Source organism: Rhipicephalus microplus, unplaced genomic scaffold (assembly GCF_043290135.1).
Source record: "Rhipicephalus microplus isolate Deutch F79 unplaced genomic scaffold, USDA_Rmic scaffold_370, whole genome shotgun sequence".
NCBI lineage: Eukaryota > Metazoa > Arthropoda > Arachnida > Ixodida > Ixodidae > Rhipicephalus > Rhipicephalus microplus.
The window spans coordinates 7,753-79,308 of record NW_027464935.1 but is presented as its reverse complement, the minus strand read 5'-3'; the positions used below and the strand labels follow the sequence as shown (position 1 = coordinate 79,308).

At 44.7% G+C, this 71,556-nt stretch overlaps 3 protein-coding genes across 10 annotated transcripts; 1 reads left to right on the top strand and 2 right to left on the bottom strand.

Annotated features, from left to right (window-relative positions):
- Positions 1–27,238: 27,238 nt before the first annotated feature.
- Positions 27,239–41,697, bottom strand: LOC142794066 (uncharacterized). Of its 6 annotated transcripts, none has more exons than XM_075885853.1 (4): positions 41,282–41,697; positions 36,252–36,314; positions 34,000–34,088; positions 27,239–27,587 (listed from the first exon to the last, which is right to left on the bottom strand). In XM_075885853.1, exons 1-4 carry the CDS (start codon positions 41,472–41,474, stop codon positions 27,309–27,311), a joined length of 624 nt encoding a protein of 207 aa, XP_075741968.1. In that variant the 5' UTR covers positions 41,475–41,697; the 3' UTR covers positions 27,239–27,308. The 6 variants fall into 6 exon arrangements, with proteins under 6 accessions (XP_075741968.1, XP_075741967.1, XP_075741966.1 ...); XM_075885852.1 differs by lacking the exon at positions 27,239–27,587 and adding an exon at positions 27,613–27,844 and having other exon boundaries at positions 33,862–34,088; positions 36,252–36,306; positions 41,292–41,697; XM_075885851.1 differs by lacking the exon at positions 27,239–27,587 and adding an exon at positions 27,614–27,844 and having other exon boundaries at positions 33,862–34,088.
- An 11,537-nt stretch (positions 41,698–53,234) lies between these two features.
- LOC119183442 (uncharacterized) lies at positions 53,235–59,528 on the bottom strand. The gene is made up of 8 exons (XM_075885850.1): positions 59,126–59,528; positions 57,487–57,599; positions 57,086–57,401; positions 55,965–56,101; positions 55,670–55,808; positions 55,073–55,147; positions 54,808–54,928; positions 53,235–53,392 (listed from the first exon to the last, which is right to left on the bottom strand). The coding sequence occupies exons 1-8, from the start codon at positions 59,526–59,528 to the stop codon at positions 53,353–53,355; spliced, it is 1,344 nt and encodes a 447-aa protein (XP_075741965.1). The 3' UTR covers positions 53,235–53,352.
- A 136-nt stretch (positions 59,529–59,664) lies between these two features.
- Positions 59,665–64,506, top strand: LOC119183414 (uncharacterized). Of its 3 annotated transcripts, none has more exons than XM_075885846.1 (5): positions 59,665–59,879; positions 60,694–60,807; positions 60,867–61,016; positions 61,281–61,349; positions 61,876–64,506. In XM_075885846.1, the coding sequence occupies exons 1-5, from the start codon at positions 59,667–59,669 to the stop codon at positions 64,054–64,056; spliced, it is 2,727 nt and encodes a 908-aa protein (XP_075741961.1). In that variant the 5' UTR covers positions 59,665–59,666; the 3' UTR covers positions 64,057–64,506. The 3 variants fall into 3 exon arrangements, with proteins under 3 accessions (XP_075741961.1, XP_075741960.1, XP_075741964.1); XM_075885845.1 differs by having other exon boundaries at positions 61,873–64,506; XM_075885849.1 differs by lacking the exon at positions 61,876–64,506 and having other exon boundaries at positions 61,281–61,593.
- Positions 64,507–71,556: the final 7,050 nt, after the last annotated feature.

Below are 71,556 nucleotides of genomic sequence, written 5' to 3'. Positions count from 1 at the left end.
CTTTGCAGGCCACACTAATGTCTGCCAGTACATTGATCAGGTCCTCTACAACATACGCGCGCGCGCGCGCACGCACGCACGCACGCACGCACACACACACACACACACACACACACACACACACACACACACACACACACACACACACACACACACACACACACACACACAACGCGGGCGTGCGACCAAACTACAATGGTAAAGAGTCGTGTCAGTATTCTTTTAAAAGGTATAGTGCGAAAATACTCGTAAATAAAGTGTTCCATGATGTTCTCGGAAGTGTATCATATGACCCATGGTGAATCCCATGCTTCTCGGCAAACTAAACTAAGCCAGAAGTTTGTCTTATTAAGGACAAATAGGGGCATCACCTTGATCATTGAAAGGTAAGCTGTTGGTTGAGGAAGTTTCAAATTGCTCAGTACCGGTTATTACGGCGCTTTAGGATAGTCATTGTGTAAGTAACCGAGAGCATCATATGGCCATTATACGCTACACATTCGAACTGTACTGTGAAAGTGGAGCTTCTCGCCGAGTTCAGATTTTGTTAAAAATGGCGGTAGGGAGGATGATCAGACATGATTGTTCATGTTGGCGGGGATGCGTGGTTCCAGATTTACCAAGTGGAAACATCGCAAGAATGGTACGAGAAGAAGTAACACATTACACGTGTGCTGTTTTAAAACTATAGGTAAAAAGTCATTCTTAAACATAATTTACTGCGCCCCAAGAGAATTGAAGTGGTGTTTCAGCAGTATATTTTGAGTAAGCTATAAAATAAATCATTTTCTGATGTCTTATTTGTGAAAAAAGTCTCTAATTATGTAAAGTTTAATATAGGAACTATACAACACAGTTGAGCCAGAATATCTTGTAGAACAACAATCATGCTAAATTTAATGTTTTGTGTGAACATATTACCTTCGCTCGTACAATAATAGCAACGGATAACTGTGAAATATGAGAAGAGCACTGTTTCATGGCATGGACGAGAAAGGTAGGTGAATGATGCGGTGACTGATAACAAGGTCACTGATAACGAGGAAAACGGTAGTTCGCACCAGACGCGAGCATGCGCATCGAAATGCGACTCCCACCACTGGGAAATAATTTGCTACCTTTAGTTCAGTAGCCGAAAGCCGTAACCGTCATACGAGAGCAACGCACAGTATTCATAAACAGAAAAAAAATGTTGCCCGAAATAGCACTTTACTTAGTAGCTGAATTAACACTTTAGCGTCGTGTAGAATTTCGCCTATGATGTTCTACCGCACTATTTAAGGAGCAAAGCTGATCAATTGCTTATTTTTTCTGTGATTTGTACAAGTGACATGGCTCTTACGGGGATTAGCTTGTTCACGGACATGATGGCAGAACATATTAAGCTACTGGCCAGGGAACCACATTGCGAAACAATGAGAGCGAGCGCAACTGTTTCCTGTGTTTTACGCTGTCCCGCAGTTTGCAATCTTGCGCTTCAGTGTGCAAGTAGGCTGTGAGGAGAACACTCAGTCCTATTCAGCCAGCATACTCAATTTGGCCCGAAATAGATAATTCCTCTGCAATTCATAGCAGCAACTTGACTATCAAACACATGCCTCGTGTGGGACACTCTGTGAAACGACATTTAGTAGGTGAACACCTTTACCTACCCGGACGCCACTATTGCAATTTCTTTTTTTTTTGTAGGACTATAGTGCTGTTGTGGAACGCTTTTAGCCATATATTGTATCTATTGAGGCATAGCTGAATTTTATGGCCTTTTGTGGGTTTTATTAAACTTCTGAAGCAGTTTATTTACACCATTCCGCCTCCAAGCCCGGTACTGTAATCCCGACAGAAATGGCACAGAAACGGTTCAGATACCAAATAAACAACAATAAAAATATACTAGTTTGTCGGATATCTTTAGTCCACCTTTTGTCTTCCCGATGACAAGAGTAACCAATACAGCTGCCTATCGGAGACGATCGAGTCTTGTCTTGAGGAAATCGAGCAGTCTTATTCCAATTTCAACGAGTTACTTACGTATGGAAGGTGCTTCCACAGCTTTCTTTCCGCTCACGTAAGTTACAAAATGAAGGCGAAAGAAGGAACAAAGGGAACATACCGGCCGCGTTCATCGCGGTTGTATCAGGGGTCATGAAAGGCGAGAATATTTCGAGACCATGGCTGAACCTTCATATCTACTCCTCGACGCCTGCCTTCCTTGAGCAGTGTCTAAAATTAATGCATGTAGTAAAGCACTGTGCAATATAAAAAAGAGGTATCGAAACGATAACGTAGTGTTCATTGCTCCTTTGGATAACCTCCAACCCTTTTCACGTAGAAAAATACAAAATCCAGGAATATGGCTGCCACGCGTCAGACATGAGTCAGGAGTCTGGTCATTGCCCTTTTATGGATCCGTCAGCAACGTGCCTTTTTTTTCATTTTCTTAATTCTTCCTCGTTGATTACGGGTTCTCATTTTCCGAAATGTCAAGCAGTGAAAACGGCTAAAAAATTTTGCTACGAAACAAAAAAAAAAGTACGAACTCAGCCAAACACGACGTACACCAAAAAAGCCCTGCATGCACTCTTTTAATCGAAACAGTGCAGATTAGGCAGGCCAAGGAGAGCCCCTTCGTTATGGATTACGTCATTCCCGGAATGACGTCATGCAGTCTGCGGAGGACGGGATGAAGATAGCTAAAAAAAAAAACGATGCAACGCAAAAGGAATAGGGTGTTGTAACCCTTTCTCGGGTGAAAGAAAACAGATATGAAACGTCACGCAGTTGCAGGGACAGGGCGTGTCCCAACATTAGGAATAATAGTGTCGTTCATTTTTGGCGGAATTTCGTTTGTCGCTTATATTTTGCTACCACCTTCCTTCATTTCCGCATCCTTGTCACAAATTCTGGCTGTCACAAGTCATCGAACCACGTCGGGATAGGTTGTTTTCCCGTCGGTTCACGTGTCTCTGTTCAATAACCGCCTTTCTCGAGTATTTGTGCCTAATTTTTATTTTAAATTATTTATTTAATTTTTTTTACCTCGAAATATGAACATTAGCGTGTCGTGGCACGGCGCCTTGGCAATCAACCCTCACGTCAGAATAAAAATGGCGATATAAAAAGTTCACGTACACCATTCGATGTTTTACTGCTTGTATCCGGGAGGTTACAAGTCCGAGGAAAACATCCATCACAGGACAAAAATTGGAAAAATTGGAGAGAGAGAAATAGAGAGAGAGAGAGCATCTGAAATGCGCAGTCTGCCGCGTCAAGCGTTGATTCGTCGCAAAAACGTTGCCGTGTACAGGGGAACAACCTCCGCTAAACGCTATACGCGGGCGGTACCTACCGGTGTCTTTCGACGTGTCTATACTTTTCGGGAAGTACTCCCTAGCCTTGTAAACCTTTTCTTCCCTAAAATCTTCCCTTTCCCAATTCAGGGACTCCATTGCAACATTTTCTTTCTCCCCTACCGATTCTCGCACCGAGTGGCGATTCGAAATTCGGGTTTTCAGATGCTAAATCTACGATTTTGTTCTTTTTGGATGTCGAATCTAAACACCCGCGCGATATTCGTTTTGTTCAGTTTCTGAGTTTTTTTTTTTTCACGCTGTTAAATTTCTCTTTCTCTCTCTCTCTCTTGGAACTCGTAGGGGAAAAGGAAAGAAGGTGAAACGAATGATTCTGCGTAGATGCGCGAGTTTGGAGGCACCACGTTTAGTTTTTTTAGGGGTGAGACTAGGGGGGGGAGGGGGTAGAAGCAGCAGGGTAAAAAGGGGTAGGTGGGGAAAAAGTGTTGGGAAAAGCAGGGGTGTGGCGCGCATGAGCGCACTCTCCTGCTGCTGCACTCAAAGAATCCTCGAAAACGAGAAATAAAGAAAGAAAGAAAGAAACGCTTCGAACCAATCGTAACGGGGCGGCGTTTTTCGCGTTTGCCGAATCGGTGATATCCCCGCGCCGGCGTCGGCCAACTGGCGCTCGCGATTTCAGAAACCCGGATGCCGAGCGTGACGATTTTTGCGTCTTTATTATAGATTCTTTCGAAGTATAGTTGCCTGTTCGCTCGCTCTCGAAGTGGGGATATTTCTGAATAAACAGCTGAACTTCACCGCCATACGTGGCGCGGTGCGAATCGTCATTCTGAATATGTTGAACGAGCTAATCGGAATCGGCAGCGTATGGAGATCCGCGTCAGTGGGTCGTTTATTCGAAAGAAAATAAAAAGTATATTTGAATGTGCTGATGTACTAGAGTTAAGGGTGATCGCATGCTGTGGCTGTCCTAATAAGAACGAGTGGTATGAAGCAAATAAAACTTAGTATTATTTCTGTGCTATACTATCTTTAACTCTATGAAGCCGATTGTTCTGCATCAGTTTTCTACACACCTTCACTTTGTGTAGCTAGACATGGAGTACACGTAGTAGTAAATAGAAAATTCGCTGTCTAGTCATGCTTGTGCTAACTGTGTTCACATCAGACATGAGTACGCGGAAGTCAAACAGTAAAATCGCGAAGTAATTTCAGTTTTCAAATGCACTTCCAAAAAGGTTCGTGCATTCACAGAAGTTTCGGAAGTTAATCACATCGGCTGCTCCAATTCCGTAACTTCTGCAGTGCAAGAAAAAAAAAAGAACGATTACTGAAGTACAAAAGCGACCCCGTAGAAAAAGAAACAGCAATCTGCAATCTGAAGCCTGTAAAGATAATAACGAAGATGTTGACACTTAGCATGCAGCAGTTTACTTTGAAATAGAACGTTGACACGTACGCTATTCTGTCTAGTCAAGATTGTATGAAATTGATGCACAAAGAACAAATGTCTCAATAGAGGCGTATCTCCTATGACACATTATTTATTTATTTATTTATTTATTCATTCATTCAAAATATCTTACAGACCCAACAGGGCATTGTGTAAGGGGAGCATAAAAGGGATACATACATGAATTGGTACAATTTCCATACAAACAATAACATGAACTAAATTGTCAATTATAATACAAGTCCTAACAGGAATTACTTCGCCGATGCTGCTCCACAGGGTTACATTGAAAGTTTCACATACAAACTGTTTCCTGCACAAGATATACAGTTGCAGCTCACCAGAATCGTGTTTTGTTCAGGAAGATCACGACATCATTGGCAATGCGTAAAATCCATGGCTATATTTTCTAGAAGTTTCACATGCATACCAAAAGTTTCAACATACTAATATTTCTTATGACTTTACTTTCTAGTGATTGAGTTGTAATCGCTTAATAACAAAACTCAAAACAGTTATTTACCATTTATGTAACATGTTCACATGAATCATATGGTATTTGAGTAATTATGATGTGTGGAAGATGCATAAAGCCTGGTCTAACACAACCGCTCTTGTGATTCAAAGGAAGTTTACGGTGCTCAATGTGAAGGCAATGTACTCCCCGCTACTGATAGATGACTCAGTTTGATAAGTAGAGTTTCAGAAAGTATCCCCGCATTCACAAGACTAAAAAAAGTTCTAATACAAAGTTCACAAGTGCCTGTAGCTTTGCACAAGGAAAGAGGTCAGTTTTCAAAAAGAGTTCTTCGAGGATATTTACTCCAATGCAGCAAAAATGTGTTTGGTATTCGCTTTACGCTGGAGACCTCATGAACGACTAGAGCTGGAAATAAGAGAGCTACTGCACTATCTCTTTGTTGAACGACGCGAAATCGCAACTTGGGTGGCTTCCGAGTCACTGCGGCATATTGGGCAACGAACATACCGATGTAGCTGCTCGGTCGGCACACGAAGACGGTGTATAAGAATCGATCCCATTCTCAAGCATTGCTGCTGCCATTGAAATACGACACATTGCTAACGAAGATGTAAGATCCCCGTGAAGCACAGCAAGTTTACGGCACATGCTCAACTATTCTCGTCGACTTCGGCCTCCATCTGGACACTCTGGACTTGAGACAACGGTGCTTTACAGACTGTGGCTTTGTGTCGCTGTCACAAATTTTAGTGTCTTCTGAATCGGCATGGAAGACTGTGCTCCTTGCGATCATTGCGGCCGTGATGAAAAGATAGAGCACGTTCTTTGTCACTGCCCTTGCTACAGTGCACGCAGGCTGCTGTTAGCCCGTCTTGACGACAGACCCTTGTCAGCGCAGTCAGTGCTCGAATGCTGACATGATCTGCGTGCGCACAGAAAATCAGTCAAGGCCTTGTTGAAGTTCTGGCGTGGTAGTGGGCTATTCAGTAGACTATAACGCCACTTTTTTTTTTGCGCGTCTACTTCTCAACTAGCTTTCCTTCTCTTATTTTTTCCTCTTTACTTCCCCCCCCCCTCCCTCAGTGCAGGGTAGGATTCCGGATGCTACAATTCTGGTTAACATTCCTGCGTTTCCCTCGTGTCATTCTGTCTACCTCAAGGATGTTTTCAGGTGCAAGCAATCCATCAATACTCCAATGATTGTTGTTTTTTTGCGTTCACAATATGTCGAGGGCAGCTGCATTTGACATGGTTCACTATCACCGAAGAATGTCCGTGCAGCGTAAGAGGATACGCGTAGGAAAGTCTCTTCTCATTTACAACTAGCAGTAACAGTCACGTACACACATTATAGTTAGAAGGCAAATAAAACCATTTACACAACGGACGTGTCAAATATGGCTCGTAAGTGTATCGTCTTTAACACCACGGTTACAGCTAAGCAGTTACCTAAGTTGAATCAGTGACCACCTAAAGTAACACCATTCCTTCATAATACCAGTGTTTCAAAACAGAGGACAAGAAAGTTTCGTTTTGAGGTGTTCGTTTGAGATGTATGGCTTAAAATAAACATCTTTTTTTTTTTGATGCATCTGTCCTTACGGGCTCTAATAAAAAATACCGAATATGTATTATGTACGTGCGCACGTGCACAACTAAATGCATACAAAATAGCCTGTTACGTTATCCAAGGTAGCTGAGAGGCTGACACACTTTCTGTCAGACTTAGACACATCACGACTAATTCGTTGTTCTGAAGCTTAGATTAATAAAAAAAGATCCCTATTTCAGACTCATAAGCATTAAGCAGTACGTTTGTTTTAGAAGCAGTAACTTTTTTATGAAATAGAATCCCTGCATATCCACGCAGTGAATGATAATGAGTATGGCGAAGCACTGGAGGGTTTTATTATTAAATTGTGAACCATACAAGAATACCGCCCACTGCATAATCAAAGACTTGACAAACACTGTATATATTTATCAAACAAGCATGACTGTAAGTGGTAGCTATACGTCGGTGAAGTGGTGGATCGGTAACTGGGCGTATATAGTGGGATGTTTGCAAAAACATAGTGGACAGTTGGCAAAGGTGAAACTATAGGCGGTCCCTTACCAACATACAAAGGATGGACAGACCCACGCCTTTAGGAGTTTTGCCCCTAAAAACTACTTTTACGGTAGAGTATTTTCAACCTATTGAGTGTTATTTTCAGGCTAGGAACCGAAGATGACATACCTGTGTTGTGGCAAGCTGTATCGCTCGTCCTGTTTCGTGCACGCCAGCTGGAAGAAATAATGACAGCTTAGTAAACAGCAACCCGCAATGGCATCCATATATGGCATAGTAAAGGATACTAGAAAATTATGCTTACAAATTTCAGCTTAGTGAAGATCTTCATCATAAGCACCCCGCTGACTAGAAGTCATCTACAAGAAATACATACCTTTGACGTTGGCGCAATGACGCACGGCTTTTATCAAATTTACGTATTATTTAGAGTTAATTAAAGTTACTATGTTATGTAGCCTCTGCCTACTTTATATTTTGACGATTTATTAAAAGTCACGATTGATTATTTGTGACCGATGCCTCGTAACACGTACACAAAACTGTGCCTAAGCGCTTGTGGAAGCCTAAGATGCACTTGCATAACACATTGGCACCATCTATATTAACTTTGTTTTACCCCATTTTGCACTAGAGAAACATCTGGATCTTGTTCTGACATATATATATAGGGGCGCCGGCGCCTCCCAATTTGCATACGCATTTACGGAGAAATTGACAATCCTATTATTAGAATAAGAATTGAGATAGATAGCTGTAATATAGTTTATACCTTTTCTTATGCGTGCGCCCAAAACTGACAGAACCCTATATGCATGCACGTAGCTTAGACGACTTGGAGGTAAAAGCCACCTCTTTCATCTCCCTGATTGAATTGTTCCTGCGCCGCCATCCTACGAAACCTTTCAGGAGCTAATGCGGTCTTGTATTACCTTCGAGATCGGAAGCATGTAGTTTTGCACTGCCCTAAACATGCGGCCACGTTTGACCGAGGGATGATGTGTGATGACGGTGTCATGCGGCGTTGGTTGCAATGACGTAATTGCGAGGTCATCACGGCCTCACATGAAAAAAAATCGTCATCGTGCGAGGACATCTCATTGTGACGTGATCAACGCGATGACAATATTTTGCATCATGACGGGGTCACGCCATGACAATTTTTTTCTATGACTCATTCTTACGCCGACGCGGAACGCCGACATGGTACGCTGGAAATTACTACGTTGGATGAGGCATCTAAGGCTATCGCCTTAAAAAAAATTGTCCCCAACTCCTCGAAGAGAATCGTGAAGAGATGTGAATGCATTTCTTGTGCCGAGAGTACATGGCGTAGTAATTTTAATGGCCTAAATCAATGAGACGATGGGGATTTGTATTATAACCATCTATTTACACATTCATTAGCCCCTGTGAGTTGCCATTGTATCTGACGGCCATAATCTGAGCCTTGTGGTCGCTAAAGTGTATACTCAAAGGCTCTTTGAGAAGAATGCGCACGCCACAGATTCGTGTAAAGGCGAGATCAATGCAACGTCCGTGAATGGTGGTCGGACACTTGTCGGACTCCGCGGAGGCGCACTGCATATAGAGTAATTTGTCCGCATGTACTCCACCAACCACACGCCATAATGTCGCCGTGTTATCAACACAAACGTCGCACAAACGCTGGCAGCACAAACGCTACAAACGCGTTTCAAGCGCACTGCGTTGAGGCGGTTGCAAGTCACGTTCAAGTCAAGGAGGTGGGTGACATGATGGGGGGGAGGGGGGCTCCGGTTGCTAGAGATGCGTGTGACCTAACTGTTGCGATGGGAGAGGGTGGTGGTCGGATTCCAACGGACGCCTGACATAACCCGACTAAGAAATACATTCGCATTTCGAAGAGCAAAGGATACCACTGTGGTTACAGTTGCTCGGCTGCTGACACGAATGTCCCGAGTTGAAACCTTGTCACCGTGGCCGCATTTCAATGCAGCGCTCAGATCACTTGAGAATTACTGCGGCAAGTATGCTTGATTGATTAGGCGCGGATGTAACGCCCTGTAAGGTTGCAATGAGTTGCTCTCATTCGAGACACTAAAGCAGAGTGACGGAAGATGTTGAAGTGTTTCGCTGCCCCAGAACTACAGTTAGCTGCGACCAAGTTCAACCTGTGTTTAGAACAAATGTTCGACGAGAGTACGGTGGGAGAGTATGTCTTGATAAAGTCGTTGACGATTCAGAATACTTGGTAGTGTACTATGGGCCAGCGCAAGCCGCGCGTGGGCATGAGGCCTGTGTACGTGTTTAGAAAAAGTGGTTAACAATTTAGAGTACTAGGTACTGTACTATGGGAGAGCAGTATGCCGTTCCTGCCACTCCTGCACGGATGTGTCGCTCATAAACTACAAGGCCTTATCAACTATGCCTTGTGACTAATGTTCTGTGTGATGAAGCGATAATTCATTGTCTTCCATATTTGACTCTACATACACTCCAAAAAGAATACAAGTACTGTTGTCAATTTCGTTCGCATATTGTGTATGATTATGGCAGTCATAGATTTCTATTGAGCTATTTAGAAATGATTTTAATAGACGCGCTCGGTTTTTATCTGAGGCTTTGGATATACAAGACAACTGTTCATGGTGTTTATTTGAAAAGCGCTAAAAATTGGCAGATCCTACATACAGTGGGAATCGATGATATGAGAAACACGAATGAGAAATGTTGATATGTCACTTTAAAATTGGCACAATGTTATGAATTGGAGGTAAATAATGCCGTACATAACTTCCGCGTGATGATTATCATGTTTGGATGTGTCTTTTACCTTCGTCATCTATTCACGTTACGTGATACCAAATTTAGTATGTGTGGAGCTAGCGAAACGACCGCGACCACGCTATGAGCGTGGTATGCTGTCATACTCTCACATGACACATGTGTCAGGATTATCATGCTGCACCAGACATATTGTTACGAGTAACTTATTTATTAAGTTATATACGATGGACCGTGCTTGGCGAACAAGATGGCGACAGCTTATTAACAACCAGTAACTGACGTCGTCTTTGTCTTTCATGCAGCAAGGCTGTGCCGGCTGTTGTGTATCATAACACCCCGGCGGTAGAAGCACCGTCTCGGTGCTTAAGCTACTTGGATGCGGTAGAAGGAGGGTGATAAGGCTTGAGTCGAGCTATGTGCACGATGTCGCTCAAAGCTGACGATCATGACGTTGAATCGGCTGGAACGATCTCGTATGTAACGTCAGTCACCTGGCGAACGACGCGGTATGGTTCAGTGTAGCGTGACAGCAGTTTTTCAGAAAGACCTACACGCTGAGAGGGGGACCATAGAAGGACAAGGGAACCCAGTTAAATGTGCACGTTTCGATGATGGGAATCGTAGAGCTCTCTTTGGTGCTCTTGTGAGGCCTGCAGACGGCTGCGGGCGAGTTGGCGTGAGTGGTATGCTCGCGCGATGGCTTCACCGGCATACTCAGTGCCCGAGGGCAGCAAGGTGTCAGAGTGTAGGGCGGGTTCTCGGCCGTATAGAAGATACAAAGGCGAATAGCCGACAGTGTCGTGACGTGACGAATTATATGCGAACGTCACAAATGGCAAATGAACGTCCCAGTCCTGGTGGTCGGCCGCTACGTATTTAGAAAGCATGTCGGTTATGGTGCGGTTGGGGCGCTCCGTAACACCGTTCGTTTGCGGACGGTACCAAGTGGCAAAGGTGTGCTTGGCAGAGCAAGAGCGCAGGATTTCATCAACGACAGCTGATAGGAATGTCCGGCCCCGGTCAGTGAGAAGTTGGCGTGGAGCTCCGTGTACTAAAATAATATCATATCCCTGAAAGCCCGCCACATTGGTTGCGAAACTCGTCAGAAGTGCTCGTGTGATAGCGTACCGTGTCGGATAGTCAGTGGCGACAGCAATCCAATTGTTGCCTGAGCTGGAGATCGGGAATAGGCCAAGCAGGTCCAGGCCAACCCCCCCCCCCCCCGAAAAAAAAGGTTCAGTGGGAATGTTGATCGGCTGAAGGAATCCAGCTAGTAGGGAGGATGGCTTTTTGCAGCACTGGCAGGGCACACAAGTGGCGACGTAGCGTTGAACAACACGGGCAAGACCAGGCCAAAAGAAACGACGTACATGGTCGTATGTGCGAGAGATGCCCAAGTGGCCCGCCAAAGGAGCGTAATGAAGCTGGTTGAGGACAGTCGAAGGAAGATGTGTTGGTATGACGGGGAGTAAGTCATGGCCGTATCAATCGAGGTTACGGCGATACAGGATCCCGTCTTTTACCAGGAACATTTGTAGAGATGCGTCGCGAGGCCATGACTCAAGCTTGTCAATGATGGTTCGCAGGGAAACATCCCGGCGTTGTTCGTGGCCAAGGTTGAGTAGCTGCGTCACAGACAGAAGGTCTGGAACGGTGTCAGTATAGACAGCTTCTTCCACACAGTAGCGTGATAAAAAATCCGCATCTAGATGCAACCACCCTGTTTTGTACGTTACGGCGAACGTGTATTCTTGTACACGTAGGGACCAACGAGCGAGGCGTCCTGTGGGATCCTTGAGTGAGGCCAGCCAGCAGAGCGCGTGGTGATCGGTGACTACTCGGAATGGACACCCGTATAAGTGTGGGCGAAACTTGGCGACTGCCCACACGAGAGCGAGACACTCACGCTCCATGATTGAATAGTTGCGCTCGGCTTGCATATGCTATAACACGGTCATGTCCGCGTTTGTGTTGCAATAGCATTGCTCCTATGCGTGCCCACTAGCGCCAGTGCGCACCTCAGTTGGAGCTCATAGATCGAAATGAGCTAAAATCGGTGGTGATGTAAGGAGGGTCGGGAGCTGGGAAAAAGATGAGGCTTGATCAGCACCCCAGAAAAATGGGGTGTCGTTCTTCAGGAGGTTTGTGAGTGGGCGTGCAATGATGGCGAAGTCCTTAACAAAGCGTCGAAAGTAGGAGCACAAGCCCACAAAACTACGAACGTCCTTTGTTGACTTCGGAATAGGAAAGTCCGTGACAGCGCGAATTTTCTCCGGATCCAGGCGGACTCCTGCGGCATCGACGAGGTGGCCAAGTATGGCTATTTGACGACGAGCAAATGACATTTCGAAGAGTTCAATTGAAGTCCGCCTCGACAAAAAACTCCAAGAATCGCCAAAAACCATCGAGATGGGAGTGGGATGTGGGCGAGAAAACAATAACGTCGTCTAAATAACATAAGCAGGTTGACCATTTAAACCCTCGGAGCAATGAGTCCATCATTCTTTCAAATGCGGCCGGCGAATTACAGAGATCGAAAGGCATAACTTTGAAATGATAAAGACCGTCAGGAGTGACGAATGCGGTCTTCTCGCGGTCCATCTCATCTACAGCAATCTGCCAATAGCCATATTGAAGGTCGACAGTGGAAAAATACGTAGCACCATAAAGGCAGTCTAAGGCATCGTCGATTCTAGGCAACGGGTAAAAATCTTCGTAATTTTGTTGAGATGCCGATAATGTACACAAAAGCGCCATGTTCCACCCTTCTTTCTGATCAGGACGACAAGAGAAGCCCAGGGGCTACACGAGGGTTCGATTATGTGTTTTGCAAGCATCTTTTCGACTTCATGTTGCATGAATGTTCTCTCGGACGCGGAAACAGGGTATGGACGTCGGTGAATGGGACTCGCGTCACCAGTATTGATGCGGTGAGCAAAAACACTCGTTCAGCTTAAGGCCGTGCTGGCGAAGCCGAAAATGTCACTATAGGACTCCAGGACGTGACGGAGGGTTTCCGCTTGATCAGGAGCGAGGTCTGATGATACCATGTGGTCAACATCGACGCCCGATGAAGGTGATAGAGTTGGGTCATGGTCTGAGGTGCAGCAATCACCCTCTTTGAAGGGCTCAACCGTATGGTCTTGTAGGGCAGTAATTTCGGCCCGGGAAATACCTTGGGAAAGAATTCGGGCAGTGAGGGCGAAATCGACAATAGGAAGGCATGTGCGGTTTTCAACAATCGTCAAAATGGTGTGCGGAAGAGCGACGTCATGCGTAAGCATGACGGCATGAATTGGTGCCACCATGTAATCGCCATCAGGTACAGGTGGCGTCATCTATTGCCGTCGCATTCATTTCGTCATCCATTGCCGTCGCGTAACACCAAGTATGGTATATGAGGAGCCAGTAAAATAGCTGCGAGCGCATCATGAAGCGTCCAATATACTCAAATGTAGCGTTGACGCGCGCACACTCTGGGCACAGCGATGCCACGTTAGCAAAACTCGAGCACTATATAGTCTTGACGCCAAGCGCGACCAGAGTTCGTCGGCGTGGCCCGACGGCAACCGACGCGAAATGCGACATTCTGCATTTCGCGCTGATGCGTTACCCAGACAACACTGCGTCGCCCTCTTTTCCTGCCGGAGGGACGCTGGACGCGCTGAAACGCGCATGCGTCAAATGAATTAACGCAGCTCACTGCTCGGCTGCGAGCACGGAGCAAGGAAAGATAGGAGAGGGCATGCCAAGCCGGCACGCTACGTAAAAATTTTGGAGGAAATAACATCATGGCGGCCATATTCACTGGGCACAATGGTGGTGTTTCTATGGTTACGTGTTACACAGTAGAGCTGGTGTAGCAGTGAGAGGCCGCGGCTTGCAGCGGCATGTGTGCCTCCCCAGGTCTCGTGCTCAGCCGTGGCGGACAATATCCGTGCTCCGCGCCGCATTATTGGTTACGCAGTGTTCTGGCAGTTAGTGTACTCTTAGCAACGTTTACAAATCCTTTTGTCCATCACGGGGTTTCAACAGTGCGTATAACGAGTGCATATCTATGTGTCGTGCAGCGGATGACGCGGATGAAGCAATTAGTGTACAGCGAAATTTCGTTGGGCACCATGACGAAGCGGAACGACGACGAACGTCTTGCAGGTCAGTGACGGTTGGGCAGCGCTCCTGCTTGTGGCAACGGTCTAAACTGTTGTGCCCAGCAAGATTCAATGTGGATCATGTGCCCATACGTAGTTTCGTGTTCGGTGTGTGTACAGCTACATCTTGCATGTGCATAATAAAATACATTTCATGTCCCGGTTGTTGTACTCGCTCTCAGCATTGTAATCTCAACGTTAGAGCAACCGCATTCAAGTGTCACTTGCACCGTGCTCGAAGTTACTACGGTCACAGAACGCTGACGCCGGTGAGTTTCACGCAGAACACGGACTCAGTGGCCGGATGCTGCGTCGGCCGAGTGGCGGAATGCAACCGTGGAAGGCGCATGACTGACCGTGTTGTCTGCACAGTGCCAGAATTAATGACGTGAAAACACTCGCCGTTGTCAGCACATCTAGCGCGCGTTCTCTTGTACGTGCTTCGTTGTCGGTGAGCTGCTACTCGCTGTTAATACTCGGACGAAATAATTTAGTCGAAGGTGTCACACTGGCCCAGAGTGTTGAGCCCTTGTTCCATTAATTTCGGATCCTCACGACACGCGCGCTGCGCAGCTCACGTGCTTTCCGAGCCGGAGAAAGAGTCGTGCCTTCTGCTTTACATTCGGATGTAAACAAGAGAGGAGAATTTGCCCAGTCAATATGGCTGAATTCCGACTTCATCGTGGCTTCACAACGAGTGACGTCAGGGTCTCTCCTACCTTTCCTTCCTCCGTGCCTGCGAGCGTATGGCATCACCGGCGCATGGCGTGTCAAGGCCGGCGTGACGCGACGAAATGAACGCCGGCGAGCACACGCACCGCGTCACGTAGAAATGTATTGGCGCCTTGACTGTGGCATGTAGTCATGCTCTCATATGACACGCATCTTATGACAATTATGTTTGCACCAGTCACATACCTTTGTCAACGATTGGCGTCACGTAATACCAAATTTGGCATATGTGCAGCTAGCAAAACGGCCGCGAGTGCATCATGAGTGTGTCATTTAGTCATGTAATTACATGACACGAATGTCGTGATTATCATGTTTGGATGTGTCATTTACCTGTCCTGTCTGTTCACGACACGTAATACCGATTTTGGTACTTGTGAAGCTAGCGAAACGGCCGCGAGCGCATCATGAGCGTAGCATGTAGTCATGTTGTTACATTACACGCATCACATGTTTATTATGTTTGAACCAGTGTCATACTTTCGTCATCCATTCATGTCCCGTAATACCAAATTTGGTATAAGTGTAGCTGGCGAAACGGCAGCCAGCGCATCATGAGCGGGGCATGTAGTGATGCTGTTACATGACACACATCTCATGATTATCATGTTTGCACCAGTCACATACCTTCGTCATCCATTCACGTACTGTAATACCAAATTTGGTATATGTGACGCTAGCGAAACGACCGCGAGCGCATCATGAGCATGACATGTAGTCATGTTGTTACAGGACACGCATGCCATGGTTTTCATGTTAGGGTCTGTCGCTTGCGTTCGCCATGCAATCATGCCATACCACACCAGTGTTTCAGCATGTCATGTGAACGAAACCACTGCAAGAGCTTCAGGACCATGAAATGTCAATCATGACTTTCATGACATACAGGTCATGATTTTCATGTTATGACTAGTCAAATATGTTTTTTACACAGTCATGTTATACCATACCAAGTTTGCTATCGATACCATTATCGAAACGGGCAGGAGGGCTAAAAGTCGTAGGCTGCTAGATAGATAGATAGATAGATAGATAGATAGATAGATAGATAGATAGATAGATAGATAGATAGATAGATAGATAGATAGATAGATAGATAGATAGATAGATAGATAGATAGATAGATAGATAGATAGATAGATAGATAGATAGATAGATAGATAGATAGATAGATAGATAGATAGATAGATAGATAGATAGATAGATAGATAGATAGATAGATAGATAGATAGATAGATAGATAGATAGATAGATAGATAGATAGATAGATATGCTCAAAGTCGCCGAAGTTCCCTAAGAAATGCTTCGGATTTAAGAACAGGAAACACATATTCAACCGCCCAAGAAGAATGGAAGGCTAAAGTCCTCTACGCAAAACTCTACGCTATATGTAGAGTAAGTTTTTCTATCAATACGCTGGAGGGAAACTCTGGCGCTAGTGTCCATGAGAGCTGTAACGCATTGCGCTTCAGCGAGTGCGGGAATGATGGGTACTACATAGATTTGTTAATCTTCGTACTTCCGGCTCTGTTTGGCTTCGCGTGACTTGGAGCTACTTTGTTACGAAACGATAATTAGGTAATGTTCTGCAGTTGCACTTCACCACTTTAACCTTTGAGCCTCACCTATCGAAATCGGTTCACAAAGTTCAAAACGATTTGTTCTTTTATTCGAAACAGAACCAAAACACTGCAATAAACAAAGCCGAAATTCGTGTTCAAAACCCGCAAGCACACAGAGTAGGAAAGTCCATGTACTATCGATTGTTGTCATGGTGGCAAGCGATCGCCGCGCCACGGTCCCCTGTAGTTAACTTTAGGATACTGTATACACTTAGCAGTGTATATTGCGCTAGGTGATCAGGAAAGTCGTCAAGGAAAACGTGTCACGCGATGGTACGATCAGCTGGTATAGTAGGAATGACCTGTTAATTTAACATTAACTCGAAGGCAAGGAAGAGTGCTCTCCTTTGCTGTTGCAATACGTTGCAAATTTAATTGGCTTGATGCAGGTTTTGCGAGTGTAATTCTGTGCTGGCGGATGCCCTATGAGACGTTCCACTGGTGTTGTTGGCATCGTAGGTGCAACAGCATTGGCACCGCATCAAAACGGCGAATACATTCACGTTTCCTCACAAGCGCAAGTTTCACGAGGCAAATTTTTTTTCGTTACGGACTGGCGTTGGCCAACAAACCTAGCGTTCAGGCATCGCTGTCGTGTCGATGTTGTTCTGTCACGATGCCGATGCCCCACACTCTGCGCTGTCGCACGTCACGACAATGTGACAGAAGTCAGTGTTCTTCAAGCAGTGAAATCGCGGAAGGTACTCAGCCATGGCGTGGCGAGTACAGTGCTCGGCTGCTGACCGGAATGTTGCGGGTTCGATCACGACAGCGACGGTCGCCGTTCGATGGCGCCATATGCTAGAGGCCCGCCTGCTGCGCGATGTATGCGAACGTGTAAGAACACCAAATGTTCAAATTTGCAGAGCCCACCACTACAGCGTATCTCATATTCTTATCACGATTTGGGGACGTTAAAGCAATGATATTATTATTATTATTATTATTATTATTATTATTATTATTATTATTATTATTATTATTATTATTATTATTATTATTATTATTATTATTATTATTATTATTATTATTATTATTATTCGATAGCGACTTCTCGTGGAATGATCATTTGGCTTACATTTGTGACAGACTACGAAATATCTCGTGGTTACTCTTCAATATTAGATCAATTGCACCCACCAATGTTAAAGTGACCATCATGCTTTCTCTTGCGTATAGTATCTTACGATATGGCATCACTTTATTTGCTTTCTGTTCTTCGCGATGGCAGCGTCGGCTTGACAATATTTTAAAAAGTATGTTGAAATCCATTGTGTACAATTGTTCCTCAACAGACAATGTAAATTTATTTTCTCCACTTCGACTGCCGTCTTTCAAAGTGTCCTTTAACCAAACTGTTGTATTACGGCATTTCTGCAACTCTCAGTTCAAAAACGAATGCATTGCCCCTCGTATATTTAGAAAATCTTCCCGCTTTTCTGTACCATTCGTCAAAGCACGATATGGCAAAGCTACCAGAAAGGTCTATGTCCCTACTGTTTTTAATGACATCCCCGACAGTGTTTTCTCGGCAACGTCTAAATGCAGTCTACGAAAGAGCCTAAGGTCTCTTTAATGCTGCATCAGTTATCGCGTTATGGGTGAAATCTGTTTAAACTTTTTCAATATTTACCCTCACATTTCTGCTGTTTATGTAGTATTGCTTCCGCTAATTTGATTCTTGATTGTTATTGTGTTTAAATGTAGCGTAAATAAGTTACATATATTCTTTCTTTGATTGTTTACATGAAAAGCTTTTCAATATGTATGTCATCTCTCGTTTGCCGATGTGCCGGGCCAAGTCCTCCAAGCCACCGTGTGGCTTTGACAGGCCTGTTATTTGTTTTGTAAAACTCAAGATGACAATAAAGATTATTATTATTATTATTATTATTATTATTATTATTATTATTATTATTATTATTATTATTATTATTATTATTATTATTATTATTATTATTATTATTATTATTATTATTATTATTATTATTATTATTATTATTATTATTATTATTATTATTATTAACAAAAATATGGTGGTATACAGATGCTACTTTGTTCTAATCTATATAAAATAAAAAAAACACGAAGTGGTCTAGCAGCATGAAAAGCTTTGCGGCATCCTAGAATTCGAAGGAGAACATTGATTTTTTTAAGACGCCATGTTATACGATCGAGATGGCAGCACACCTCATGAATTATATCAAGAGTTGCATAAGCTGATGCTTTAGTAAGCTGTCAAGTCCAACCCCTTTATGCTTCATGTTGATGCGTAGAGCAATTGCATCGCACATCGCTTTCGTGGTGGGTCACACTACAGAGACAGCGAGCAGCAAGATTACTGGATCAGACATTCACAAGCGTTTCGCGAAAATGAATGTTTTGAGATGTCAGTAAAAAAAAAAAAATGCGTGCTCATTGAAGTCACACTACAACATAAATGAACGAGATGCCTTGTTATGCAAATTTTCAGGTTTCTTAAGATGGTCTAGCATAATTGTATGGCTTCGCTTTTACGCCATCATGATTAGGAGGTATTCTACAGTAACTTTTTCAAGGCACATAAGGCGCCTGTTCCGATTTGGGCACTCGTGTCTTGATTTATACTCTAGTAGTTATCGTTAATTCAACAAGCCACTTTTTTCCCGTGCATGTCTGCTGAACTTGGAAGGCTGTCACAAATGTATAATGGTCACATTTTTGTCAGTTGTCACTAATTGAAGCTTGAAGATTTGTTTTTATGGCGCTTAGTTTACTGTAGCGATGATACATAGATAAACAGGTATGGTGCTGCATGGAGCCAATGTTCAAGCAAGCCATCGAAAGTGCCTCAATCGACACTGCCGGTTCAAGAATCTTTCATCCTTTCGATCCGCTAGCTAGCTCCGATTTTCAGCCTTGCTTAGTTTACAGCAGGCACTACTTGTCAAGATCCTTATTCTGAGCATAACGCATTTTTTTTGCATTGTGAGTGTCAAGCATTTTAATTAAAATAAGTGTGCAGCGTTCGTAACTTAACATGACGATCTTTCTAAATGCAGCTCCCTGTACACTTATCATTTAGCTGCTCTCGGCTTTGTAGATAAAATGAAAAGAATATCTTACATTAGAGCTAACAAAGTGGCCATTGCATGCAACAAACAAGACAACATGGCTAAATGGTATGAGCGTAACTGACTGGAAGCGCACCATGAATTGAAATTTCAAGCGTATACTTTTAAGCTGCCTCGAAAATAGAAAGGTTCCTTCGCTGGGTACAAGTAGTAAAGTCACTCTCCGATTAATATTTCGCAAAGCGGTAAGATGAACTAACTGCAAAAATAAAGTTTGATGTAAATCCAGTACTTAGAAAAAAAAAAGAAGAAAGTCACGCAAGCACGGAAAGACTGACCTCACTTTTATTTTTTTTTATTCATTGAACTAAATGTTTTTCTCATTCGCACACATTTGATGCATCTAATTTCATTTTTTTTTTGGCCCCGCCGTGGTGGTCTAGTGGCTAAGTACTCGGCTGCTGACCCGCAGGTCGCGGGTTCGATTCCCGGCTGCGGCAGCTGCATTTCCGATGGAGGCGGAAATGTTGTAGGCCCGTGTACTCAGAGTGCACGTTAAAGAACCCCAGGTGGTCAAAACTTCCGGAGCCCTCCACTACGGCGTCTCTCATAATCAAATGATGGTTTTGGGACGTTACAGCCCACAAATCAATCAATTTCATTTTTTTTTTGTAAGTTTACCCAGGCTTACGCGTTGGCAGACAAGGCGGCATATACGCCAAACCTTTCCACACCAAGGCGAAACTGGAGAGGCACATGGACCACCAGCACAAGCAAGGGGCGAAGTGATAAGTGCTTCTACGCATTATAGGCAAACGATGACGTCGCACCTCAGAAAGGAAGAAAAAAAAGACGTATCAACAGCGCAAAACTGCGACGTCAGAGGTAAATGTGTGCGACATAAAGGTGCGCCAGACATTTGTGAGCATATTTTGCACATAAAATGTTCTTTTAGCGAAAAAATTGCGCATCGGTTGTTCCCGCATGCATCTTCGTCTTGCTCTAACTACCACAATAAATTACGTTAAAGAATCCCCACGGAACACGATCACAAAAGCGGCTTAGGTCGTATAGAGCAGCGAAGCGTAACATTAAGCAGCAGCTTCCGGGAGAAGTGGGGTAACTTCCGGTGGCTTCTTGAGCTGGCCCTCAGGGTAGCCGCGATGCGTCGTCTAGCTTTTCTAGTAATGGTCATTGCCTTCGACCGAGAGACTATCCCCCGTATTCAAAAACGCTCCTCGAATCGACTTCGACCCTTCACTTGACAGAGTTGAGCACTGCGCCACCGCTCGGCTGAAAATAACGCTGCGCTGTTCAAGAATCCCAGCAGATTATCGCTGATATGCAGTGACATGCCGTGCCTAAAGACGGCACTCCCATCGGCTTTCTCAAGTGAAGGTGAAGCGTTGAGTGAAGGGACGTTCTAGAATACGGGGGTATTTCTCGTGATGACATCACGAACGGTAGCAACATGTGAAATCACTTGGTGACGCAATCGCGCATTCATGGTTTTGTATCCCTCGTGTTGACATCGCCGATGGTAGGTATTTTACTTTGATGGGGAATCTAAGCACTTCGCCTTAATAAACTGAACACGCATGCAAAATCGGGGAATTTGCTAATGCTACTGCAAAATCGAAATCGTCGTCCGTTAGCTTAAGGAGAACGCATGTTGCTTCATCGACGTTTACGAAGGAAGTAAAATTCCCCCGACCATATTGTCACGGGGTCGTGACGTGGCCGAAGACAGGAGACTTCGTGTTGGGATTTAACTGTTTATTTGGGGCGAACCTGTGCCCGGTAAACGGAAAGTCCAATTACAGCAGCAGTCTCGCACAGATAGCAGTCTCGGACTGATAGCGGCGAACGGAGCGTCGGCCTTCGATCAACAACTCACAAGCGGCGAAGCGCGTCGGCATTTATACTCCCGCCGTCGAATGTTCTAGCGCTACCGCTGGCGGCGGCGTACGTTCCAGAACAATCTGTACCATTCGCACAGTGGGAGTGATCTTATCGAAATGATCTACTACAGTCCGGAACCCTCTCGAAAACTGCAGGCGCGGTTTGCGCTGAGAATCGGGTGGTGTTTTGGGACGATAACAAAAGCTTGGGAAATGGAACGTGGCATTGCCCCCCTATGAAAAAGGCATCGTCTCGATGCTTTAACTAAAGATGAAGGTACAATAATAATGCAAGAAAGTACAATGAATAAATTACAATACAACAATAATACTAAAAAACACTGTTTCAGTTTGTTAACGCGCATGAAACGGCTTTAGGCGTGCGACATGGACGACTTCAGGTCGCGATCGGCGTCGTTGGGAGTTCGTGATGCCGTCGGGGACAACCTCGTAATCAAGTGGGCCGAGACGTCGAACCACCTTGTACGGTCCGAAGTACCGTCGCAGAAGCTTTTCACTTAGTCCACGTCGGCGTATCGGCGTCCACACCCAAACACGTTCACCGGGCTGGTATTCCACGAAGTGTCGTCGAAGGTTGTAACGGTGGCTGTCGGTCGTCTGTTGATTCTTGATACGGAGCCGCGCAAGTTGTCGGGCTTCTTCGGCGCGATGAAGGTACTCGCTCACATCGAGGTTTTCTTCGTCGGTGACGTTGGGTAACATGGCATCGAGCGTCGCTGTCGGGCTCCTTCCGTAGACCAATTTGTATAGAGATATCTGCGTCGTCTCCTGCACCGCCGTGTTGTATGCGAAGGTCACATACGAAAGAATGGCGTCCCACGTCTTGTGTTCGACATCGACGTACATTGACAGCATGTCGGCGATCGTCTTGTTAAGCCGCTCGGTGAGGCCGTTGGTCTGTGGGTGGTACGCTGTCGTCCGGCGGTGGTTTGTTTGGCTGTATGCCAAGATCGCTTGAGTTAAGTCGGCAGTGAATGCCGTTCCTCTGTCGGTGATAAGGACCTCCGGGGCGCCGTGACGTAGGACGATATTTTCGACGAAGAACTTGGCTACCTCGGATGCACTGCCTTTTGGCAGGGCTTTTGTCTCGGCGTAGCGGGTGAGGTAGTCGGTAGCTACGACGATCCACTTGTTTCCGAAAGCCGACGTCGGGAACGGCCCCAGTAGGTCCATACCAATCTGCTGGAAAGGTCGGCAAGGTGGATCTATTGGCTGCAGAAGTCCCGCTGGCCTTGTCGGCGGTGTCTTGCGTCGCTGACAGTCCCGGCATGTCCTCACATAACGAGTGACGTCGGTGGTAAGACGCGGCCAGTAGTACCTTTCTTGTATCCTCGCGAGCGTGCGAGAAACACCGAGGTGCCCTGCCGTCGGATCGTCGTGCAGGGCCTGCAGGAGTTCTGGTCGCAGAGCTGAAGGCACCACAAGGAGGTACTTAGCCCGAAGTGGTGAAAAGTTTTTCTTTTGTAGAAGACCGTTTCGTAGAAAAAACGACGCAAGTGCGTGCTTGAATACCTTCGGGACTTCGGCGGTCCTGCCTTCGAGGTATTCTATTAGGGCCTTAAGTTCCGGGTCGGCCCGCTGTCGTTCAGCGAAGTCGTCGGTAGTGATCGTTCCCAAGAAGTAGTCGTCATCCGGGTCGTCGGGTAGCGGTTGGTCGACAGGCGCACGAGAGAGACAGTCGGCGTCGGAGTGTTTTTTGCCGGACTTGTAAATGACAGTAATGTCATATTCTTGAAGTCTCAGGCTCCATCGTGCGAGGCGACCTGAAGGGTCCTTCAAAGTGGCTAGCCAACACAAGGCGTGGTGGTCGCTCACAACTTTGAAGGGCCTGCCGTAGAGGTATGGGCGAAATTTCGACGTAGCCCAGATGATGGCGAGGCACTCCTTTTCTGTTGTGGAATAATTTGCTTCTGCTTTGGATAGCGATCGGCTGGCGTAACTAATAACCCTTTCAAGTCCGTCAGCCCTCTGCACAAGAACGGCGCCAAGACCTACGCTGCTTGCGTCTGTATGTATTTCTGTCTCGGCGAATTCGTCGAAATGGGCAAGTAACGGAGGCGTCTGGAGGCGATGTTTAAGCTCCTGGAAAGCGTGTTCCTGTGGCGTTTCCCACTTGAACTCCACGTCGGCCTTGGTAAGGTTAGTGAGAGGATCGGCGATGCGGGCGAAGTTTTTCACGAACCGCCTATAATAGGCGCACAGGCCCAGAAATCGGCGCACGGCTTTCTTGTCAGTGGGTGGCGGGAATTCGGCGATGGCGGCTGTTTTCCGTGGATCAGGACGAACTCCAGACTTGCTGATAACGTGCCCCAGAAACAAGAGCTCTTCATACGCAAATCTGCACTTTTCTGGCTTCAGTGTGAGTCCGGAAGTCTTGATGGCTTGAAGTACAGCTTCAAGGCGCCGAAGATGCTCGTCGAAATTCGAGGAAAACACGACGACGTCGTCCAAGTACACAAGGCAAGTCTGCCACTTCAATCCTGCCAGTACTGTATCCATAACGTGTTGAAAAGTTGCAGGCGCTGAGCAAAGGCCGAAGGGCATCACCTTAAACTCGAAGAGGCCGTCCGGTGTTATAAACGCCGTCTTCTCTCGGTCTCTTTCGTCGACTTCGATTTGCCAATAGCCAGTCTTGAGGTCCATTGACGAAAAGTACTTGGCGTTATGGAGCCGATCAAGTGCGTCGTCTATTCGTGGGAGAGGATACACGTCCTTTCTTGTGATTTTGTTCAGGCGGCGATAATCGACGCAGAAACGTAGGGTCCCATCCTTTTTCTTCACTAACACCACGGGGGATGCCCATGGGCTCTTGGACGGCTGGATAATGTCATCCCGCAGCATTTCATCAACTTGTCTCTTCATGGCCTCACGTTCTCGCGTCGAAACCCTGTACGGACTCTGACGGAGTGGTCTGGCATTTTCTTCGGTTATTATGCGATATTTCGTGATTGGGGTCTGCCGAATTTTCGATGACGACGAAAAGCAATTTTCGTATTGCAGGAGCAGGGCCTTGAGCTGTTCTTGCTTATCGTTCGGAAGTCTGGGATTGACGTCGAAAGCTATGGGAGGGGCTTGGTTCCTCTGAGCAGGTTCCGCAGAATCGGCGAGGGCGAAAGCACTGCTGGCTTCGACAATTTCTTCGATGTATGCGACCGTTGTTCCTTTGTTCACATGTTTGTACTCATTGCTGAAATTCGTGAGCATAACCGTTGCTTTGCCTCCCCGCAGCTCTGCAATTCCTCTTGCGACGCAAATATTTCGGGTGACCAACAGATCCTGACTGCCTTCAACGACGCCTTTGAAGTCAGGTGATTCAGGAGCGCCGACTGAAATAATGACGCTGGAGCGAGGCGGAATGGTGACTTGTTCTTCCAGCACATTCAAGGCATGGTGTCCAGACGGCGTGCGCGGCGGTAGTGCTTCATCTGTGGATAACGTTATCGACTTTGTTTTTAGGTTGATGACAGCACCATGGAGGCATAAGAAGTCCATGCCAAGGATGACATCTCTCGAGCAACGCTGTAGGACTATGAAGTCTGTAGGATAAATACGGCCGTTAATAGTGACTCTCGCTGTGCAGATTCCTGCAGGCGTTACGAGATGACCTCCGGCTGTGTGGATTTCAGGGCCTTTCCAAGCTGTCCTAACTTTCTTTAACTTCGCGGCGAACGACCAACTGATGACAGAATAGTCGGCTCCAGTATCGACGAGAGCGGTCACACTGTGGCCGTCGATAAGAACGTCGAGGTCGCTAGTTCGCCGTCTCGCATTACAGTTAGGGCGTGGCGTCGGGTCACGGCTGCTTCGGCTTGTTCCGCTGCTTCCATGTTGCGTCGTCAGGCCACCTTCAGTAAGTGAGCTTTCACCGTCAGGGCTTTGCCTGGTTGGCGTTGCGTTCGGAAAGCTCCGTCGCGGCGTCGTCGTCGTCGGAGGATCTTCGGTAGTTCGTCGCACAGCAACCGCACCTCCACCGGTTGCTGCCCTTAGTTTCCCGGATACGGGCTAGGAGACCGGCCCCGCGTTGGGCCAGAGTACTGTCGGTGGTGCGGTGACGTGCGGCGGCTGGGCGACGGCGAACGCGAAGGGCTTCGTGGTGTCCACCGAGTTCCTGTCAGGTAGTCGGCTATGTCACGTGGTCGTTCTCCTGGCTGCGGACGTGGTGCATCGACGGCGAAGCCACGCAGTCCCATCTGTCGGTACTGGCAACGGCGGTAAGTGTGCCCGGCCTCGCCGCAGTGGTAGCACAGTGGGCGGTGGTCAGGGGTGCGCCAAACGTCAGTTTTCCTCGGCGCACTGCGCTGGCCCGCTGGTGAACGGTAGGTCGTCGGTGGGGGTGGTGGCGGCGGTGGTGTCTGGCGACGGAAGTGCGACGGGGCGGCGTTTTGGCGTGGACGGGGAGGAGCGTTGTGGCCCACTGCCGCGGCGTAGCTCATAGTTTCCGGCTCGGGCAGCGGTGTATGGGGAATTCGAAGTGATTGCCGAACTTCTTCTCGCACAATGTCGGCGATCGAATCCACTTGAGGTTGCGCCGAAGGCAACAGTTTGCGCAGCTCTTCCCGCACGATCGCTCGGATCGTTTCACGCAGGTTTTTCGGAGTCACTGGTTTGAGCAGCAGTGCATTCTGGAGTCAGGCGACGATTATACTGTCTGGTGCGCATGTCAAGGGTTTTTTCGATGGTGGTCGCCTCGGATACAAATTCTTGGACGGTGTTCGGTGGATTCCTCATTAGTCCCGCGAACAGCTCCTGTTTGACCCCTCGCATGAGGAAACGAACTTTCTTCTCCTCAGGCATGTCTGGGTCAGCGTGACGAAATAGCCCAGGCAGCACGCCGCCGTTGGACCAATCTTGGACCAACATCGGCTAACATCGGCACCGACGTCGGGCCCACGTCGGAAGTGCAACTTCATCCAATGTCGGGCCGACGTTCAAGCCAATGATGGGCCGACGTTTTGCCGATGTTTTAGCCAGTATGCAACCAACATTGGGCCGACGAAGGCCCACCGTATTGCCGACAAAGCTGCCAATGTTCGGCCAACATTGGGCCATATTTCAGCCAATCACATGCCATTTTTACGCCGATGTTTGCTGCACGACGAATATTGGCTACGGATGTACGACCGACATTGGACCAATCCAGGGCCACATTGCAGCCAATCAAATGCCGTTATTACACCGATGTTTCCTGCACGACGAATATTGGCTACTGATTGGCTTGCCATCATGTAACCATTATTAGTAGGGAATTTATCTTACCGGAAGATTTAAACAATATGCCTCGATGACCCGCTCTTGTAGCTTTGCAGCCCTGTATACTTGGGGCAACAGAAAATTGAATGCTGAGAACTGAAAGCAGTTACTCGATCTATTTCATCTTTTATACTTCATTCCCTTTGCTAACACTAGAAGTGTAGTTTATTTTTTTACCAATTTATCTTTTGCAATAGTGAGTGCTTTATTTGGTACTGGTATTTGGTACAGCAGATCGAAAAAAGTCGTTAGGAAGTAAATGTTGAAAGCGTATGTCCCCCACTTGCAATCCCCACATATGTCCCCCACATCGTAATTGAGAATATTCATAGTTTAGAGCATTTTTTTGTAACTAAAACATGGTGATGGTGCTTCCGAATCAGCATAAGCTAGCCGAACAGTGCACCACCGACAGTCTGCAGACTATTTATTCTTTGTTTTTTTTATTTATTTGGTACAACAAAAAATGTATACATTGAAAAATATATATACACAACTAAAAAAGGCCCGCTCTACTGCAGGTCAGGTTGCGTTGGGGGCACAGTGACAGTGGTGCTGTCAAGGCCCTGGCTGCTGTGGCTGGGCAGGAAGCCAGCTGCCGCGAGCAGCCGATAATCTGCACTCTGAGAGTGGGGATCATCGGGCTGCTCCACAACAAATGCTTCTCTGAAGCGCCGCTTCCTGCCCCCACAGCGATCACCAGACCCTGGCAGCCACCTCTTAATAAACTTGAGGGCCTCCGTCTGGTCGCACCCTGCTTTTTGGCAGATGACATCTGCATACAAGAACAGAAATACCATAGTACACATGAAGCACTGCAGTACAGAGAATACACAAGAGTACACACACATAAAACAATGAACAAGTCTAAGCTGTCACTAATCTACAGAGCCTCAGGGTCACAAAGGCCCTTTTCCCTTTTCTGCCATGAAGGCTGTACAGCACTTGCACGTCATGTGCCAATACAGCCTTCATGGCATTCACACCAATTTCTCGAAGGCCACGTCCCCCAATCTGCAGGAGGTGCTTGCGCTGTAAAAAAATGCAAGAAGCATAGATGGGGTAAACGCAACAGCACATCGAAATGTTTTCATGATAAAAATCTGCAAGAAGAGGACACTGAAAACAACAACTTGAATTTTTGGGCATCACAACATTTCATTGTTTTTTTACGCTAACTTCAACTCACTTGACCTAAAATGGTTTCCACATCAGCCCTCTCACACTCAGTGTGAGAACCTATCAGAGTCCTTCTCTGAATGCAGTTTCGCTGTTATGAAATCAAATACAACACTGTTATAACCCTTAATAAATATTGATTCTAGCTATGAAATAGTATAATTACTTTGTACAGTGCTAAAATTCCAATACACGTTTCTTCGAGATTACAATGTCTTTGCCTGAATGTTGGCCAGGAGTAGCTTCTACAGGTGAAAAACGATAAAATATATGGAATTCAAAAAGAAGCTTGGACATGTTTTTAATCAATGCATTGTAAGCAGAGCACAACAAGATAAATGAACATGATCAAGGCGTACTAAGAGGCAACCTTAGAGCGACCAAATCTTGGTCATAGATGAAACTGATAGAAAAATAAAGGTCGCACTAGATGGTCGCACCATTTGCTGTGTATATTTTTCTGTGATAGCCAACAAAGAGGCCTGTCGCTATAGAAATCTCATCACAATAAACAAAGGTGTTTTTTTCTTCACACTGCGAAATTGGGTGCATGTTAGATTTTTAAAAGAGTAAGAAATCGGCTAACACAAGGCAGGGTGAACTGTAGCTCAAAGTAGAGAGAGCCGCAGCGGACACGAAATAGGGTGATAAATAAACAAAATTACTGAATGTCTGTTTTAAGCAGGCTATTGCTAGTCACTGCCCATCAAATGCACGATGCCGCCTACATCGTCTGCTAGCTTAGGACAGTTCACTCGGACTTCACAGACTATAGTAAATACAGTCGAATCTCATTATTTCCAACACACTTAATTCGAACTGACGCTGTGGTCCTATCAAAGCTATACCGCGCTCCAAAAATGCTCTCAGCACCCCGCCCAATCCTGCGGTGGCACTTCAGACACCTCATCGCTGTGCTTGAAGAAGAAAATGAAGAAAAGGAAAGAAAAGACTGCGGTGGAATGTTTGCCAAATGCCAATCTGCGACATTCCTGTGCCCCGCTTCGGCTTTTTCCGTCCCTGCCACGTAGAGACCCTTCTCCTCTTAACACTGCGCATGAAGAGAAAGAGGGGAAAAAAAGCTGTCGCAGAGAGTTGCCTCTCTCATGCCGATCTGCAACGCGCCGGTGTCACGCTTCCCTGTTTTTCGTTCCTGCTATGTAGAGACTCTTCTCCTTTCAACACCGCGCATGAAGAGAAAAAAAAAAAAAAAAGCTGCCGCGGAGTGTTTCTCTCTTGAATGCCGATCTGCTTTTCTCCAGGTGGAGACACTCCTCCATTCTCATCATGTGCTGGCCACGCTCCGGCTGCAGCGCAGATGGTAACAGTGGAAACACAGTTGTCTTCGAAGAGTGTCAGCACTGGACATTGCCGCGCGCAACTTCTTTTGCCAGGAGAATACTGAAGCCGAAGTACAAATGCTTTGCAAACTGCACGCAAAACTTGTTGACTCGTTGCAAGGCCAACGTGTACAGACATGTATTGACTACTTTAATTAATGACGGATGTCCTGTAATTTGTGAATAAAACTTCTCCATGCACACGCATCACTGCATGGTGAGCCCTCCGCTCGTTTACCGTATTTACTCTATTCTACCGCGCCCTCGATTGTAACGCGCGCCCGGTTTCCACGACAAAAAAAAAAAAAAAAAAAAAAAACAAGACATCGGTTGCAACGCGCACCCTTTTTTTTCGTTGGCCCGCTTGATCACACCACTAGCGAAAACGACTCTCTTTGAGAGCGTCTTCCGTTTAAATATAAAGTACGGGGGAAGCTTATGCCTATCTGACATGCAACAGAGCATTGCTGTCACTCTAGTTTTACCGTGGCCCGATGTCAGTACGCAAACTTGCATCGCCCCCTTCTCCTAGACGGTTGTGGTGCCAGGCATGTCGAAGTAAAGAGGCGTGTGATCGGCATTCCCGATTTGCCCAAGCAAGTAGCCGTTGTTGTGCCCCAAGTTTAGGAGGAACCTCTGAAGACTCTGAAGCTTTTCTTCGTACTCCTCCGGCAACTTCCGGCATATGCCCGTTCGCCTTCGGAGGGAAAAGCCTTTTCTCTTCATAAAGTTCGTTAGCTAGCACCTGCTCGCTTTAAAATGGCTCTGCATTAGCCCTTTTTCTAAGGCTAACTGCATAGCCTGCACTTGGAGCAGTTCTGTCGTCACGGGCCGCTGTGCCGCTCACTGCTTAATCACATACTCGCCGAGCAGCTCTTCAATTTGTGGAAACCGACCCTGCTGTGGTCCACTGAAGCCTTTGCGTGAATCTTTACTGTCGACAATATTCTGCTTTTGTTTCCGCCAGTCCCGCACGCACGTTTCGGGAACACCGAATGACCGCGATGCGGCCCGATTTCTGTCCGTTCCGGCACACGCGACGACTTTTCTTTTAGAAGCAGCATTGTGGTGCACTCGTCGAGTTTTTGGAGTCGGCTCTACCATGGCGTCGATGCTTATGTACTACAAGATGACGAACTCCTCAGCACACGTATGAAGTGCCGCGCATGGGAAACACATAGGCAGAAATGACCGACGCGCCATGCCGACGCACGCAGGGGGCGGCCATTTTGTAAGTGGCGATGGCAATAGAATGACCATATTCAGTTTTTTTTTCGTACTCGATTCTAACGCACATGCGATTTATGAACTCTCTTAAGGGGAGATGCGGGTCGAAAAATCGCGTTTTTTGCGAAAATTTCCACTTTTGAGATATTGCTTCTAAAATCACTTTTGATCATTCAACTATCATTTCCCCAAAGGTCATAGCTGAATTCAAACGAGAAAGTGGTAAAAAGTCGATCTGCGCTAGTGAAGGTAGCTTCCGAAGTCGCGAATTCACGCATCCGACGGCTATTTTTGAAAATCCGCCACTCGGCAACACGATGACGTCCGCCATCGGGGTTTGTTCGGTGGTGTAGATCAAGGCTCCTTCTAGTGTACAGGCGTCCCCCTAGTTTCGTATTTTAGTGAGGAATTTCACAAAACAGTCGTTTCCAAGTCGGTTTGCAGCCAAGCTGCAGCCGCTTCGCGCATCTCTACCGGTCACATGGTACGCTACCGAGGCCGCCATTGGCTACATCTGATCGGCCTCGCTCGCTGAGCGCTTGCGACGATCGGCACTTGCCGTGCGTTTCTACGTTTTTCCGAGTTCACCATGGATAACTCGAAGAAGCGAGACTTCCGAGCACGAAAGTTTGCAAGCAAGAACAAGTACCAAGGGCGTCGACGTAAACCGAAGCGCAAAGCAGCGGTAGAAGAATGCGAGCCGCGGGCCACTAGGCCTAATCAAGGCAGCGGGGATACGGCGGCTTGCGGGAACTTTGACGAAATCGACGCCGCGATCAAGTTCATCAGCGCATCAGAAAAAAAGATTGAACAGTTCGAAAGCGAAAGAACGAAGAGTGTTTGTGGCTCTGTGAGCGGAGTATTTTGTGACATCGGCGCACTGACATCGATGGTAAGCCGTGCTGTTTGTCCAACATGCCACACCGCTGGACTCGTCGTTCGCGACACCGCAAGTAAACGTAAGGGCCTCTCTTCGTTCCTCGAGCTGCACTGTGATAACAGTGAGTGTCCTGAGTCAGTGGTTTCTGCCGCGCATAGTTCGCGGCGTGTTCTGCCGGAAAGACAGCCCACCGATGCCGGTGATGACTGGAGCTACCGAAGCGGCAGCTCGCGTGACAGCTTCGCTGTCAATGTGAAGGTAGTTGTGGCTGCGCGTGCAATAGGCATTGGGCATGAACAGCTGTCGCGTTTTTGCGCTATTCTTGGACTGCCAATAGCTATGCATCATAAGACTTTTATTGCAATTGGCAAAAAAGTTCATGCTGCAGCTACCAAAGCTGTGCAAGAAAACCTGGCGAAAGCGCGGATGATAACTAAAGAGAAAGTGGATGGGGCTGATGTTGCTGTCATGTATGATGGCACATGGCAAAAAAGAGGGCACAAGAGCCACAATGGCATCGGCACTGCTGTGTCTGTGGACACTGGTTTGTGCCTAGATTTTGAAGTGCTATCGAATTACTGCCTTGCCTGTAGCCGGCACCAGGACTTGGGTGATGAGGAAGAAATATGGCAAGCATTCCACACACCTGTCTGCGAAAAAAATACAGAGTGCTCCTCTCATGCCATGGAGACTGAGGCAGCTTTGCGCATATGGGGCAGGACATCCTCATACACAACACCATTGCGCTTCACCAAGTTCCTCAGTGATGGGGACAGCAAAGCTTATACCGCTGTCGTTGAGGCCAAGGTATATGGTGAAGCTGTTGTGGACAAGGAGGAGTGCACAAACCATGTGGCCAAGCGTCTAGGCACTGCACTTCGGAAACTGCCAACAAGACTTCCACGAGGGGAAAAGCTGACAGATGGCACAATTCAGAAGCTGCAGAACTATTACCGTATTGCAATCACAAACAACAGAGGTGATATTCTGAAAATGCATCGTGCCATCTGGGCCTCATATTTCCATTCATCATCGAGCAACACAGCAGGCAGCCACCGATACTGTCCAGAAGGGGCGACTTCCTGGTGCAAGCATAGGCGAGCTGAAGCGCTTGGGGAGGCCCCACCCGACCACACACCAATCTTGACCAAGGCTCAAGGATTGGCTGTGCTTCCCATTTACAAGCAGCTCACAGATGAAAAGTTGCTGGTGCGTTGTATCCAAGGGAAGACCCAAAACGCTGCAGAATCTTTGAACAGCAAAATCTGGTTGTTGTGTCCGAAGACTAAGTTTGCCTCCCGGACAACAGTGGAAACTGCAGCTGCTATGGCCGTGTTGTGGTTCAATAAAGGACATTCAAGCTTTGAACACGTGCTAGAGGAGCTTGGTGTAGTCCCACCAGATCAACTGATCACCCTGGGCCAATCCCGCGACCAGAGGAGAATCGAAAGAATGTCTGCGTGTGAAACAGCCGAGGCAAGGGCCCATCGGCGGAACGTGGCAAAGAAAGCGCGCCTTGATGACTCCCTTCTCAAGCGGCGAGAAGGATCCACATATGGAGCAGGACAATTTTAGGTGCTCTAGCTGTGTCCCTTCTATGATATCACCAAGTTTTGTGCAAATCGCACTGTGTAATCATGAGTAAACATATTTACAACTTTCAAATGCATTTTTCTCGATTTCCATTTTGAGGTAATTCTCTCATCTTGTGCACAATCTTTTTTAGGCATAAAATAGTCCTATCTTGATGAAATTTTGCACAGAGCTTAATCAGCCACTCTAGAATACAAGTATCTACTTTAGGTTGCATTATACATCACAGATTTTTTGTTACACAACTTGATACACTGATAGAGAGATGTAAAATATGCATTTAGTACTTTTAATTTTTTTTTTTAATGTAGCAAATAAATTTTCTGTTTGAGGTACTTTTCTGTATTGTACTGCTCAAGTGCAGCAGAATGAGCCATTTTGCAATTCTGTGTGAAAATTTTTAGTAAGCTTTATTATGTGCACAAAAAACACTATATTTTGATATCAAAGTTGTAGTAACTCCGGAACTACTATAGCTATCAAACAAATAATTGCAGTTATGAAATCAGCACTGCAAGCTTTACTAACACCTAAAATTTCAAGGAGCTGGGTTATGAAATAAAAAAAAACCTTTTTCGAGTAGCATCTCCCCTTAACCGGAAAAAAGGTGCGTGTTAGATTCAAGTAATTACGGTAACTTTCATTATTTTGAATTTCTTTTAATTTGAACAAATTTTCTGGCCTCTTTGAGTACGAATTATTCATATTCGACTGTAGTACAGTGGCTCATGAGATAACCTGACTAGTTTGTTTCCCGAAACACAATATCTTAAAGCAGTACTAAATTTCTGCATGTTACATAGGCATATTAAAAATCAAGAAATATACACCAAAGCCGCAGCCACAGCTTTACTCTGCACAGCTGCCTCTGCTGCCTCCACTTCTCCAATTGTACCAGCAGGCAGCCGGGGAAGGTCAGAGGGGCGCTGTGCTGGCTGGGCATGCTGAGGCACGGACAAGAGCCGTACCTTGTGCTTCAGCTGTCGCACCTCCTGCAGAACCTCTCTTTGTTGCTGCCGGATGCCAAGTTGGATTCGCAGGATCCGTAGCAATAGAGCTGAAACATACAAGAGTACATACCATATTTACTTGCACAATTTGCATCCTCACATAATTTGCTCACCAGTATAATTAGCCAGCCTGCTTTACTACAAGAAACTTTTTGCTCGCATACTTTGCCCTCCCCAACCAGCCCGAGCCACCTTGCCAGCACACACACAGACACATTTGACTTCATGATGCTCTGGTCAGGCACATCTCTTGTCGAGCAGGCGAGTGCAGTCTTACACAAAATGGACTGAGTGCAAGGTCCCTTCTTCCATGAACTTTTATGCTTTCCCTAGAATATCGAACTTGAAAACTGAAACCTGTTTATGTGTAGTCCGAATGCCTAAAGGTTTGCCTCCTATCTTCCCACCTCTTCCACGGCAAGAATGTATTCCCGAGACACAGCACAGATGTTGAACGCGTGCAAGGACCTGTCACATCAACTAGATGAGACAGATTTTCGCACTCATTTTTTTTTTTTTTCGGTTTCGCCATCTGGCCATTGCGTTTTTACCGTTCCTTGTGATAGGCTACAATAATTATATACGAGGCAGATTGCTGTTATAAAGCTTACCGAAGAAAACTGAAACCGTGCTACCGCTAAGCACATCAGCGTGGAGTTCTTCGACATGCAATATTCAGTATGGGAGCCAGCAGAAGAGTGCGTTGAATAAGACTTAGCAAAGAAGCTTGGGTGTGTTGGTTAGATATCGGAGGGAACACAACGCAATAGAAGACTGGGACAAGGAATGGACACACACACACATGAAGGGTGACACACACAGCACTGTGTTGGCATCGCGCTTCCTTGTCTGCATCTTACTTTACGTTGGGTTCCCGACAATTATTGGAGAGTACTTATGTTCTCTGGTATAACCCTGTCGTGGGAACTGGTTTTTGTGAGCACTGTTCGGAAGAACTTCAAGAAAATGGGGGCATTTGAACAGGCTTAGCAAACAAATGACAATCCGCTTTGAGACAGTTGTGACAGCGCCTGCAACATATATTCCCAGTTGAGCTTTTAGGCCAGCGATTCCTACTAGCTTCGCACATGACCGGATTGACAAAAAAAGTACACATAATACGCGAGTATATACCGCATTTGACTCTGTAGCTTTGATGAACCAGGCAGATACACAAATTTATCCAAAACTCCATTAATTCTGTTGCAAAATTATTCAACAAACAAATTGCGATGTTATCCATGTTACTATACGATTGTGGCACTTTACCATTGCAGCTTTCCAGGAGGCACACATAGTGCAGCGTTAGTTCACCACTCGCAGTTAATTGTATGCAGTCGGTTGCTCACAGCAACTGACTGCATGCAATGGTGAACATCTTGCATGCTTGCACCGCTGTTTCAGCATGCTGGCTGCTTCCCATACGGCTATCAATTGATGTTCACAAAATTGGGAAGATGAAGAAAGACTACACAGTGCCCTCTGGCCACCCTATACTCCAAACGTCCAGCCAACAAACAAACAAAAGAAACAGAAGTATGCAAATGAATATTATTCCTAATGCAGCTGGAATGGAGTGTAGTTTTCACCAATTCTGTGTGTTAAGTCAATATGGAGTGAGTTAACTCCATAAAGTAGCTTTTCTCATAACAGTGTTCACTCTATTGTAACACAAGGAGTGACTTCATAGCATCTAGAAGGAAAAATAGAATCTTCAGTATTTGATAGAAATAATGTCAGGCTCTACCTTAAAACAACAATAATCTGTAAAAAGAACTTATTACATTCGAAAAAAAAAAAAAAAAGGTAGCACAGTTGATCCCCTTTACAAGAGACACTGATGTAACAGACAAACGGGGAAAAGAGGCACCAGTGTGCAGGCTGACATTTGGCCCATCATGCATCAGGCACTCCGTAGATGCGCCTGTGCAGCCGGGAGCCCTGCAGTCAAGCATGCTGAGCAAGACTGTTGACCACTGTACAATGACACATTGCCACAAAATTTCAAAACTTCATTTCACAGACTTCTGCAAAAGCTTCTTACACTCTTGCATAATTTTTGCACAAGCTTTTCTCATTCTTGCGTGATTTTCGTCAGAACATATAAGTGTTGGAAGTTGTATGTCCCCAAAAACTTGCACAATACAAATAGCATACATTAAAGTCTATCACTTAATACGTGCATAGTGTAACAATGAAAGGAAACTCACGCATGGTTTGCTCCGAGCCTTCCCCGTGCGGTGCCTCCTTGAGCCTTGGAGAGCACTGTACAGCTAGAGCAAAGTAGCATCAATCCAGTGTTAATGGCAGGTTAACAAGACCACAAAACTAACCCCCATATTCATAAACGCTCCCCCCGACTCGACTTTCACCCTTCACTTGACAGAGTTGAGCACTGTGCCGCTGCTCGTTTGAAAGCGACGCTGCGCTACTCGAGAATCACAGCAGATTATTGCTGACATGCAGCAATTTTCTCTGCTTAGAGACGGCGCTCCCATCAGCCATCTCAAGTGAAGGTGAAGCGTTGAGTGGAGGGACGTTCTAGAATACGGGGGTAAGATTGGTTGCAAGAACACTACAATAGACACACTTAATTTTTACACTTCATCTATATTGTACAGCTACACACATTCTGCATCCTTATAATGCAACATATACATACAGGCTTATAAAGTAAACACTGTAGGCTGCTCAAATAACACCTACACAAAAAAATTACACAAAAGTGGCCATGCGCAAAGTACTTTTATTTGAAACTCACAAAACTTTTGCGGTGATGGAGAATAAATAAGACAGGTTACGCTTGGAGGCACATGAGACCTTCGCAGCTTTCATAAAGTACAAAAAACAATATGGTATGTGTGTGTGTATGTACGCATGAAGCTTCAGCCTTTACATACGGTTTCTTGAAAGAATCGACTATGAATTTTATGGCACCTGTGTCCTTCAGCGCAATTGAAAGCCTGCTGATCAGTGTGTGCAATTGTGGAATAGTTACATGGAAAATGGCGTGAAACACCTAAAATCAAATTTTTCTAGCTAGGAAATATGCAGCTGTGTATACACAACACATGCTGCAAACAGTGGGAGGTGACCACAAGAGTGATTTGAGTGTAAGCGGCAGTATTCCGCATTCATGCACCCTGCCATTTTCAACTGTTGCCCAAAAGCAGCACCACTTCAGCGTGCTACTTTTTTTTTTTACATCATAAACAGCACGGAATACAGCGAGGATGAAAACAACATATGCAATTAAATTTTGAGCACTATTTATGGTGCGCATGATTGATTGATTGATATGTGGGGTTTAACGTCCCAAAACCACTATATGATTATGATAGACGCCGTAGTGGAGGGCTCCGGAAATTTAGACTACCTGGGGTTCTTTAACGTGCACCTAAATCTGAGCACACGGGCCTACAACATTCCCGCCTCCATCAGGAATGCAGCCGCCGCAGCCGGGATTCGAACCCGCGCCCTGCGTGTCAGCAGCCGAGTACCTTAGCCACTAGACCACCGCGGCGGGGATGGTGCGCATGAAAAAAAAAAAAAAATAGCCCTTTGTACAACGACGAATTCATAATTTGCCTTCACGGACCTTCTGTTAGGCTGCACCACATACAGATTTTTTGTGGCTTTCAAAAGAGATTTGAAAAAAAAAAAATAATAACCGTGTTTACTCTCGTCATGAGCGCACTCACTAAGTCACCCTCATTTCAGTCGCCAAAATTTTGAATTTTTTTTCTTCCACATATTAAACACACATCTTACGTTCATCCGCTGAAGTCCCACGGGCTCTCCCCCACCTTGCCGCCTTCGCTCGCTGCCACGTGCCATTTTATTTTTGTTTCTATTTGTTCATGGAACGTCCCCTGTCTTTTTTAATTATCTCTTGTAACATATGTGGCATTATCTTGTTCCCGAGGTGCCACAGGTGCTCTGCTATGTAGATGCACCATTAAACTAGTATTTTTGATCAAATGTGCATTTCTGATGTTTACCTTGCAAGTACGTAAAACTGGCATGCTTCTTGATCTACGATACACATGTGGCTTGTCTCACTTTGAAGGAAAAGTTAGCATACAATGGTGTAAATGCTTAGAATTTGAAATATTGAGGCAGCAGCACACCGGAGATGATCATATGGTAAAGAAACAAGTGCTGCCTTATTACTGGCAAGTTGTCACTTATATGTACAAATAAATTTTGCGAGCTAAAAAAAGTACAAAAGCACAGCGAGGCTATGATGTGGTTCAACCTGTGGATTCGCTTCATTTATCACGCCATATGATGAAGCTTCCTTTGGTAAAACTGCTCAGATAAGAAAAAAAGTTTGCTGTCCAATACAGCTACTATACAAAGTGTGCACGTGCATCTCGCAGCGCCTTTTCGTCACTTCCGAAATGTGCCACCAACATGCCCGGGCACCAACCGAATCTATCGCCTACAACTGCCGTGTTGTCTCCTTGTGCTTGCACCCGTTTAGTTTTGCCTCACGATGCAAGTTTGAGAAATTATGAGCTGCTAGTGAGGCAAGTTGATTTAGTAGTCCACGCAGAGGGAGCAGAGCTTAGGGTGTTTCTTCGCTGAAAGTTATAACCTGAAATTGAGAACGCACATTCCGATTTTCCTAAAAGTACCAGCGTATTTGGCTGGTGCAGATTAACAAAAGCTACTTGAAGAAACTTTGCAACATTTGCATCTTCAGGTGCAACTTCATTACGGGTAAGTGCCATAGCCAAGTATTTACCTGCAAACAGATATAGCTTACCAAGATACTGTACATACAAACTTGTCCGCAGTTAAAATCATGATGGCGAGGAAGGCGGTTAAAATCGTGATGGCGATCGCGGAGATTTGGTATTGCATTGAAACAAACTATAAAGAATGGGAAACAATATTAGTTCACTTTGAAGTATAGCCGATCGGTTCAAGTTGGGCGTCAGGATTTTTTTTAATTAGTCAATTAATTCTATACACGGTCTCTATCATGTTCAGTGACTCCACTGTACATTAGCGTACAACAAAAGCAAAATACAAAGTGAAAAGTGTGTTAAAGCATACGCGAAAAATAAAGTGATGACTGGCATTACCGCGGCACACACCACGCAAAGTCGCTATCTGCCTTGTATAATATTTTCCTCGACTATTTCCACAAATTGCAATCACAGAGGCTCAAGCTCAACATCAGCACTGTTTAAAACACTTGGGGGGGGGGGGGGGGACACATTGCTACTTTGGTGGCGTAGGCCGTGACAATATATTCATGATATTATATCTCTTGTAAACTTGCCTAGCTCTGCACGACTAGTTTTCGATGGGAGCAGCTGCGCTTCGCACATCCACTCTTAAAATTGCGGCTCGAGAGATTTTGAGCTTTCACTTGTTTTTGGGCCAGGCAATTTGTAGTGAAAGCAAGATAATAGGCCCTCATGGGTTGTGGCGGGCAGCCGGTGTACGCCGTGGCTGGCATATGTGTCGCACATCTTGATTATCTGGTCTTGTATCGAGTGAACGAGCGAGGCCTTCCTAATCCAATGAGCTCGTTAAAGACAACAAAAAACCACAATGCTTCCACATCGTTCACAGCAACAGATGACGAGCCCCCAACAAATCGCACTGCAGCACGTGAACTGCCGTAGGTACCCAGGGAGTTACCCGGGCATGGCGGGAGAGGGCGACAACGGCAGAAGTGACATCACAAGAACACTATGTATAAAGGGGACATTTAAAGACTTTTTTCCCATTTTTAAACTTCGTGCACTGTTCTGTCACAATTTATAGCTCAGAATAGTTGTATTTTGAAAAGGGCACTAATTCATAAGCACAATGGTTCAAGGATGGGTGCATTTAGGGGGCCCATTCTACGTTTTACTTATGCCCTTCAAGAACTTGCTTACAGGGCCAAAGTCCTGTTTCAGAAAGAACACGCTAGTGCGTGGCCAGCAGTCCGTCAAGCATTAGTGCTGGTGAGATTTGGAAATGCAGCGCATGAGCATCCTCATCTGCTACTTCTCTGCTCATGCTCTCGGGGTTTACTTGCGAGGCACGGTCCTTCGCACTTTTCATTTTCACACTGTAAATCAACTGATACCAACTCTGCCTTCCATTATTTAATAAACCAATATTTCATGGTCACGAGGACGAGCTTAAAATGTTTGCTACATCAGACCTGAACAGCATTTTGAGTCATCGAAACTTGCTAGTTGCAGCGAGCATTATGCGAAAAATATGATGTGCTTTACGGTGACAACTTGCAAAACACTGCAGCAACGATTAAAATCATGCATTTTTTGTGCTCACAGGAAATCCCTGAAGCAGGAGGCACTGGGCTAGATAAATTGCGCAGCTAAAATACGGATGCGCTTTCCAATGCTGTCATGCGTACAGGCAGAGAAATGGCAGACAAAACTGGGCGCACCCCGATTCTATGCGCATGCGTCCCATTCACAAGCCTCGCTGCCAGTTAGCACAACATGGCTCACTGTCCATGAGCTCGCTTGTTTCCTGTAACAGTGGACCATACGGTACACCTATTTAAAAACGAGGATAGAATGTATATAATGCAGCATCTGATGAAGCCATGACGATGTGTTGCTGATGAAATCTGGAACTCTAGTTAGTACCCTTATTGTTAACCAGCCGACCGACTAGCAAAAAGATTTGCGACTGAAATGATGGCATTTACACCTGCCCTTAAAGGGACACTGAACAAAGTTTTTGCCGCCGAGATTTTCAGCCAAAGCAAAAGATTGGGCCATGAAATTCATAGACAATAATAATTTCAAGCAGAAACTACGAAAACATACTGAATTTGATGAGCCTTTTACAAAATGCCGCGTCTAGCTCTTAGACACGGCGTTTTCTAAAAGGTCGCGACATTTATTTTTCAAGTTTTTTTTTTTTGTTATTCAAGACAAATCTACGGTGCATTGCTCACAGAAAACAAAATTGCCTCGGTAAGATTTCCTTGCGAGCAGCTTACTAATTTTAAGGCAGGCGCGTTGATTCGTGAACTGAAGGATGCGAGTGATCGATCTTGCCTGCTTGTGGCTAGGCGACAAAGGCTTTACCTCATGTCCTGGTGTAGCTAAGTCACGCAAATGGAGCAGAAAATGTGCATTATCATTTATTTCACCTAAATATCACACGTATGTGACTTATTGCCGGTGACAGGTGGTCAGGATGAAGTCGACAAGTTGCAAATCTGAACAAGAATTCACTCGAATGAAAAACCAACCTATACTCACGTGCACGGTGAAGTCGAACACGTCGTCCGTCAATGTTGTCGCTGATGCCCGAAGGAAAAGAGAAGAGGACAAGTGACGGGGTCGTCTCTTTCTATAAAGTCGGCGGAACTGCCAGAACGGCCAACACAAAAGGCATCGGGTTGACATTCCTCCATCTGAGCACCAGTCGCTCCACCCGGGCATGCAGCTGCTACGGTTCTACTACTATCCTCTTCCCCGTGCCTCTTCCCGACATTGCAGTGTTGCTGCCATACTCGCGAACCTTTTTAAATTAAAGCACGCAATCATGTATTATCGTGCGCCATACTAAACTTAAAAACAGTGCGCCGGTACGTGAGATCACGAAGCGCGGTCCACGCCATCACAAGAGCAATTAGAGAAATGAAACAAAGAAAACAAAAATGTATAAAATATTTGTTTCAATACGATCCGCAATCCAGTTTCCTGCAGCGGCTTTTGGCTCTGTATGAACGGCCAAGCCAGTGCCAAGCCAAGCTTGCGTCCCTGATCAGCTGTTTGTTTCCATCGAGAATTCAACAGTGAACTGGCAATTTGTTTAGATGATATTGCTAAAGGGCTTGAAATTGAATATTTCTCTACGTACTACTAGTGTACTTTTCCTCTCTGTTTCCTGATCACAGTGATGAGATTGAGGAAGTTACAATTTAGAAAACAGCAAGTGCAGCTCAAGCATTGCTAGTATCGCTGTTTCGGTAATAAAATGTTACAAAGATTTTGCCCCGCGACCTGCTTGCCGTGTTCGAGCACCCAGTAGAAATTTACGGTGCCGCGTTTGAAAGAGTTGAATAAAATTGCAATATTACGAAAGAAAGGCTCTGAAGCAACATCGCATTTTATCAGGCCTACACCTCCCACACCTAGACGAGTAAAACTCGTCGATATTATCTTGCAAAGCTGTGTATAATATTTAAAACACATTCTTTAGCCCACGATGAATTGTTCTCTCGTGTGGCTTCTCCATTTGGTACTGTCATGTTAACTTACAAAGGCAACTTTCCATATTTAGTCTCTTTAGATGTTGCAAAAGCTTGACACGTGGTGTGTATGCCATACTGATAATTCTCCTCGTAACCTGGGTCCGCCTCTTTAAACAGCGTCGCATTTTATTGTTCGCAATTGTGTTTGTTTTATACTGTAAGCGAGCTGTGTGATTTCATCAATATTCACGAGTGTTCCCTGACTATACAAACACGTGCGTCTTATTTGGTGTGGTGCACGTTTGTATGTAGCAAAAAATGTCATTTCGTCAGCGTGTGTCTGCATACACTTGCATGCCCTGCAGTACGTGTACATAATTAATGCAGTAAGGACTGCAATGCATAACCTTGCATGGGACATATATTCCATGCACCCTCAGAGAAATGTTGTTTGTTATGAGCCTACTGTTTATCATTACATTTTTTTTTTCGTTAAAGTTTCATCTCCATATAAAGCAGCTGTATACAGGCACGAGCTTCAGCAGCTTCCTCGTTGTTCCATTTTAAATAAAACACCAAGCCTACCCGAATCAATGATCTGTTTGCTATCATTACTGTTATGTGTTCTACGATGTACACAAGGACAGTAGTATACAAAAAATAGGGAGGGAATTGAATGCCCTGCCTGCATGGCTGCGCCGTTTCACAAGATCAGGCGCTGCGCTGTGAAGCTCCCTACCGGCGTGCAGAAATTCAAGGGAGAGTACAATAGCGTGGTTCAAGAGGACTTGTGGGGAATACTAGACACACTGGGTGTAAAAGATGGAGTCACTAATCGTTTAAAGGAAATCTATAAAACTAACAAGGTAGTTAAAAAGTGGGAAAAACAGGTATCCAAGCCCACAGTGGTGAAACGTGGACTTAGGCAGGCGTGCCCACTGTCACCCTTCTTATTCATGATGTACCTACAAGGATTAGAGGCCAAATTAGAGGCAAGGGGACTTGGCTTCAACCTCTCTTTAGTCAAACAAGGAAAACTCATTAATCAGGCACTACCAGCATTAATCTACGCAGATGATATAGTGCTAATGGCCGACAACAAGGAAGATTTGCAGAGGTTGATGGACATCTGCGGTAATGAGGGAGATAGGTTAGATTTTAGATTCAGTTAGGAAAAATCAGTAGTCATGATTTTTAATGATAACAAAGGTAGTGAGCTTAGAATACAGGAAGTCACGCTAGAGATAACAGATAAATACAAATAACTGGGCATATAGATAAGCAATGGGACCAAGTACCTGAGGGAACACGAAATATGCGTGACGACTAAAGATAACAGGAATGCAGCAGTGATGAAAAATAGGGCACTGTGGAATTACAATAGGTATAATGTTGTGAGAGGAATATGGAAAGGGGTCATGGTTCCTGGGCTGACGTTCGGCAACGCGGTCTTGTGCATGAGGTCAGAAGTTCAAGCAAGATTAGAAATTAGGCAACGTGAAATATGTAGGCTTGCTTTAGGAGCTCACGGGAATACACCAAACCAGGGAGTACAAGGTGATATGGGATGGACATCATTTGATGGCAGGGAAGCTAGCAGCAAGATAAAATTTGAGAAGCGATTGAGAGAAATGGGGGAGGAGCGTTGGGCTATGAAGGTTTTCAGCTACTTGTACATGAAAAATGTCAATACAAAATGGAGGAAACGAACCAGGAAATTGACTGGTAAATACTTAGAAAACAGCAGGTGGCCAAACCAGAAAGAACTATCGGTTAAAAAAAAACTGCAGGAAACGGAGACTGACATGTGGAGAATTGGCATGATTAAGTAGTCTGCACTAGAGATCTGTCGAACTTTTAAGCAGGAAATTGCCAAAGAAAGAATCTATGATAATACTCAGGGTAGTTCTCTAGTGTTTGAGGCAAGGACGGGAGTATTGCGAACCAAGACATATCGGGCCAAATATGAAGAGGTAGACGCAATATGCAGTGCGTGCGAAGAGAAAGAAAAAACTTCCAAACACTTGACAATGCTCTGTAAAGGGCTTCACCTTATAGTTCAAGATGATGGTGCAGAGTTTTTCAAAGCACTGGTGTTTAGGGACAGGGAGGGCAAAATAGACTTTAAGCGGGTAGACTTAACTAGAAGGAGGTTATCTGATTGGTGGCTAAAGTCAAGGCACGATTGAAAATTAAACCCTTCGCTTCAAAGTACCCGTCCAACTTTACTATTTTAAGGGGAAAAAAAAAAATGTAGTGGTTAGTTTACTAAGCATTACGGCTAGGTGACGTTAGCCGCCGCCCGATCTAAAGGGTACGGCCACATCCATCCATCTATCCAGCCAAGAATATGCTCTCTGGCTTGTTGCTCCAGGCCTAGTCAGGTAGATTTTCTGGCCTCACCGTTGAATTGTTTGCTCGGCTTGTGGCTTGCAAACATTGCGGTTTTGGGCTTCGTATCATCTTGTTCCGTCATCATGTCCTCCAAGTGGAGGACATGTCGCAGTGTGAGGAGGGAGTACGACAAGGCGCTGATAGAATGAGCTATCAGTCTTACTAGGCAGGCGGTTGAGAGCGCACCGAGGCAGCTGACGCACACCAGCACTATCCGCTTCCTGTATAATACAGGCTAGGGAATTATAGAAACACAGAGCAGAAATCAACTCTTGTGCCTCTCTCATGCACTCACAAGGCAGAACCTGCTTCGAACACTGAGGACCGAGCTAAGCAACACCATGCGTGACGATAAATCATGGTCTCCTATTGCAATAATGATTAAGGCACGCATGCAACTTAAACCATTGTCACGCAAGATGAATTCACAACACCATCGAAGAGAACCCAAGGCACGTGCTGATTATTATGTACGGTACAAGCGCTAAATTCATGCAGACGTTTAGTTGGCGCTGCAGTAGGCCTAGTTGAAGGAATGGCCACAGCTACTGCTGTGATGGAGAACGGGCTCATTAACATCTTCATGTAGATTAAAACGGCTTACCCCGAAATGGCTGGGAGTGTCACGCTATATCCCTAGCAGTGGCACATGCAGTTGCATATTTAACGATTACAGAAATGGCGTACCGATTTCCAAAGCACCTATCAATACTTCCGTCAAGGCGTAGCACCAAACACTTTATCGCACATTTCGGGAAACATTCCTTTTTCTCCCTATCTGGTGGCTAGGCATGACTATGCCCAAGAATAGGCATGTTATTATGTATGTCGGAGGTATTTTCATCTGATCCCTGAAAAATTATTTCCCTAAACCCATGGAAAAAAAAAGAAAATGGAATTCGCACCTGTCATCACATTGCACCCCATCACAGGAATGGGATCAGATTGGCCTGGCGCTCAATACTCCCTTACGCTTAATCAGAGCTCGGTCTGGCACCAGCTCCAGACAAAACCATTTATACTCTCCTGTCTGGCACATCTGTTTTACTCTGCTCTCTCTCAACCAGAGTGCACCATGTACCTGTGGTTCACCCCTGGTGGATCTTTTTCACTGTTTGTGAATTGCACACAAAGCCCTTACTGGTAGATCCTATTCCCAATTCTTCATTATTCTCATGGGAGGCCACTCTTTGGGCAGCTTACATCACGACATGTGCGTGTCATGATGTCAGTGCCGTCTTTTCTTTCTCTTTTGCTCCTTCCCTGTCCTGTGTTTCTGGTGTTGCGCTGCAAACAAGTGAAGATGTTAAAGAACACCAGATGTTCAAAATTTGCTTCTCATTAATATATCGTGGTTTTGGGAATTAAAACCCCAGATATATTGAAAGAAGATGCATGAAAAGGGAAGGATGATATTGGAAACTGGCAAAAAAGGGATGACCGACTTCTTAAGCTATGCTGCCATTGAGATTTTCAGCTGTTCACGCAATTCTCACACGTGGCTTTGATGCAGCTATGCACATATCACACAAGCATGCTGACTGTACAGTTAGTATAACTGCAACGTTCATGTACCCAGCCTTCATGTACCCTCTATGACATTTCAGAACATCTGAGTCAGTGTTAGCATCAAGTTATGTTCTTCATGCTGGGGAACCAGTGTGATGAGTTACCATTTCTACAGATTGAAGCCCTGTCTACCTGGAACAAGCTGCAAGATATATAACTAAACGGCCCTTTTCAGGGCCAGTCAATCTCTGTCCGGTTTGGATGCACCAACTGATTCCCTTTATCATCAACCCTCAATAAAACTAGCAAATGTTTGTACATGTGCAAGCAGTGTCATTCAATATCATAGGAAATGCTTGTGAAGCAATTTCAAGGAGAATCGTTTTTCTGATCTCATAGTGAGGCATTAGGAACACCTTAGTCACACCAAATGCCATTATTCAATGAGAGGAACAAGAGAAATATTTCACTGGGAACTATTAAGTAAACAAAAAAACAAATGTTTTCAGATACTGCGAGATCATTTCATAAAAAAGCTCAGAAGTTGCTATGTGTGGCCACATTTAATCTGTGCAAGCATCGTGTGGTTACAAAATTCTGTACCAAACATAGGTTCAGCTTTCTGGAATAGACCGCGCTGCACAAGCTAGCTCAGTGCATGCACTTCTGTACCCTGCCAGAGAATATTTTTACCACCAGTATGTTGTAACGTGAAGTGAAATGGTGATTGCATACTAGGGCGCATCCTGCAGGACACCAATAAAGTTGTTTCACTTGATCGGTTGGTGTGCTGTAAGCAGAACATTTCCAAGAAAAATCGTATAGTTTGGAGGAGGACTTAAGCAAGGAAAGGTGTAGATAAAACACTGGATTCACTGGCATTATCCTCACCAAGTATAACATTGTTTTTCTGGTGAAGCTTTGTGTCTGAACAGTGAGCAGGATAAGCTGGTAAAAACATGCAAAATGGGAAGTCTAGCACAGCAATCTGTGCAGTACTGCTCATTCCATGGAGCATTAATTTCACAGGCTTTGCTCATTGTTAGCGTTAGGCCTATATTATGTCCACTGCAGGGTGGAAGCCCAATCAATGTTCCCTGTCCTGTATGAGCCAATTTCATATTATGGCTGATAATTTCTCGATCTCATTGGAACTAATCACCTGCCACCCTCTGCTACGTTTCATGTGTTCTAATATAAATTAATTGACATTACTGACCTGTCATCCATCTTTTTTTCTCATTCCCAACTAATGCATTCATTTTTGATAAACTCTGCTTTCTTCCCATGTCTTAATATTATGCTAGCCTTTTTTCATTTTTCTGAAACATTATCTTTGCTCAGAAGCTAGAAGTTATCAGAAAGAACATAACGACATTCTACCTCCTGAGCATATGGCATCATCAATACAAAAATATAATAAAAGTGAGAAAACATCCGATCTATATAAGAGGCCCTAAAATACTGCAGGAGGCAACAAATAAACTGGTATTTGTATAAAGGCAGTGACAAAAACTTTGACTACTGTCACTTATTCTGATTCTTGGGACATCTTTTTTAGTACATCATAACACATAATTACACATTTACACAATTTACACAGAGGAATTGCCACCACGTGCATTGAGGCCACCCTTCAGAAGTCATGTGAGCACAAGGATGAGGTAAGCCTTAAAGACCAGATTAAAAGACTAAAGGATGCTGGATATCCCAACAGCACCATCACACCCGTGTGCTAAACCCTCCTGCAGAAAGTCAAGTTAAACAAAACAGGACCAAAATAAAAACAGAATGACCAAAGAATGATCTTTGCATGCTATACCGTACGTACATAAGGTGTTTCATAATATAAAGAAAATAGCGAGCCGATATGATTTTATCTTGTTATTTGCCATCCCTTGCAAGTTTTCAAAAGTGTGTGTACTAAAAAGCAACAGGAATAGCCATTATTTCACCATTCGTCACGAGAATAGGTATACTGAATGCCAATATAATGTTGTGTATGAGATACTCTTGACACGTGGAAACGTAAACATAAGACAAACTGGGCAATGCCCCAATGTTTGAGCAAGACAGCATGCTTAAAATGTTAAGAATGGCTATGGTAGTCGCATGGCCATACACTGTAAAGAATGTAAGTGCAGTTCTATGTTTCATAAAACACTGTTTTTGAAAAAAGCAAGAACAAGAAATGAAAGAGAGACTGTGAAAGCATTTTCTTGTCAGGAAGGCCATGGATCAGTGCATCAGTATACCTTCACTCATCCATTCGGAGAGAGAGTATGCTTTTCTCAGTTAAGATTATATTATCATGGTCTCACATGTGTCGTTGTGCATGAGCACTGTTCTTGTACTCTGTAAAAAAGTGGGCGTAGAATTTAGTTGGCAGTCAGCGCTCTTTCCTGTCCTTTTTGTCTCTTCCTGAACTTCTCTCAATGTTACTAGAACACAACCACGATGAACCAACTTGCCCAGATTAAGCTATTGTTGACGAAAAGTCAGAGCATGAAAATACTTCAGGGGCTCAGAACCTCCTCACTACCCGTCTAGTTACGGCCCTGGTCTATGTGTTCCGAGAGTGAAGCACTAGTGGAGCTATCTAACTACCTAACGGTGAGGAGGGTTTGTGTATACTCGAGCTTGTTTCATGACATGGTGAGAGGTGGCAGGTTGTTGAAATAATATGCTGTGTGGGAGGTCAAGATTTTGATTGAGAACGCTGAGTATGAGCCAGTGACATTAGGCGTTCAAGACTTTTTGCGATATTCACTCTAGCATAGGACCTTGGTTGGTGGTTGACGTGTGCATTTGATCACATTGTAGTCTTCCATCATAATTTTTTTGCCACTTGGTGTCGACGCTCTTGAGTTGTACCAAAGTAATTAAGCATCCAGGTACAAGTATCTTCTGTCAGTGTTTCAATGAAGAGCTGAATATGAGTAATAGCTTCCATCGATACTTCTGGCATTGGTGTATGCACATTTCTTTTGAAGTTCTCTTGTAAAAAAGGCATTAAAGGTATGTTTTTGTGACTTTTTAGTGTTGGCCAGAACTGCTGGTGTGTCCGAACGGCTCTTCGATTGGTTGTGGTGTTGTCTTGTTCAGGGCCACAGAGCTTTCAGTCTTTTTTTATATTTGCCTTCACAGGAATGCCCTTTGCATGCTTCTTCAGTACTTTGTATTATTCCTAAAGCATTGACTTCCAGATTTTGATTGTGGCGCTTTAATCTAGTGTTCAACTTCATGCTAGCTTCATTTGCACGCAAAGCAAGAACTCAGGAGTAGGGTAACTTTTGCTATAAGTTTTCCCTTCTTCAGTCTACTGTATTTTTGCCTGTGTTGTCTAAGCGCTGACAGCCTCGTGCGACAGCTTTTTTTTTTTGTGCACTTATTGTGTGCCAATGACTTATTTGCCTCCTCAGCTAAAGACTTTTTGTATTATAAGAGAAAGCTCTGTCTGTATTGCTTTTGTCATTTGCTGATGGTGTATCTTCAGTATCTTTTCTCAGTGTACACTATACTTGAATGGAAGAGCAGCATGACTACCTTCAGCTGTTAGCAGGCTTTTAGCTGCTGTAATACTGATTGATGCTCTTTTCTCGGGCGTTCTATTTGGGATGGTTGGCATGTCATTGCTTCTTTTAAACTTTAAAACTGCAGGTGCACCTTTTTCTGGTTACACCTGGTATATTTTTCCAGTGGTTTTATATATATATATATATATATATATATATATATATATATATATATATATATATATATATATATATATATATATATATATATATATATACATAATATAATATATATTGCTAACTTGAGAAACAAGGCCTCTTTACGTTAGGTGCACATCAGGTGGGAAGAGTACTTCTATTACTTGCCAAGATTGTGGCCCCTTATGGTGGGAATCATAATGCACTGTTGATGTGTCAAATTCACATAGCATAATTCCAAGGCACTCGATCAATATCCAAGGAAGAAAATTATGTTCTTTTGCGTGAGTTTCAGCAACTCATAGTAATTTGTATGTAAATGAATACTTCATCATTCTTGGCTGTCATGTTTTATGGAAGCACATGTGCTTCGTTAATAACAAAAAAAAAAAAACACGCACGCTCACGCCACTGCAGTGGCGTGAGCGTGCGTGTTTTTTTTTTTTTGTTATGAACGATTTGCCCTATGCATTCACGTTTCTTCTTTTTTTGTGTGTGTCGTACTTCTCGTATCGCGCAGCCTACCGTTTTGGGCACACGTAAAAAAAGTACATAAAAAAGATGCGTTCCACGCCGAAATTCGCGTTCGCAACGAGCTGGGCACCGACAGGGTGCCCTACGACGCCCACACATTCCGCAACACCTTACCAACCGTTCGCTGCGATGTTGTTGGGAATTCGTGTGGTCGTTGCATGAATATAGCGCGTGCGTGCGTGCGCACGCGCGTCTGTGTGTTAGATCACGGCAACTGCATATGTTGTATGATTCAGTCACCATAACGCAACTGACGACCCCCGCTCTTCCCACACGTCAAGCAGCAGCAAGTGCCGTTAACCGTACTGTGCTGTGAACGCAAAACAGATTCGAATAGGTCGCGTAGATAGCTAGCCCGACACATGATACGATAAGATTTGCGTCAGATATTCGACGTCTACATGCACGCGTAAGACAGCGGTATCCGCAGCAGCTTCGTCATACGTACGGATAGCACCGCATCGGACGTCACGTCTGACAGAGAAACTTGATCGGTAATTTTTTCTCACTTAAAAAGTCTACCTTGCACAACTTCAACCAACGATTATGCATTTCAACGAGCTGTGCATGGTTTAATGATTGATTGATTGATATGTGGGGTTTAACGTCCCAAAACCACCATATGATTATGAGAGACGCCGTAGTGGAGGGCTCCGGAAATTTCGACCACCTGGGGTTCTTTAACGTGCACCCAAATCTGAGCACACGGGCCTACAACATTTCCGCCTCCATCGGAAATGCAGCCGCTGCAGCCGGTATTCGAACCCGCGACCTGTGGGTCAGCAGCCGAGTACCTTAGCCACTAGACCGCCGCGGCAGGGCATGGTTTAATGACGAAAAGATAGTTCTAATATTGTGCCCGGCACATATATTACTCGAGCTCTCTCTAACTTGAAAAATCGGCGCGTGAGTTGGGGCCAGAACAGCGCCAAAAAGCAGCACACGCAGAAATTGGCTCATATTCTAATATTATGACATCGTGATGTTGACTTTTCAGCTGACGCCGGCAATAACGTTCAAACGGCGGGCCAATAATGCCGGTCTTATTGGATGGCTCCGCCCATATTGGCTGCTACTTGTACAACCTGGCCCGATGTGTCCGTTCTAATAGGCCGGCACAGCCTATATGGGCGGAAAGTTCTGAAAGCTGGCCCAATATAACCAATCTAATAGACTGGCACAGCCATCATTGGCGGAATGTTGTTAATGCTGGTCCAACATAGCCGTTCTATTCGGCTGGCAGAACCAATATTGGGGGTACGTTGTCAACGCTGGTCCAACGTCGCCGTTCTATTTGGCTGGCATAGCCAATCTTGGCGGTACGTTGTGAAAACTGGGCCGTTCATGGGCCAGGCAATGCCGATCTATCCCCAATATTGGGCCAACCTTCTGTGCTGCCTGGGAGGCGGGTCATCTCCTCTGTGAAAATTCCAACCTTCTCATTCGGTAGCTGAACCCGGGTCTCTAGTTGAGCAGCGGCCCTTTCTTTGCGAGCGACGCTCGCGAACGTTTGCAGAAATGCGCCGCAGAAGACATCCCACGTTCGGAGCGTGGACTCACGATTCTCTAGCCAGGTCCTTGCGGTGTCTTCCAGGTAGAAGTACACACGCCGGAGCTTTTCTTCGTTGTCCCAGTGGTTGAGGGCGGCCACACGGTCGTATGTTTCTAACCAGGACTCCGGGTCTTCGAACGATGACCCATGGAAAATTGGTGGTTCCCTGGGTTGATGCATGCCCAGTCAAAAAAAATCAATGGGTCCAATTGGACAAATACCAATTGCTACGAATTGGTTCTCGACCAATTGGAATTTCGCCACCAGTTGGGAGCGTACCAATTATATCCAATTGGTAGACCAGTTTACGTCCAATTGGTGAACCATTTGGACAGTGCCGGTGGCCAATTGGTTTTCCAATTATATTTAACTGGACGTAACCGAATCTTAATTGGTGCCCAGCTTTCTTTTCACTGCAACCAGTTAAAGCTAACTGGTGTCCAATTGGTCAACCAATTCTAGATAACTGGTGTCCACCTATTCAACCAGTCAATGTAAATTGGCGTCCAAATGGTTATCCAGTTAAAGCCAACTGGTTATCCAATAGAAGCTGATTGGCGCCCAATTGGTTAACCAGTTGAACACGTATGGTGATCCAGTTAAAGCCAACTGGTGCTCAACTGTTTAGCCAGTTGAACACATATGGTCATCCAATTAAAGATACTGGAGTGCAATTGGTCAACCAGTCAATGACAATTGGTGTTCAAATGGTTAACCAGTTGAAAACATGTGGTGATCCAGTTCATGCCAACTGGTGCCAACAGGTCATCCAATTGAAGCTGATTGGTGCGCCATTGGTCAGCCAGTCAAACACATAATGATCCAGTTAAAGCCAACCGGTTAACCAGCTCACGTGAATTGGTGTCCAACTGGTTAACCAGTTGAAAACGTATGGTCCCCCAGTTAGAGTGAACTGGCACCCAACAGGTCATCCAATAGAAGCTGACTGGTGCCCAAATGGTTAACCAGTTGAAAACATGTGGTGATCCAGTTCAAGCCAACTGGTGCCAACAGGTCATCCAATTGAAGCTGATTGGTGCGCCATTGGTCAGCCAGTTGAATGTACATGGTCATCCAGTTAGAGCTGGCTGGTGTGCAACTGGTCAACCATTTGAAGTGAACTTCTAGCTTGGTCTAGCTTGAACCTAACATTCTTCCATTACAAATTGGTGTTTGGCTGAAATACATGGGCAAAGAGCACACCAAATTGTTAAAGCAAAAATGTTCATCCTGACCAAAATGATCCGGTATGCTTGGTCGTGAGTGATGTGTATTGCACATGCATAAAATAAAAACCATAAAATGAAGGTACTTGATTTACAATAATTTATTACTTGTACAAGTATTGCAAAAGTTGACTGGAAAATGACTAGACCAAATTTGCAGGCACGGCTTACTCTTGACCTTGGAATTTGCTGGCCTTATTCACAGCTTTCCTGTGGCTTAAGGTTGTCCTTCTCCCTGAAAGTGTTGAAAAATACACAAGTGCATGAAAGTTACAAGTTCACATCGCTAATGTTACATATACACATGATGCAACGACATTGTGGTGCTTGAACCACACTACGACTTCAAGGCATGAGAGCTGGCCCTTTGCAACATTTTCAATGGTAGCCTGCTGCAGAACTATCCTTAGAAATGGACCTGTCAGAATATTAGGGATAGGTAATGACATTGCTTATTGCTGTAGGCAGAGTGTGTATCATATTTACGCAAATCTAGGCCAATAGTCTTTCTCAAACTCAAATACTGTCGGGTTGGTTTATATTTGAGTACTTAAAAAATTGTTACAGTTGAGTGATAGCAGTAATTGTTTCCACCAGCATAATAACCATGGATTGATCATGCCATCAAGGCTCATAAGCTTGTTGATTCAAGGTGCACCCCGCAACTCTAGGTGTGGCCAGTAGCATGCTGTACTGTGCAAAATATTTCACATTTTCATTTGGACGCACCGGCTGGCCATCGATTAAGACTTAAGCACATGTGGCGATGGCTGCAAATGTGATAGCAGCCACTGACAAACATGAGAGTGCAACGGATTGCCGACAGCCCTATTGCACTAGGCATTTTCGACTACCTGTTTAGCAGCATGTAAGGCACAGCGCCATTTAAACTTACTGCATACTGCTAATATGCAACAACCCAAATGCGTTGGTGCCATGGTGGAATAGCTAAAACCGCCTTAACTGCACAAAAAAGCATAGCCGCCACATTGGCCCAAAATGATGCACGCAACACCCGCTTATTGTCAGAAGTGAACGCTTACGCACAAGAAAATGTTACTGCACAGACACTGACATAGTAAACAAGCACGGAAAGGGGTCCCAGTGCAGTAATATTGTGACCATACATAGCAGGCTACACATTGTAGCAGGCGCCGGGTTTCAAGAGAACAGCACTGTTCAGCAGAGAATCATTGTACACACAAACACACACAGGAGAAAGCTGGACGAGTTGTCTGCTTTGCTGCCATATCAAACTATTTTGCAATCTCCTTTATGGCTCTATATATATATCTGGGTTCTACTGTATGTGTTTTGAGTTTTTTGCATACTGTAAACGTTTTCCTGCTGGGTCTACATTTGAGGTAACATTTTCTTTTCTTTTTTCTGGCTTCAAACCTTAGGGGGTCAGCCTAGAATTTGGGCCTGCTCAGATGTGAGTAAAGTGCTAACTTGATGTGCTAGGAGCTCAAGACTAGTTTTTACCACATGATCTCACACATACTTCACAGGTGTGAGTAAATGCACTGGCATGGCATTTAATCAGTATGATGCTTTGAACACTTTTTTTTACAAGGCTGCATGTCATTTAAAACTACATACAAGAACCTTCCTGAAATTCATCAAAACACATTTACAACTGCATCTCACCGTTTTGCCATCCTCTCAAGGTCTGCCAGCTTCTCCACCACAAAATGGTTTAGCTGCTTGAGTGCAGCAGGCACAAGGTTTTCAGGAATACCTTGGCGCTGCAGTCGCCGTCTGTAACAATCTAAAACAAAAGGTTCACAGGGCATCACTAACTGGCAAGAAGAAACAGTTCTTAAACAAAAATGGAGTCTATAAGAATATGGTCTGAGGCAGAATGAACAAAGACAGTCTACACCAAAATATCTTAAAAAGCATGGACACTTACCCCGCATCACTTCCACTTTCCAAGGCGTCAGTGGAGTTTTTGCAGGCCGATCCGGAAATCGTGGACACCGCTTTCCTGCAAGACACAAATGAACAGTGGTTAACTATAATACTGCTACTTCTAGTTCACAGCGCTAAAAAAAATTATGGCAGCTTCGCATTAGTGGTGCCAAGCCTGAAGAAACAGCGGAGCGGGGCAGCCTTCCTTGTTGCTCCTTTTAATTTCTCGGTTTCTTTCTTGCTCTTTCTTCCCTTCCTTTCTCTCTCTACTGATTACTTCCTCTATCTATGTCTCTCACTCTCTTCCTGTTTCTCTTTGTCTTGCTCTCTGCTTTTCTATCTCTTTCTCCGAGTCTAGTCTTTCGATCATTTTATGCCTTTACTCCTCTTAGTTCTCTTTCTTCCTCTCCCATGTTTGACATGCTCCACTCCGTCAAGCAGTTTTCATTTAACACTTGCACCTGCTGAACTTGCATTGGGGATTGGCCAATTCCTGTGGCACATACCCACCTAGGAATTTCTTTGCCTTGAACAGAATAAGGCTAGCCTAAAGAGCTTTGTCGTTATAAAAAAAAAAATCTATAGAACAGCAACATACCTTGCAAAGAGCGGTTTTTCAGCTGCTCCTTTGGCCAAATTCCAAGAAGCAGGTCTTTCACAAAAAGAGAATCCTTTTGATGGCCCTGGATGTGACTCCACGCACAAGAATTTATTCGAAGGCCACTGCCAATGTCCACCTGCATCAGAGGAATGTATTGCAAAAAAAAAATCATAACAACCATCTGAAAAAGCAGCATTTACAGTTAAGCAAGCACAAAAAAAATTTCACCTACAACGACAACTGTATGCAAAACTAAACATTCCTGAAGCTGCCCTTTAGATATGCACATTACCGTGGCATTCTCTTTTCTTGGGCAATCATCTGGTGGCGGTGTTGTCTCCCTTGGAATCACATCCATGTCAATATCTATGAGCTCCATCCTTGAGTGCTCCGGTTTGCTCTTAATTGAGCACGCAGCTCTACTGTTGCCTGCACCATCAACATGAAGCGAGGCTCACTACAAACAGCAGAACTCAAGTCACTTTAAGAAGACAGCATTGTCAGCAATCAACATTCAAAACATATGAGTTTCAATATCAAGGCTCTCACCCAAAATATAGCTACATCAAAGAAATTGTACCAAATGCAAGTATTGTATTAACTTGAGTTTTTTTCTTTTTTTTTTTTTTTGTAACTAACAATTTGAGAATGCACCTCATATTAGATGTGAAACCAGGCTACACATAAAACAGCAATTTTATTATTTTGTTTCAAAGCACCTTCAAAGAGCATTCTAAGTGACAATGGACGTGTTGGATCTATGCAATGTTTTGCACATGCAACCACTGCCTGGTAAAACATGAAGAAAATGCAAAAGGATTTGCTTAACAATAAAACAATAAACTGTCCAAAGATATTCGAAAATCATAGGCAGTGGCATCAAGGCGTAAATGAGCATATAGTTGTTGGGTGATGAAGAAGTGCGACAAATTCTTTCATGCTCCGCTGACTTGAAAAGCCTTTTGTGGTCCTATGCAAGGTCGTCACCACTGGTCAGAAGAGAAGCTCTCCAACATAGGATGGCGAGCTCATGTTATAACTGCAATACCCTATATTTTTTTGTAATTTTCTTAAATAAGCAAACTCGCTCCTTATCGTAAGAATGTGTAAACATGGTAGTATGCACAAACATCACTTCGTTCGATTTTGTGGTTTGAAATTGTAAGGAATAGCTTTAAATTTAAGGAAGCCCATAATTCCCCCCCCCTGAAATTTCAGTTTGGCATGTGTATAAACGCGCATACAAATGCATGCATAAACATACATAAAGCATAGCTGAGTGCCCCCTCCCCCCCAAACCTGAAAAAAAAAAAAAAAAATGTGTGACCATGCTACTGGCATACAAATTACAAATAAGTCTACGTACATAGCAGCCACAGAAGCCACAAAACTACGAAAAGCCGAATTCCATACCTTTGCCTTCATCTAAGGCTGTCAGAATTTTTTCCTGCAGCCTCACATTAAGCCGCCTCAGCTCCATGGCCTCCTTTTCTAATGTGTTATTCTTGTTTTGGAGCTGCTCTATTTTTTTGCTCTTTCTATCCATCAGTTGTTCAAGCCTCTGTAGCTTGTTCTTGAGCTCACTGACTAGGCTGCCCCTATCGTCATAGGTCTCCCTCTTTTTTTGTTTCTTTGTAGCTGTTTCCTCCTTTCGGCAGATGTCATCCTTTTTTCTCTTCAGCATGTCCAAGAGCTCCTGTTTTGGGCCAGAGGGCTTTTTCACGGGACGCTGTACACAAACAAAAAAATGTCTTATGAGGCTGTTTAAGTTGTGCAATGCATAAAGAATGATATGGCACTGCATAAACAAGTACCTCTGGCTGGACATCATCTTCATCCTCACTTCCGCCGTCAGGTGAATAAGCCATTTTTTCAAACCTAGGCCTCTGCCGGCTTCCTCCCTCCCCCTCCAAGTCGTCTTCAGATTCTGGAAAATATTGAGGTCGTACACATTGAAAAATGTTACGAGGAAATAATTTCATTATAAGCCATGGATGTGCGACTAGGCTGCACTGCAAGTATAAAGAAAAACACAGAAGAGTGACAACAGATTAAGTGGGAAGGAATATTATGCTAAGTGTACACTTAAATAAGCCTTCTACTTATATGAAAGGATCCTTGAAATTTCCGGTAGTCTTTGTTTCAATATTAAAAAAGTTCATGCTCTATATGCATGTAAGCCTTAAACAGAAGCAGGGAGAATATATATGTGCGTAGTATCACAACCATAAAACATGTGCTCATTAACTGTCTTTGCATAAGACTACTGTATATACTGTATAACTGAGCTCTAGATGTTTGCGTATATGCATTTGTGTAAGGAGAGGTCAAATACGCAATATATACATATATATATACACGCAAATCCTGGTTCCTTTTTTTTTTTTATTTCGGGGAGGGGGGATCTGACTGCTATGGTGAAGATAATGAATTAATGATTATTGCATGAACACAGATGATCAAAAATAATTATTTTATTTGACCTACATAATAGTTGAATGCACTTATGGAAGGGCGCCGCTATGAAGACTACTACAAAGAACGCAGTTTTACAGACTGAGCGCAAGCATCAACTAGCCTTATTATTCACTACGCATGAAAATAAGACCACTTGACGGTTGCACTCGTTCTGTTAAACTCTGTCCTGTGTTCTTTGTAGTCTGTTCTTTGTAGTCTATGCTTGTTTCTGGTGTATCACTGACTGATCAATAAATTCTCTTGCTGTCACAGCCTGAATTTAATTTATGAAATTACCTGCCACAAACATGTAGTATCACCTAGTTTGCGGGAACGAGTCCAGAGGTGGCTTCTCTGGGTTCTCCACACAGTGTGGAACAATGTCTTCATTCTAGCGCCTGCGCAATTTTTCAACTCCACTTAATACGAACAATTTTATAGTCCCATTCGAGTTCGAATTAACGAGCTTTTACTGTATTCTGAAAACATAAAGGCAGCTGGGAAGGACTCAACAAGTTTGCCACGTGCCGTACGCTGGAAGCTTCGCAGACAATAGCGTCAAAAGTTGGAGGAGAGGGGTCTATGATCTGGATCAGTGCATACATTTTAAGGAATATTATCGAGTTGTGCTGTACCGCATGAAGAATAGAAAGAAAGGCGATCCCTTAGATATCCATCTCACTTAGCAACAAGTTTTAGGCATATTAATTGCATTTGCAAGAGCGCAAAAGACAGTTGAGTATATATAGTAATTTTTATACACTAGCTTCATTAGGCCTATTTATAAATAACGGAAGTTGCAAGACTATATTTGAACTACGCTCATTTCAAGACAAAATTATGTTTCATTAATCAAATTATACCTGCCGACCGACCGCACGCACCGGATAGCATCAACGATAGGCATATGCGCACCGCGGAACACAAAAATGCACTTAATGTTGAACTTGACAAGGCAAAATAAATGTGTGCCAGGGTCGCAAACGAAGAGCTTACCTCCCAAAGCTAGGATCCGAGCCCGGTAGTAATCAGAGGTCCCGTCCGGATCGGTCCACTTTACAGAATAGAAGAACTTGGACTTGAAGTCCTTCGCGTGCTCTGGTTTGAAGTTTTCGATGTCGCCAACATCCACAATCGCAAGTTTCCGATCGTCTTCGTAACGTACTTTAGCGTGCGTGATCATTCTGCAGTACACTGTGCCGTTAGTGCACGAAAAAAACACAAAGAGGATACGCAGCCGAATGATCACTTCGCAGGATCGCACGCAAATCTGCGGCCAGCGGTCAGACTGCCGTTGCACGTGCTGAATGTAAACGTACGCGCGAGCCGCGAGCTCGTACTTCAAGCCGACTGGCAGATACAGGTTTCCACGTAAACACATCGTGCTACATAGACGCATATGACTTCAATATTAATATGTCCATTTTATTTAGGTTTTATGAGTATATATTGGTTTACCAGATGTACAGATATTACAGTAATAAATGAAATATTGAAATACGAAACTGGACATCTTTTGTGACGCTGACCAGTCAGGATGTGCCATGGTTGCCGTTGTGCTGAAGTGGTGTTCGGTTGTGCGCTCAACAACAATCTGAGGAGCATCCACACGTGCACCAACAAATCGTCTAATGCGGTCATAATGTATCAACTTCCAAAGAGAAAGAAGAGAGGCCCATATAAACGATATATCAACCATGGATCGGACTTTGTGCTACCGAGAAGTACTGAGAGGGGTTGCCAACAGCGTGTAAGTTTACCTTTGTTTTTGTTCTAACGCCTTCAATTGGCGCTGGTGTTCAAGACTCACACGAGACTGCATGTCTTGGTTCGCATAACACGCCTAGCGTATTAACAACAGTTTGTGTGGGCGAACAACCTGCGTTTGTCCGCACATGTAGTTGCCGAGGGTGAACGTAAATATTGACGGCAGATATCGCTCGCTTGGCGGTACCGAACCACGCTGTAAATTACTGTTTAGTGAACAACTGGTAGTGAGCAAACTGGTATTGCTGCGACATTTGAGTACAAATAAAGCGGCTGTGAATGGCAGCCGCTATTTGAGCGGGTCATTGTAACCGATTTTAACATTGACTTAAAATTTTTTTTAACAAATCTCTAATAGGGCATTGAAAGCAGTTGTAGCAGTTCAGTACATTGCATCTGTTAGAACATTTAAAGCGGACTTTTCTGTCTGAATTCACGGCTTACGTAAAATGGTAACAATGTTCGCAGGAGTTTTGCGAATATCTTGCCTACAGGTTAGTTATATTTTACATTAATGCGTAATTAATCGATTTTGCGTGCCTTGGGTTTGTTATTAGCAAAATTGTGATGTCACTTGTCATTGCTGAGTCAGTCATTGAGTTAAGTTTTTGTCTAAGTAAACCCAATATTATTATTAGCATTGGGTTTAAATGCAACAAACCCAATGAGAACTGATGCTGTCATTCTCAAAAACAAACAAAAACCTTTCTCTATTACGATACATTAGATAGGAGCTTACACAGTAAAGCTTCGACTTAAGGCGTGCACATATGTCTAAGATACTTCTTCGCATTCAGGAGGTGCCTATGGACACATCCTCGTCTGATGATGAAGCAGCAGGACAAGCTTCAGTCTCGACAGATATAAATGGCATACTTCGAACTGATACGTTGAGTAGTGAGGATGAACAGGTGAGGTAGTATGTTCGAGACGTTAAGTGCATTTTTATTAATAAGCTGTTTTCTTGCAGGAAACTTCAAGCGATGCTTGTAGCACAGCAGCCTCCAGGGTGACATCTGCTCCGGTCAGTCCCACTACTCCAGAACTGCAAGCAACCAATGATAGGCCACAGCATGCCAACCCGATGGTTTCCCATGACACATTGCTAAATGATGAAGAGGTATGCACACATATCTATATTTATGTGGGTATTTTTTTGTATAACAGAAGTGGTTGTTCGGAGTATTTAGTAATATGCGGTGACATCGCAGAGGCATGACAGCACTTGTGCCTGTTGTGTCTCCATATGTGGTGTCATTGCAGATTTTGCACTAAAAATCGAACATGGCTTTGTCACACGTCGAGGTGGTGCCGATCTCTGACGAGTTCCCTTTTCTCTTGGTTTCATCGTTTTTGTGTTTTCTCTGCTCTATTTGTTTTGCAGCTGTCCATGTCTGATGAGGATGGTTCAGAGCAACATGATCCTGGAGAGCTGCCTTCAGAAGATGACATGGTAGGTCCATCGGAAGTTGCAAAAATTACACAAACATGGCTGATGTCATTAACTGCTGGGGGATCACTTAGCTTGTTTAGGCATTGGAAATGCAGAATTTATGAACGGTAAGAGCTCACTGAAAACGAAGACACAATGAAGGCTCACACACACACAGCGCTATGTTTGTGAAAGCAGTGCAGGGAGGGGGATGACAAGGGGGCAAGAACATGTGCCCCTTTATCATTGTGCATCATGACCTTGAGCACCTTCTTGTTTTTCTTCAAATGCGTGGCTTACTGTCAGTGTAATCACAAGTGCACGGAGGGAGGGGGGTACATGGCGGCATCCCGCGGCGGCCACGGTAACTATATGCAGCAAATCAGCCAACCGTCATGGACGTGGGTATGTGGCACAGAAATTGGGATATATGGCATCATTTGTCGAGAAAAGAGGGATCGATTTCTAGCTGACTTGGATAATTAATTGTGAAGTCTCAGTCGAGTGCTGCCATTTTGAACAATTATTTCTTTTCTCCTTTCAGCAGCAAATGCCTAACAGTCCCACGGGGCCGAGTCATGGTGGCAAGTCGCAGTTTGGAGAGTTATTTACTGATGTTATCACTGAAAGAGTGGTTTTGTCCAGAGGTGACATTCTCCTCATGGTGCTGAAGCACGCTGTGAAAAATAATTTGTCATTCACTGGGCTGACCAGCATGTTGGACCTTATTAACAGAATTTTCGAACATCCAATATTGCCTGATTCACGGTACCAGCTCTCCAAACTTTTGAGCAAAACTGGCACAACCATGACATATTATTGTTTTTGCCCCAAATGCTTCACACATATAGAAAATGCTGAAACAAATGCCTCTTTTCAGTGCATACAGTGTGGGCACAGAACGAGTGTTTCCAGTCTATCTGATATGCCTTTTTTTGTGACTCTTGATGTGGAATCACAGTTGCAAAGATTGTTGAAAGACTGTGCACTCCTTGACCTAACAAAGCCACTTCACCATGATGGCTCACTGGGTGATCTATGTGATGGTGAAATGTACCACAAATTCGCAGCTTCAACACAGCAGTGTGGGCCCAGAATCACCTTCACCCTAAATGCCGATGGCACACCGCTGTTCAAATCAAGTGGCACGTCCATTTGGCCTATTCAGTTAATTGTTAATGAGATCCCAGCTGAACAGAGAATGTCAAAACTCGTCCTTGCGGCATTGTGGTTTTGGAAGGAGAAACCAAATATGGAGCTTTTTCAGAACACATTTGTAAAGGAAATGAGCCACCTCAGTGAAAATGGCTTTGTGTTGGAGCGGAAGGGTCAACTGCAGACATACAAAGCTTATTGCATTTGTTGTGCAGTTGACTCTGTTGCCAGGGCACCTATGCAAGGTGTCACACAATTTAATGGTTATTTCGGATGTAACTGGTGTCTGCAGAAAGGTGAACGAGCTGGTGGTTCTACTAAGTACCCTGTTCAACCATTGAACCCCACTGAGCGCACTGAAAGCCAGATGGTCGAAGATATGATGACTGCAGTTAGGGAAGGTGTGACTGTTAATGGTGTTAAAACAGCATCTCCGTTGATCGGCCTGCCCTATTTTAATATCGTATCAGGCTTTGTCCCTGACTACATGCACTGTATTTTACTCGGTGTAGCACGGCAGTTTTTAGACTTGTGGTTTGAGTCATCAGGTTATGCCTACTCCCTCAGTCGCAAGCAAAACATGGTCGATGAGAGGCTTTTGGCTATCAGGCCACCGAGAGACGTGAAAAGATTGCCGCGAGCAACAAAAGAGCGGAGATGGTGGAAAGCTAAAGAGCTGGAGAATTGGATACTATATTACAGCATCCCAGTGCTCCATGGTATTCTGGAGAGAAGATACCTTGAGCATTGGGCATGCTTGGTGGAAGCTTTACATATTATGCTGCAGCGCAGTATCGAAACTGCTGAAGTTAACAGAGCAGAGAAACTCTTGTTAGAGTTTCATGTGCGCTCAGAAATGCTTTTTGGAAAAGCTTTCATGACATATAACATGCACCAGCTGACACATATTGTCAAGAGTATCCACGACTGGGGACCCCTGTGGGCACATTCCGCATTTCCATTTGAATCGGGAAATGGGAGCCTCAAAGAGGCCATCAAAGCTGCAAATGGAATTCCACACCAGCTGTGTAGAGTTCTGCAGATTGAAAACACTGTAATGGAGCTGCAGGATCTGACTGCCAGCCCTAGCGTGGTGCTGTATTGCAATTCTTTTGATGCCAAGGTCACTCACAAAAGCAAAAGCAGCAGTGATGGCACCCGTTTTTTTGGAAGTGGTTCTTGTATTCCACCAGCCTGTTCATCACCTGAGCAAGAAATTCTGCCACCCTCTGTAAAGTACAGAAGAATGATGGTAAACGGTTCAATCCTGACAGACTGCTTGTACGCGTCAAAGAAAAAGACTAATACTTCAGTTGTTCAACTCTTGGATGGATCATTTGCCATTATTGAAAAGATCATTTCAAGTGGTGATAACACATGCATATGTGTCTGGAAACTTCGGTGCCGACCAGTAAAGTATGACTTGGTGACCGTTAACCATGTGCACAAAGTGTTATTCAAACAGTCTCCTACAGTAATTATTCAGCCTCTAGAAATAAGAAGTGTTAGTGTATTAATCAATGTGGAAAATGTTTCATATGTATGTGCACCTCCCAGCACTCTTTCTCTGTAGTCTTCTTCGACAATTCTATGTTCCCTAATTCATCATCATCATCATCATCATTGATTGATATTTGGGGTTCAACGTCCCAAAACCACCATATGATTATGAGACGCCGTAGTGGAGGGCTCCGGAAATTTCGACCACCTGGGGTTCTTGAACGTGCACCCAAATCTGAGCACACGGGCCTACAGCATTTTCGCCTCCATCGAAAATGCAGCCGCCGCAGCCGGGATTTGATCCCGCGACCTGCGGGTCAGCAGCTGAGTACCTTAGTCACTAGACCACCGCGGCGGGGCATCATCATCATTCTCAGCCTGTGTTAGTCCACTGCAGGTTGAAGGCCTCTCCCAATGATCTCCAGTTTACCATATCCTGTGCGAGCTAATTCCATTTTATTCCTGGGAACCTCCGAATTATGTCGCTCTGTCTAACTCCCTGCCTTCCCCAACTGTGTTGACCATCGCTTGGTAACCATTCTGTTGCTCTTATTGTTCACCAGTTGTCTGGTGAACACTTTTCTCTTTAATGATAGTGGCAGATTTCCTGACATTATTTGAGAGTGCCTGACGAATGTGCTCCAGCCCATTACAAGACCAGCCCAGGTCCATTTTTTTCGCTTGATGTCAGCTAGGACATCTGCAACTCCTGTCTGTTCTCTTAGCCATGCTACCATCCTCCGGTCTCTCATTGTTATTCCTACCATTCTACGTTTCATTGCACGCTGCGTGGTCCTCAGCTTTCGCTCTAGCTGTTTCATTATTCTCCATGGTTTATCACCATACATCCGAATTGGCAGTATGCCATGGTTGTATACTTTTCTCTTTAATGATAGTGGCAGATTTCCTGACATTATTTGAGAGTGCCTGACGAATGTGCTCCAGCCCATTCTTATTCTTCAGTGAATTTCTTTTTTGTGGTTAGGTTCTCCCATGAGTAGTTGTCCTAGGTATACATATTCTTGTGTACTCTCGAATGTATCGTTTTCGATCGTAAATTCTTTCTGTTTTGCCAGGCCATTCAAAATTAAGCAAGCTATTTTAGGTGTTTTAGCCCTTTTTGAGTAAGCCATAGGTGTAATCACTAAGAGATTATGGGGCACTGCTTTCTCCATTTGCTCATTTTCCTTGGAAGAGTGCTAGTGATAGTGCAAAACAACTGGTGCATTTGTTTGCATAAGCAGGTACAGTGGCTGCTCATTGTACTCTTGATACATATATAATGAAAGCCATGCTTCTGTGGCATCATTATGTGAAATAATAGCACTACAAGCTGGGTTTGTGCACATGAGCAGCATTGCAGCTCTAGTGACACTGGTGTGAGTGACCGTACATTGAAACTTGGTGCGAACACGACATCTCGCAGGACGAGGACACAGTATGAGCGCCGCCTAACAATTGAACTTTATTGAAACTAAATTAAACGTAGGAAAAACTAAGATCATGCATGCTCAGAAACTGCAGGTCACGTAAAGGAAATTGCTAACCAGCAAATTTTACGGAAATCCATTGACCTCTTAAAATTGTCTGAGTTGCCTAAATGCAAGCACGTCATGGCCAGTGTGCAGTGGGTATTCGGCACTCAGTTTTGTCAGAGTGGCATATGTCATTCAAGTTGCTATACCTTGTGAAATTTTATGTGCACTGTTAATTTGTAATTTAATTTCAGATGCAACTATGTGCAAATTTTGTGCATTTGTGTATTATTTTTTACATATGTACATATATTTCATGCATATTATTATTTTTGTGTTTTGTTTGAGTGTTCTTATGCCTGGACTTGTTGTATTTTTGCCCATTTTAATAAACATATTGTGGTGGAATGCCACGAGCTTTTCTCGGAAATGCGTGGTTGTCTTCTGTTGTACAAACAGCACCAAGGTTATACTGCTGTGATTTCATTAATTTCAAAAGCACTACTGTGCAGAAAGAGGTTGCATAGTCTATCCATTAAGATATATCAAGACCTATAATTAGGCAAGAAATGCTGCCATTTTTGGGCATGAAGCACTTGGAACGATGAAGGACAACAGTATTATTATAGGACAATTTGTTGTCATTCGGCAGCATTCACTTACTGCGTTATGTGCTTGAGGATACAAGCTGACTTCATTAATTTGTTCTTCCTTTCAATTTTCAATAAAATGTTACGTATTCTATATTTTGGCCACTATTCGGCGTCATTAGAATCAAAGATGAAATTTCACTATTCACACACCACTAGCTGTGAGTGATTCACAGGCTATATCAGCCCAGACATTGGAAATCTTAACACAACAGTGTGAATGAGCTCATGTCGCGAAATATCCAGATGGCAGCAAAAAATAAAAATCGTGGGTGAAGCCAGAATCAAACCCTGGAATTCTGCATGGCAGCCTCCACTCAGTCACTGCTTCAAACTACTTTAGAAAGATACCTTGTACAATGAAAAATACCTTGTCAGGACAAAGTAGTTGCAGAGTTGGCTTTCCTGTTTTATATCAATGTGATAAGCTTTACATATGTGCACTTAGGACTGTGCGAGCAATATTCAAGGGTTGCACTTGTCTGTATATAAGCACATCATCACTCGATAGCATGCACTTCATGGTAATATAACTGAAGTGCAAGCTCCAATGGGAACACTGATGTTATGTTGTGCCATAAGCTACCTTTCACGCGTCAGTGTACTTGATGTGCCTGGAAAGTCTACAATATGCACAGAGCTAATCAATTGGGACAAAGATGTCTATCCACCTCGTAACGCTGAAGGCTCAAAATGAAATTTCCAGCATTGGCTGACGCATGCTGACTGCTTCGCATATGACTAATTCCCACAACATGTGTGCTGTGCTGGATTTTTACACTCCGTTTGCACTACAGCTTTCGTGCACCAACTTCAACCTTTAATTTTATACCCACATCAGTGACTATTACTTCGTCTACACAAAATATCCAAGAAAAAAAAATGACAAAAACAAGTGATGAGGCTTGCATGTAGCAATGGGCCTATTTTTGTCCAGGCAATCACCCAGCAGGAGACTGAAAGTACTGCTTCTATGAGCACAGCTATAGGTCACAAACCAGCAGAACTAGCTGCATTTTTAATTGTACCATATTCAAACTCATGTTAACTGTTAATGCTATAACTGTCCCACTGTTTTGAGTTAAAATGTACCTTATAGTAAACGCCACAGCTCTAGAAAAAAAAGTTGCTTATAAGGAACATAAATGACTGAAGAACATAACCTAATGCACACTACAATGAAGTTTTCAATTCAAAATATGTATACATGGCTCAATTGACTCCAATATATAAGAATCATGACAATTAATTGAGCCTGGAATTCTGCCCTGGCCTATAGCAAATTAAGTTGCCATGTAAATAACAAATATCAACTTTTATGTATATGAAACAAATTTTAATTGAAAGAACAATGTTCCAACACTCTCCCAAATTGTAGTTGTACAACCAATTGGACCAACAAGCACACCATTTGGGATGCCAATTGGGAGGCCAATTGGAATGCACTGTTCCAATGGTTTTCCAATTGGAATGTGGGCAGCCAATTGGACTAACAAGCATTCCAATTGGAGATCAAATGGTCAGCGGTGAACCAATTGGACTGGCCAATTGGAACTATAAGGTCCAATTGGTCTTTCCTATTGAAGTTCAGCATTCCAGTTGGCTTCCAATTAATGCCATTTGGGACCAATTCATGGGAACTGGTATGACCAGTTGGACCCATTCACTTTTTTTGACTGGGTGGCTTCTGCTGTGTCGTCGGTTTCCCCTTCCCTTTCCCTCTTGGCTGTGGCAGAGAGGAGTCCATCCGCAGCGCGCACAGAGTTATCTTGCCCGGGGCCTCTGTGGTTGGAAGAGGGGGGAAGCTTGCAAAGCCAGCCTGGGGGGAGGGGGAGACTCTAGATGTTGAGGGGAGTGGCACCTCCTCTCTTAGTGGCCGGCTCACTTCCTTTGGGGGACCCGCCGGCAGAGGGAGGGGGTTGTTGGCCTGTGGGGAGGACGGGGGGAGACAAGCAATTGACCCACGCTCGCCTCGGGAAAGGGTTGTGGCTTGTGCGCCACTCTCTCCAGTGACGTCAGGACTGGGGAGGACTGGTTGGGAGAGGAAACCAGTTTGCGGCTGCGCTGATGGATCGCGGGCTGGGTTGGTGCCGGCGGCTGCAGCAGACGACGCTCCCTGCTCAGACTGTTCCAAGCTCACGACACTTTCGCTTTCGGAGCTCGGGGAGGTGGCAGGTGTCTCGTGCTCCCAGGAGGAGGAGGAAGACGTCGTGGGAGAGGAGGAGGAACTGGCGCCACTGGATTCCTCGTTGCTGGGCGGTGACTGCGACAAAAACTCGTCTGTTTGTGTGGCCGTAGAAATGGCGGCTGGCTTGGTAATGGCCGTCGCTCGGCCTCCCCGGTTTCCTTGTGCAGCAGCCGGCCTCTTGAGCGGTTGCTGGCGCCGTGGATGTGGTCGAGTCTGTGGCCTGGACCTAGGTGTCTCCTCCGGTTTCTCCTTGGAGTAGGAGCGTTTTCGGGCCAGTCGGCGGCATGCCCTGGTGAGTCGCAGGCTGGCCGCTGTGACGGTTGGGCTAGGGCCACATGTTTGTGGCGTGGAGTCCACGTGGTTGGCGGCTTCGTTGAGGTCTGAGAGTAGAGCCTCGGCGTTGTGCGATGGCTCGTTGTTGCCGTCGGCCATGATAAGTGGCGACAGACCTCAAATGAGGTTGGAAAGAAAGAGAAAACAAAACAAAACAAAAAAGGGGGGGGGATAAGAAAACAAAGAGTTAAAGCTACATAATGCTCTGCCCCCTTGTGAGCCCTGAGAAGGGCTACGCTCGAGAGCGCGATCGTGGGAGCAGAGAGAAAAAAAAAAAGGAGGACACGGGCGTGTCAATTACTTTATTTAAAACAAAAGACTTGAAGGAGCGACGAAAAACCACGTCCGCTCCCTCCGAAAGCCATCCACCGACGACCTGTAGTCCCAAACATGGAACAATACGACACCAATAGTGTTGAAATCTTGAAATCGCCCTCAGAATGATGACATCCACCAATATGAAATTGTAAATTCGTGAGTGCTGTAGAGCACAATAATATGCTTACAGGAATAAAAGAAGCCTTGACTACTGTTCAGTAGCATTCCCTATGTTTAATTGAAAAGTACTTCAGGGCCCTTTCAAGGGGCTTGTTCTACCTGGGCAAGTTGGGCTGCATTAGGCACCGACAGTACAGGTGTGCGGTGTGTGGCCTCTTGCGTGCTGGTGCCTTGCAATGCTTGGAGTTCGTCTGGCTCCTCCTGCTGGGCACTGGTACCTGCCGTGGTTCTGGAACTACGCTGGGCTCCTCCTCTTGGAAGGGTTCGAAAAATATCCTGGGGGGACATTTCTCGCCCAGGGCGAGCTGTCCCAGTTGGTACCAATCGTCCGTACTCAGTGCCGGAGCATTCGGAAACAGTCCTCCGTACTTTTTCTGCACCAAAGCCTGGTGCTTACAAAATGCACCTTGTTTACCTAAGAGACATGTACATAGTCCTATGTCAGCATAGACCTCATAACTGGAGCTGGGGTGGGTCGCACTAGGCACAATGTACTGTCCCTGGCCTACCACTTGGATGGCCTCGGCTGCATCTTTCGGCATTCTCGACAGCAGCCGCTTGTACAGTAGTTGATGGGCTTCAACACGGCTGTAGGCGTGGCGGAGGATACGGCTTTCAAAGTATTTCTCCCACACCTGAGCCACAGAGTCTACGAGTGCGACTGCATTAAATGCTTCGACTCTGTTCAGAATAATGTCTTTGAGCACGCGTATGGTTGCCTCCGCAAAATTGTTGGTGTTGTGGCCCCTTGTCAACACGTCCAAACGGTAGAGCTGCACCCACTCTTCTTGTCCGCGCAAGAATGTCAGAACTCTAGACACGAAGGCATCGTGTTGTAGGGCCTTCACTTCGGCAGTGGCAGCTTCAAGTTTTTCTGCTGTGTCTGCATACATGACCTGCAGATAGCAGGAAATTTTTCAATGAGGTGCTCGTATTTGGATATTTTCGCTTTTTTTAAACTGCACCATAATACAGATTCATGCTTCACTGTCTGCATTGAAGTCACTTTGTGGTCTGCACATGCTTGCCCCAGTTCAAAAGCCAGTAAATAACCCCCAAGGACCAAAAATCAAAAATATGTGCACCTTTGCTCCGTGAACATGCTGCCTCCTCAAGGATTTTGCAAATACTTTATTAAGGAATTCACAGGGGTTAGAACATTGGTTTCAGCTAGTTTCAAATTTTCGTGCGGTCTCGCCACGCTTCTCTTTCAAAGGGAGGAAAAAGCGTAGCCTGCCGTCGTGACTGGTTTAACCCAATCGATGAGCTGCGTGCTTCGTCAAGTCGCCGATCGGCGAATTTGTGTCGCTGCTCATGAAAGAAGGATTGGTCAGGGGTAGGAAAGGAGCGCGGGAATTGTTTTTCTGAATGGAGGCTGTGCACGGTGCGCAGCGCTGTAATCTGGAAATTGATTGCTGCGGTCTGCTCTACGAATTGCCAAGCGGTGGTCCATAAAAGTTGATGCTGCTGACATTTTCTGTACGCTTGTGCGAATAGGGAATTTTAGGTTCGAAGTGAATTCGAAGCGAATAGTGATTTTGGTCGAATAATATCTAATTGAATTGTAATAGTATATATATTGCATATTATAAACAAAAAGGGGCATATTTGTCATGGCCAAACAAACTTGCACAGATCTTTAAAAATTGAAACAGGGCCTATGCAAAGGCCATTTTTTTTTTTTCATCAAAGGGAGTGGCAACAACTTCGAATTGTAGCAGCATTCGACTTTTGGTGCAGTCCAGTAAAATATGCTGCGTTTCAATTTTTTTTTTACTTAGAGCATATAAATCTGTGTAACGAGCTTTTAAACTGAAAACAACAAAAAAAGCAGAATCAATGTCATTGCAATTCTTTATTAAAACCTTGAAGTGGGGCTTTGCTGCAGTGCGAATTTCTCTTGATTACGTGTTTTCATGGCTTAGCACCAATTCACTGCAGTGAAACCACTTTTACATCTGGTCCAATATGCTTGGGTAACTGCTTTCATGGTTTAGCATCCCTCCACTGCCGTGAAACCACCTTTACAGAGTGTTACGTGTGGACTAATATACACCTATTTTGTTCGTTTTTAATAATTCAAAAATTTCAGCAATTTAGCTTTGATTCAAATCAAATTTGATTACTGCATTATTCATTTGAATATTCAAAGCATTTGAACATTTGTACAAGCCTCATTTTATGGCATTCGAAATCATTTGAACCCACCAGACGTTTACTGGTGTACTTTTTAAATGTGATTAAAATGGACACAAACACTGTCTGCGTTTTCATCTGCAGATTAGGGAATCTTGTGTGGCATACACTCCAAATTATATCGCGAGGAAGTGAAGGTAATTCATGCACTAGCCTTGCAGGACAGCTGTGCTTTTTATGCACCTATGCTGCTATGCCAGTGCCATCATCTTGGAGTTTGGGTGAGTTCAGCT

Excerpts from the sequence above, each read along its gene's own strand:
- LOC142794066 (XM_075885851.1), bottom strand. The coding sequence starts at position 41,474 with ATGCCCGGGTGGAGCGACTGGTGCTCAGATGGAGGAATGTCAACCCGA. Across the intron at positions 36,315-41,281 it reads CACCGTGCACGTGAGTATAG|CTGTACAGTGCTCTCCAAGG; the intron begins GTTGGTTTTTCA and ends ACTTTGCTCTAG. Across the intron at positions 34,089-36,251 it reads AGGCTCGGAGCAAACCATGC|CTCTATTGCTACGGATCCTG; the intron begins GTGAGTTTCCTT and ends TGTATGTTTCAG.
- LOC119183442 (XM_075885850.1), bottom strand. The coding sequence starts at position 59,528 with ATGCGTCTATGTAGCACGATGTGTTTACGTGGAAACCTGTATCTGCCA. Across the intron at positions 57,402-57,486 it reads AAGATGATGTCCAGCCAGAG|CGTCCCGTGAAAAAGCCCTC; the intron begins GTACTTGTTTAT and ends GTTTGTGTACAG. Across the intron at positions 56,102-57,085 it reads AGCCTTAGATGAAGGCAAAG|GCAACAGTAGAGCTGCGTGC; the intron begins GTATGGAATTCG and ends TTGATGGTGCAG.
- LOC119183414 (XM_075885845.1), top strand. The coding sequence starts at position 59,667 with ATGTGCCATGGTTGCCGTTGTGCTGAAGTGGTGTTCGGTTGTGCGCTC. Across the intron at positions 60,808-60,866 it reads TGAGTAGTGAGGATGAACAG|GAAACTTCAAGCGATGCTTG; the intron begins GTGAGGTAGTAT and ends GTTTTCTTGCAG. Across the intron at positions 61,350-61,872 it reads TGCCTTCAGAAGATGACATG|CAGCAAATGCCTAACAGTCC; the intron begins GTAGGTCCATCG and ends TTCTCCTTTCAG.